A 71,874-nucleotide genomic window follows, 5' to 3' on the forward strand; every position below is an offset into this window, starting at 1 on the left:
CAGAGATAGAGTGGTTTAGTGACTAGGAGAGTTGGTGAAAATGCATCTGGCTACGGCCAGTTGAAAGGGCAGTTTAGCATCCGGGTTTTAAATAAACACTCAAATACACTCTGCCGTGCATCAGCCTTTTGCCGAAAGCATGAGTTTTAGAGAGTCAACCCTGCCTCTGCCACATCTTGACACGGTGACCTCGGACAAGCCACCTAATTGCACTGTGCCTCACTTTTCCCATCTGAAGAAAGGTGCTTGTGAGGCGTAAGTAGGATAATGACAGCAGAACCCTAGGGGAGAGCCCGGAGTTACCCTATCATTGGTGCTGGTGTCACTATTATTAGATGTCACAAGCTTCCGGAAGAGTAAGTGATGGGGACGAAAATCTGCCCCAGTCAGGGGAGCCTAGAACCTCGTGCATCTGGTGGGAAACGGAGGCCAGAAGGGCATCTGGACATTTGGAACAGCAAGAGTTGGGGTTCTGGGGGAGGTTCCACCATGTGCCGCTGTGGCCTGGGGCTTTCCATCCTCTCTCAGGGTTTGTGTTTGTTTCCTCATCTGTTGAAAATGTAACTAATCACCATGCCTGACAGAGCTAATTGGGGGGGGGGCACACCCTTGGCCTGAGGAGATGCAGAAGCGCTGACTAGAGGTATCTGGCCTTCTCTCTGGTAGTGCTGGCAGCCAAAGGCAGGGTGGGGACCAGCACTTTTCCCCAAAGCCTCAGCCATGACCCTAGACTCCTGTGACCCCAGCTCTCAACTGAGTGCTCTTTCTCAAAAGAAACCTACGGGATTTAATGACAGCCTCGGGTTTATAGCTGTAAATGACTTAGTGGCTCATTCAGCTCTAGGTAAGAGTTATAGTTCCATAGGAAGTCATAGATGGTGTTTTAGCTTTCCTTTGACACAGCCTGGGGAGTAGATACCAAAACTGGGGCCCCCTATAGGGTACTGGCCAATTGTGTTCATGAGGGCTGAGCCACCCTCCTGTTCACAGCCCTGTATCTCCCTTAACTCCCTTGCTTCCACCTCACTCCAGTTAGTACCATCTTTCTTAGAAACAGGTCTGTGGCTCATTTAGACTAAAGTGTGTATGACTGATGGGTATCACAAGTTTGCTTCTTATTCCACAAGAAACTGAAAACAAGGTGGGTGGGTGAGTGGCCAGTGGTACAATCTGAGGCACTAGCAGAGTGAAAGAGGCGTTACTGTCAGGTCCCTGAAATCAGACTGAGGTTGGGTAACTCAGCAGCTTTAGATGATAAGATAGGATCCATCCCTCCCCAGATATTCATCTCTGCAGGACAGCCTGGCTTCAGGGCAATGGGTACATACACTTCCCTCCTGATGAATCAGCTTGCCTGCCTGGGATTGGGGTACCCATGGCCAGCAGAAGTTGAGACAACAAAGAAATGGTTGGCATCGTGCAGTAGCCCCGGAAGTGGTTCCTCCCCACAAACCAATATACAGACTCTAACTAGGCAGCCACTTGAAGAAATGCATGCTGGCATCTTTATTTTTCAGAAAGGAGGTGACTGGTCACCCACAGCCTTCTCACTGGGGCACCCCAACGACCCCAGCAGCAAATCCAGTTTTCCATGCCCCCTCTCTGGAGGGCTTCTCCTCACTTCTGCCATCTCTCTCTCTGCAGTACCAGTCTCTCCTCTGTTCACACAGCCCTTGACCTGAGCATCAACCCAGCTTCACGCCTTTGGCCCCAGAGAACTGCCTTCTTGGCTCAGCTGGGACTGCGTCATGATCACAGGCAGAGGGTGGGCAGGGAAGATGGTGTTCACAAAAGGGGTTCCACGGAGCCTTTTGCAAAAGGAAGCTCTAGGGATACTTCCGGACTTCAGCCAGAGCAGTCCATTTGTTCTAGCATCTTCTTTCCAGACTTTGCTAGATTTTCCATAAGTTTGACAGGAGCTGCCTCAGATGAGGTCTGGCCAGGACCATACTTGCTGGGGCCACCAGAAGCTCAGTTAGGCAGAAGTCCAGTGGCTGACAGTCCAGTGACAACTGGAGAGGAGATCAGGCTGGCCCCAATGTCCCCAGGGCCACCTCTCCCATGCAGCCCAGACAAGTCTACCCACACATGTCCTGGATACCTCACCTGGGGTCACACTATTAAACCTCCCCCCTCTGTGCCAGCTCCCTCTCCTTGCTGTGGGAGGGAACACTGGCCTGCCACAGGGGATTTACTCACAGGTGAAACCCTAGCTACGTGCAGGGTCCCCAGGAAGCTGGCTTCCCCTCCCACTGCCTGCAGAAGGGGAATAATTAGGGACCATTAAAGGAAATTAAGCCCCACCTTCAGAGATAACCTAATGGCTCTCCCTCCCTCCTCTGACATCTGGACCCCCTCCCCCAGCTACATCTGGTATCACCAAGTCCCTTCAAATGCAGAGACCAAGAGCCACAGTGAGCAGAGGCCTCCAGTCCCAAGCTGATCATGTGGCCTTCAGTCTTTGCCTTCCAGTCTCAGTCTCACGTGACCCACCTTCCTGTGTGTTTCTTTCCTCCTCCGGCCTCATATTGGCTTCTCAGCATTTCTGAGCTGAAAGCAGTCAGTGCTCTTAATTAAAGGCTTTCCCAACAGCTAACAAGCTCCCTTCTGAGAACGGAGTCAGGTATTAAAGGGTTTCTGTTGTATTTTTCTCCTCTTTTTAAAAACAAACCCACGGACACTTCAGTTTCCTGTCCTTGTTTATCTGTGTACCGTCAAATGGAGCTGGGTGGTTACTGCCTGGGGCCTCTTTGGGAGAAGACAAGGGGCAGAAGCCGGAGGATGCCTCAGATCTCACATCTTAATCCGGAGGTGGTCTGGATCTGGGCCCCCTCATCCCATAACCCTACGGATCCTCTTCCTGATGCAAATACAGTCATTGTCCTCCAACCCAAGGGAGGTGTCACAATAAAGGGAGCAATCCAAAATGGACATCACCTTGATGAGTAAGGTGCGTCTGACGAGCCATGGTCTTCTCAATGGCCTCATATGCCTATGAAACTCGAACAATATGAAAGGAAGACTAAAGAAGAATTGAAGTCTTCGAACCATGGTGTTGGCTAAGAATATTGACTATACCATGGGCTGCTAGTAGAACAAACCATTTGCAGGAGAAATATAATCAGAATACTTCATAGTAACCAGAGTGGTGTGACTTTGGCTTGCTTACTTGTGAACTCACAGCGAAAAGAAGGAAAGCCTCAATGAGCTGGAATGAATCAATAATTGCAAAGAACTGACTTGAATACACCAGCTATCACGAAGATGGCAGGACTGGGCAACACCACATTCTGTCACACGTCAGAGCCACGTAGACGCAGCTAACAGCAACAATCCAAAGTCCTGCTGAAGTCACCCACAGCCATCCTTGAGGGTGCTAAGGCTGTTCTGATCTCTCTCAGCATCTCTAGGACCATGGGCAGGGATGAGGTAAGGACAAAGGGAGGGCAGTTCCTCCTGGGTTGGGCAGAACCCGTCAGAGGTGGGTGTGGGCTCTCCAGTCCTCTTCCCTGGTGCCCACAGTGGCCATACATCGGCGGGCACTTGGGAAGAGGCGCCCAGGGTCCTCCAAGAGGATGGAGGCCAGGTGGCGATGCCTTGGCCTCATCCTGTTGGGGCTTCCCAGCAGGTGGGCAGAGAGGATGGCTGGTGGGGAGCAGCTCAGGGCACCATGTTCCACCACTTGAAGGAGAAGGGCTTCCGGCGCACGTTGGTGCCACAGTGCACCTCGCCTAGGAGTTCGTGGTATGAAAGGAAGTCGTCGATGAAGATGCAGCGCAGGCCCAGTGGCTCCAGCAGGGACCGCACCTTCTCCTCCAGGCAGCAGCGGCCATTGATGATGGGTCCGAAGGGCTTGGGGATGCCCAGGTACTTGCCTAAGACCACCATGTTGACCTGTTGAAGAAAGCAAGCAAGGATGAGGCTTAGCTGCCTGTGGTCACAATACCAAGGACCCCTGCTAGACTCTGGCTCTGACCATCCAGAAGTTTCTCTTATCCTCGACTGCAGGCTGGGCCCCTCAAGAACTAGGGTTCACTGCCACTGATTGAGTCATTTCTAACTTATATCAACCCTCCACCTTGTACATGTCTGTGGGAGGAGCCTGTCCATCTTTCTCCCTCAGAGCGTTTGAACTTTGTATGTGAACAAAGCATTTGAACAGTGAATTTGAACTACTGACCTATACAACACCATGGGTCTCAGAAAGGGTCTGGAGAAGCAAAAAGAAACAGATTCACAGTTGGATGGAAAGATTAATGGTAGCCAAGGCTGTCAATAACCCACACAGTTTCATTTGAATCAAAGTCATCCCTTCTTCCAAGACTTTCTTCCATCTTTCAGAATTTTCATAAATATGTAAAATAAATACACGTCTTCAAAGTTTACAGTATGAATAACTTCATAGGTTGTGCCCTTGCGCAGTACACAACCTAGTCAACAGTTCCGGGCAGCCCTGATCATTGTTACCATTTACTGAGCATCTTCTATATGCCAGTTATATCATCCGTAAACTCAGTTCCCCTAGGAGGCTGTGGTCAAGACAGGGTTAAGTAATGCAATTAAAGCCACCAGCCAGGGGATGGTGGGACAAAATTGTGAACTTAGGTCCAACTCATGCCAAAATCCATGTTCTTCACATTCTCTCTGCCTGGCACTGGGGCCTCCTGAGAGGCTAAGGGTTTGGGACAAGGGGCTGGGAGTCCGGAGAGCTGATCTGATGACTGATGATAGCTCGACTTCCTCAGTTATGGACTTGGTTTGGGGTCCTAACATTGAGGAAGAGAGGTCTCCCAAGTACAGCAGTGTGGAGGCTTCTTGAGGGAGGTTTCAGTTCAGCCTGATGGCCAGAAGTCTAAGGGACTTCCCTCTGGTCAAAGGGGCCTGTATGGACCCACAGCACAGAGAGTGGTTTTAAGTTCTCTCGGGGTGGGATGGCTTGTCCTGAATCCTGTCACTCCTAGGCTTAGTCCCCCAATCTGTCCAGCGCAGGTGTCTATGACTGAGACCAACAAGAAACTGTAAGAAGCCCCTGGTCAGCCCCATTGCCTTGGTCCTGAACTATCCACTTGCCCACTGATGGGCTAGACCATGCAGGGCTCAGGGGAACAAAAGTGTGGAGACGACTAAGGATTCAGAGCCATAGCTGGCCCAGATTCTGCTTCCTCCCGAGAAGAGGAAACTAGGAGATGGGGCCCAGTCCCAGTTCTGCTTCAGGCAAGTTACCCACTCTCTTTCAGCTGGCCTCAATTTCCCCATCTCCCTAAATAAGGGGTTAGCTGCATGCCCTCTGAGTCCCCTCCCAATGAGGACGTGCTGAGGTCCTTCTCTAGACTGAGTAATAGAATCTTAGAATGATCTAGACTTGAGAGAGTCCCACAGACCGGGTGCCTATCAAGGAGGGTCAAGGCCGCAGCCCAAAGACCCAGGTCAGGGGCTCCAGCCTAGACCTCCCCCCACGCTTCATCCAGAACCAGAGCCAGGCAGTCCCTGGCCCACGTGGTCAGCATTAGCCACACGTGACTACTAAAATGGAAACTAAAGAAAATGAAACTTTTTCATTCCTCAGCCAAAGCAGTCACATTTCAAGTGTGTGGCCGCCCTGTGTGGCTCAGGGCTGTCACGTTGGACAGCACAGAGAGAGAACATTCTCTCACCACAGAGAGCTCCAGTGACACCAGTACCTCATGGCAGCGGGCCCCAACCAGGGGGATGTTACCCCCAAAGGCATTGTTGGTTGTCACAAGGAGAGGTGCTCCTGACCTCTAGTTGGTAGATGGCAAGGATGCTATGATGCACCACACAATGCACAGACAACCCCCACAACAGGGAAAACTTGTCCTTACAGGAACTTTGGGGAAGTGCTATCTCCCCTGCTGCCAATTAGGGCCTATTCTAAACCCTCAGTCTGTCCAGAGAGCAATGTTCACGCTAAAAGCCCCAGTTCAAAGTGGGAACGTCTTTCTCCTATCCTTAGGAGACCATCCTCCCTGGGCTTCCAATACCCCAACATCCTCTCCCAAGGTCTTAGTGAGCACTTTGGCCTGGCCTGCATGGATACCTTCACTCAGGCGCATCCCACATGAGATCATATCAGTGGGTCAGCTGCTCTAAGCTAAATAGAGCCAGCAGCAGCATCTTCTGGCCTGCCTGGACCAGAGAGCCCCCCACTGGGGAACAGAGAGGAGGGCAGAAAAGGCAGAAGAAACCCAGAAACAGAGCAGACACATTTAGCACTAGACTATGTTTTCTTGTTTCATGTGGGGAGAAAAAACCCCTTTGTCGTAAGGTGGTTGTCTTGTGCATTATAGTGTGGTTAAAAGCATCCCTGGCTTCTACTCACCAAGTATCAGTAGCATTCCACACATTGCAACAATCAAAAATGCCCTCGGAGATGGGAGGTGGGGAGGAATGGCCCCTGGCTGAGTCCCACTGCTCTGGGGCCATTATGATTTTCTGTGACCATGGAAATGTCTTATCACTGTTCTTAGTGGGTTTCAACTCCTGGTGACACCTGTGTCACACAGCAGAACTGTGCTTCCTACAGTTTGCCTAGCTGTAATCTTTACAGAAGTAGATTACCAGGTCTTTCTTACATGGCACCCCTGGGTGGATCTGAACCTCCAACTTTCAGAGTAGTAGTAGAGTGAAAACTGTTGGCATCACCCAGGAATCTTGGGAATATTTTCTATCAGCCAGAAAACAAACACTGAGGAGGTCAGCAGAGCCTAGCCTACCCTGTGCAGAGAGGGGTTCTCCCCCGGAGCCCTGGGTGACCCTCCAAGTGCCAGAGACCAGGCTCTCACCATATCAGGGAAGAGAGCTGTTGCAACAGAGGCAGACAGTGAGAAGAGCTGGGGGATGTCGATGATGTCACGTTCCTTCAGGCCCAGCTCCCGCTTCAGCACCTCCCGGTTCCAGTCGATGCAGCTCTGGGAACAGGAAGAGAGGCAGCCGGAGCCCACCCGGGGACAGACAAGGAAGGCATCTCCAGTGCAGGGTCCAGCCCAACCCCTCACACCTGCACTCCTTACACAGCCTAGTGGCGTGGGAGCCATTGCTACACCCACATGGGGAAACTGAGGCTCAAGAGACTGGTCATAGCTGGGAGGTGTGGAGCTGAGTTTGGACCTAGGCAGATCTTATTTTCAGAAGCCCTTGTCACTGCTCCCTATAGTTCCAGCCACAGATTCAGAATGGTTTCTACTCCTGTCCCATTCCAATAGTCTAGAGAGGAAGTGCAGGGCTCCTCCTTACACCTGGTCCTGCAAACACATCTTTGGAGCAAGCCCTGTCCCTTCTTGACACTTTCTCATTCTACTCACTCTTACCTCACAAGCAAAAAAACCCAAAAAACCAATAACCAAACAAACCTAACCAAATTCAATGCCACTGAGTTAGTTCCACCTCATAGCACCTCTTCATCAGGTTTCAGAGGCTGCATACCCTTATAAGGGAGAAGAACGCTCATCTTCTTCCCTCAGGTAACTGGTGGATTTGTTAACTGTTTGGTTAGCACCTCTTCTATAACGCAATATGCCACCAGGACTCCTTCTCCTAACCCAGGAAAGGCCCCATTTCTCCACCATAGCCCTTCCTTCTGTGAGAATCCCATGTTGCATCCAAAGATATCAGTCATTTCTCAGAGCAGGACCAGGGTCTCCCACATCAGACTGGGAGTTCCTGTGACTCTTCCATTAGACTAAGGGTTCTAAGGGCAGAGCCCCTCACCTGTACATAGTGATTGTTACTCCGCAGGGTTTTGTCCCTCAGTAGCTCATTAATGGTTATCTTCTTCCTGTATTTCAAATCTTTAAGAGATTACATGAGATTAGAACCTGGACCCATTTTGAGTTTGTGGTTGTATAATCCAGACCAGGATTTTCCTCCACTTCAGGTTCAAAGTTAGACAAAGATGGAGAAAATGAAAAGCTGGGAATCCTCCAGAGAAAGGCTCTTGTTAGAAATAAAAGATGGTAATGGATTAGAGACTCCTCACACTTCTGGGAAGGACCTCCTAGATGTGGCCTAAAAATTCCAGTCCAGCCATTGTGGAATTGTCAGCACCCTCTGGGATCCCTGCTTAATTCAGCACTCATTTAAAAAAAACAAAAAAACAAAAACCACAACAGTTTCTCTCTCTCTCTCTCTCTCTCTCTCTGCTCTGCTCTGCTGTTGACTCAGAATCAACTCAAGATTGACCCTCCAGTAAGGCTATTTCAGAAGCTGTAAATTGCATGGGAGGAAAATGTTCCTCAGAGTCACTGTTGGATTCAAACCACCAAAAAGGTGTGGCCTTCCTAGTAGCAGTGCACCAGAGCTCCTCAGAGCGTCTAGTTATTATCCTCAATCCAAAGAAAAACTGACACATTGAGAAACTCAGAATATATAAGATGCCACAGCCAGTGATTGCAGGAGCAGGATTTGAACGCAGGACTTTGGATTCCAAAAGCTATACCATACCCCTTCTGATATCAATTCCTCAGGTCAGAAGACTGAAGCCTGTGGTGGGTGCCATATTTGTAGGTCCTTGAAGGTGGTTCCATAGAGGGGCCCTGACCCCCAAGCCTGAGTTCTCGTCCTTTGCTGCTTCCTGGCTGTGCAGCCCTAGACAAGGCACTGATCTTCATTTCCACAAGAAGGAATAAGAAGAGGGTAATGGAGACAGCGATGAGGACAGGAAAGTGCGTGCCAGCGATCAGGCACCCAGTAGAGCTCTCATCCAGTGTTCTTTCTCTCCTAGGAAGTCTGCGCACAGGCACTGCCCCCTTGCTGTGTGCTCGAGATGTTTCCAGCCTCTAAGCTTCCCATCCCTGATCCGAGAAAGGAATAGCTTAGCTCCCACTTGAGTGTGACAGGTGAGTCAGTGATAGCTGTCCTCAAGGCACACAATCTGCTAAAGGAAGACTCCAGAGCCCAGGCAGGTTCCATGCGGCAGGCCACCCAGTCATTGGTACTTACCGTCAAACAGGGCCGCCTCTCCATAGCCCTCCTCTCTCTTCTCCTGGAACAGTTTGAGGCAGGCACTGGGGCTAGCCAAGAGCAGCCGGAAGCCCTGGCACAGAAGGAACAATAAGTTCTCCTTAAATGATGAAGAGGCCTCAAGAGGGGTCTGAGTTTGGAAGCCAGTTCATTTGTAGGCTACTCTATGCTCAGTTGTTCCCACCAAGCCTGCAGAGTGTCTGGAACTCCCTGGTCCTCTTAATGTTCACTCAGGGCTGTTCTCCATGCCCCCCACTGTCCTGCTACACTTTGGCCACCAGGTACTCGATTTTGCCCTCTTCAAAACCAGTTTAGCATTTTCTTCTCTTTCACTGGTAGAAGGGACAGCTCCTTTGTTTCTGATCTAGCAGCCCCTGTGTCCTCTGTCAAAGCTTGGTCAGCACACAGGGCTGTAACCACCTGCTCACCAAAGAGTAACCACCACCAAGCCCTTGCTCTGCAAGGGCAGCAGAACTGGGTGGTGAATGTGGGGCTCACTGTGAGAGTCTGAATCCACGTAGGGCTCACTGTCTGAGTCTGGATCCTATCTTGTCTCTTAAAGACTGTGGGTGACCTCAGATAAGTTAATTGTCCATTTCTTCTGACCCTGTTCCTTCAGCTGTAAAACAGGGACAGTGACCCTAGTACCTACCTGTTGGGCTTGTTGGAGAACCAAATGAATTAAAACCTGTGGCTCATAGTAGATACTGAGTAAATATTACCAAGTCTTAACAGCACCCTCCTGACTCTTGTCTGAGGAATCTGAGTCTAAGCAAATGCCCATCAGTGTGTTCTGCTCTGAGACGCTGATCTCTTCCAGGAAGCCTTCCAGGATTGACATAACTCAGTCTCAAGGTTGCCCTAACCCTAAGTGAACCCTGGACACAGGGGTTGAGTTGGTTCCAGGTAGCTTTGCTGTGTTTTGTTCCATCCGCTCAGGCAGGAGCAAAGACGGCTTAGCCAAGAAGGGTGAACACATACATACATACCTTTGGGTCTGAGGTGGGGACGAAGCTCAGGAACTCGTCCACGTGGCCCACGGAAAGCCAATCCGAGTAGAGTTCCACAGGCGCCTGCACCTGCTGAGCCTTTAGGAAGTTGAAAACCACTCTGGACATCCGCCGCCCCCCGGACCTGGTCAGGGAAGGAGAGAGCGACTGTCACCACCAGCTGGCTGCATGCTGGCACAACATGGGTGCTGTGTGTGCATCTCAAGCCTCGTCACTATCCTCTGAATGGGCCCTCTTTTGTCATCATTTTCAGATGGGGAAAACTGGGCCTCGGAGAGCTGAAACTACAGTGCAAACTATATGCAGCTTTAAGTTGGTGAGGCTGAACCACCTTTCCAATCCCAGCAGCTCTGAGCCTAAACCAAGGCCAGAAGCGTGCTGGGGAAATGCCCCAGGAGATGAGGTTGACACAGAGGGGACTGGTCTTGTGTAGCCTTGAGGGTACCCCCTGCTCACTGTATTGGCTGCTACAGAACTGCCCAAGGCAGGGGCTTCCATGCGGCCACAGATGCAGCCCCCATGTACAGCCTCCAGGTACAGCCTCCAAGTACAGCCTCCAGGTACAGCCTCCAGATACTGACCAACACCCCAGAGCGACCTTGCCTCCCTTACCCTAAAATACCCTCTCCAAGGCCTAAAGGGAGCTCTGGTGGCTTAGTAGTGACCTAAAGGCATACAATTCACACCTACGAGCTGCTCCTCGAAAGACAAGCAATCTCCCTGGTGTGATTTTACTGCCTCTGAAAACCTGCTGGAGGGTCAGCTGTGACAGCATATTGTAACAACATGATTCAAGGACTTCCTTCCCCACCTCTTCCAGGAAACAAATCCATGGAGGGAGCTCCACTTGGCAAAGGGAACCAAGATCCTAATCTCACAATCTGTGAGATTCAGAAAGGTTGGGCCTTCACCCAAGAATCACATAGCCTTATGCTCAAAACCAAAGAGGGGACCTAGTCTTCCCTCCCTCAGTCAAATATTTCCTAAGCATCTCAGGCATGTCTTGTACATGTCAAAGTTTGACCACCACTGTCTCAGGCATTTAGACTGATGCCTTTGAACTGTGGTGTTGGAGAAGAGCACTGAACATCCCACGGTCTGTCAGAAGAATAAATATGTCTTGGAGGAGGTGCAGCCAGAGTGCTCATTGGAGGCAAGGATGATGAGGTTTTGCCTCATGTACTTTGGGCATGTTGCTGGCATTGGCTATTTCTTGGAGAGGGACATGATGCTGGGAAGGGTGGAGGGTTGGAAAAGGAGAGGAAGACCCTCAACCAGGTGGACTGACATGGTGACAGCTGCAATGAGCTCTAGTGTGTCAGGAAGTGTGAAGATGGCATATGATAAGACAGGGTTCAAATGTGTTGTTCATCGGGTTGTTATGAGTTGTGCTCAATTCAACAACACCTAACAACAATCCCCTGACAAGAGATCATCAGACAGTCTTTCTTGGTGAAAGTGAAATCAGAGTGAGAATGGTAAAACTCTGTCTCACATTCTTGGAGCATGTTGTTTGGAGGGAACAGTCTTTGGAGAAGGACATCATGCTTAGAAAGGTGGAGGGTCAGTGTAATAGAAGAAGACACCCACGATGGATTGACATGGTGGTAATGGTGGACTCAAATGTCAGAGATGATGAGGATGGCATAGGACAGAACAGAGTTCAGCTCTGCTGTTCATGTTGTTGTTGTTGTTAAGTGTTGTCGAGTCGTAAACGACTCATAGTGACCCTATGAACAAAAGACCAGAACACTTGTATAACTTTCATGGTTTCTCCAAGTCCATAGGGTTTCCAGAGGCAAGCTATTTCAGAAGTGGATGCCACTCCTGCTTCCAAGCTTGTTCTAATCGGGGAGCTCCACCAAACACTGTCCACCATGAGCAACCATTATTGCATTTGACACATCAGTGTCACAGTGTTTAGCATCACAGCAACCATGAGTTATCCCTGTACAGCAAATGGACAGACCAGTGCTATACCGCCTGGAAGAATGTTTGACCAAAATAAATTCAAACCAGGCCTGAGAGCCGCAGATTAAAATCACCCATGGCTTAGTAGCATAACTTTCTATCCACTAGGCCAACAGAGCTCTCACCATAGGGTCGCAATTAATTACAGTCAATTAGATGGCACATAACAACAACAATCCTCCGGCTCCTGAAATGAGGTCTGAGTATTTTCAAGTCATTATTGAGTAGCTGAGGGAGGGACTGACATGGAAAGATGAAGGGGGGCGCTTGACACTCTGGCCCCCTTGCATTGTCCTCACCATCTTTGCCAAAGCACAAGCCACTGATGCCCTCAGTGTGTCCTGAGCTGCTCTTTGAAAACATCTGTTCAGTTCTCTTACCTGTTAAGCATTTCTTCTCTTTCTTTTGGCTTCCCTACATTCTAGTTCTCTTTGGAGACCAGGACGGCGAGGCTTTGCCTCACATACTTCAGGAATGTTGCTAAGAGGGTCTATTCCTTAAAGAGGGACGTGATGCTCAGAAAGGTAGAATGTTGACAAAGGAGAGGAAGACCCCTGACCAGGTGGATTGACACGGTGACTGCCACAATGGGCGCTAATGTGTCAAGAAATATGAAGATGGCACAGGATAGGACAGGGTTCAGATCTGTTGTTCATAGGATTGCTATGAGTCGAGCTCAACTCAACAGCACCTAACAACAATAATATGTTCTAGTGAAAGTTTCAGTCTCTCTTGATGTCCATTTTGGGCTTTTTATTCTCCTCTGTCTTCGTAATGACTTTTCTTCAATGGCTGATGTTTTCAATGCCATCACACAACTCATCTGGTGACGAATCCTTAGTGCTCAATGTATCAAACGTAGTTTTGAAATGTTTTTTAAATTCAAGTGACATAAACTCAAGGTCATATTTCAATGCTAATGGACTTGTTTCCATTTCTTTTCAGTTTTTTGGTTTTTCTTAAAATCAAGGGTTTTTGTTTTTGTTTTTAAAGGAAACAGCTTTTTATTTTTATTTTATTTTATTATTTTGTGTGTGTGTTGTGTGTACCGTTAAATCACATCTGACTGGTACAGGAGGAGATAGTTCCTCCTTCTCCAGCAGTGCATCTGGTGGATTTGAACCGTGCACCTCTGGGATTGCAGTACACCTTCTTGCCACTAGGCCACCAGAACTCGGCCATTTCTTTTCAGTTTTAATTTCGACTTGCGTATGATTAATAGGTGGCTAGGAAGCTTTGCTCTGACTGCTGTTATTTCTCCACAGATGTAGCTGAGCTGACTCCCGTGTAGTCTGTCAGTTGAGATCCATATATATAGTTACCATTGTAGTGGTGACATTTTGGCAGTTTGGGAAAATATTTGCAAGAACTAAGTCAATTTTTTTGAACAAAATACTATCATGCAATTTCCAGCCTTGTTTCTATCACTAGGCCATATTTTTCACCTACCAGGCCCTTCTTTGTTTCCAACTTGGCTATTCCAGTCACCAATTATTATTAATGTATCTTGAGTGCATGTAATACATTTCAAACTGCAAAAGCTGACAGACACCCTCAGTTTCTTCACCTCTGACTCTAGTGACTGGTGTGTGTATTTGAGTAGAAGTGTGTTAACTGGTCTTCCACGCGTGTGTCTGGACAGCAGCCTATCACTCACTGGATGGAGCTTCGGGAAGGATGGGCTCTTGTTGACGATGACTGCAGCACTATCCGCCCTCAATTTGTCATTCCTATCTAAGTAAAGCTTGTGACTGTCCTATTCAAAATGGCCAGCACTAGTCCATCTCGTCTCACTCATAATGCCTAGGGTGTCGATTGCTCCACATCCCATTTCGTTTCTTGTTGTTGTTATGTGTATGTGCCGTTGAGTCGCTTGCGACTCATAGCGACCCTATGTACAACAGCCCTAAACTCCGTTCTGTCCTGTGCCAATCGCACTGTCTCTGACACTCCCATCCTGATTATCCCAGTCACTGAATCAATCCACCTCATAGAGGGCCTTCCCCTCCTGCGCCGTCCCTCCACCCTCCCAAGCATGATGTCCCTCTCCAAGGACCTGTCTCTCCTCACAACATGTCCAAAGTATGTTAGACGGAGCCTCAGAATCCTTGCCTCCAAGGAGCCACCCAGTTTAACCCTTTCCAGGACAAATCTGTTTGTTTTCCTAGTAGTCCATGGTATTCTCAATACGCTTCTCCAGCACCACAGCTCAAAGGCATCAATTCTCCTTCTATCCTCCTCGGTCATTGTCCAACTCTCTGATGCATAACAAGTGATTGTGAAGACCATGGCCTGTATCAGATGCACCTTAGTCTCCAGAGAGACACCTTTGCTCTTCAGTACTTTGGAGAGGTCCCTAACAGCAGACTTTCCCATGGCAATGCACCTTTTAATTTCCTGGCTGCTGGTGCCAAGACTGTTGACTGTGGAGCCAAGCAAGCTAAAGCTGTGTACAATCTCAATCTCTTCACCATCCATCCTGATGCTGCCAATTGGTCCAGTGGTGAGAATATTTGTCTTCTTGACATTGAGCCTCAATCCATATCGTAGGCCTTGACACTCTGCAGCAGGCGCTTCAGGTCTTCTTCAGTTTCAGCAAGCAGGGTTTCTTACAGCTTCCAGTTTTGCAGTTTCCTACCTCACATACTCCACATTCCAATCACTGAAGGGTCGTCTGTGGCTGTTCCTCTCCATTTTGAGTCTTGCCACCTCAGTAAAGGAAGGCCCTTCGTTGGGTCACAGCTTCATTCCCTCCACGTCACTATGGTAAACTCTACTTGGTCGACGCAGTTCCCCTCCAGGTACGTTTTGAGGACCTTCCCACCCGAGGGGCTCATCTTACGGGACTGTGCCCAACAGTGATCATTCGCCATTCGCAGGGCTCCCAAAGGCCTGCTGTTTCAGAAGTGCATGGACCGTCCTGCTCTTCTGGCCGGAAACTCCTCTGAAACCTGTCTACCATGGCGACCCTGCTGCTGTTGGAAATACTGGTGGCACAGCTGCCAGCATCACAGCCACACACAATCCACACATTTCAGCAAACTGACATTCAAGTGGCCTGGTCTATATAAAACCAGAACACTCCAAGAATGAAGACAAGGAGGAGACGTGGCTAAATGGTAGTATACGATGAAAATGCATATTTGGCTTGGGGATGAGATTAAGAGAAAAATTATCTTGTATTCCTGTCATTTTAATATTGCTGGTTGTTGTTGTTCATGATGTTATATGCCACTGAGTTGGAACTGGCAGATAGGGCACCACCCAGTGGGTTTTCAGAGCTTCTTTCTCCCACAGAGCTGCTACAGTGAGATGGTAGGAAGCAGAGATAGTCTTAGAAAAAGAAAATATTCCCTAGTAGGAAGCGGCAGGAACAGAAAGGTTGGGGAAAGGATAAGAATCTCCCTTGGAATGCTGTCCTGGATGTCGAGTCTTTATCAGAGCTGCCAGCAGGGGGCAGAATTGCTGAAAGAAGTTTGTAGAGGTCAGTGTAGAGCCCGAGTAACTAGGAGCAGAGAATGGACAGGACATTTCTTGAGCATCAACTCGGTGCTTGCCGTAGGCTTCTCACACTAAGTATGTCACTTAATGATGACAGCAATCTCATTTCACAGATGAAAAGACTGAGGTTTGGCCTACAAAATCATTTTTTTTCACTCAGTGGATAGAAATTCTATCGATTGTGTTCACTTTTGCATCTCCAATATTTCCACAGCATCTATCACATAGCAACGTGGCATAAATGCTTTTGTTAACTGAGTGCCTACTATGTGTGGCTGGCCTGGAAACTCGTGAGCAGCAGCTGTCAGTTGGCCTTTGGCCCCTATTAGCTAACAAGGACCCAAGGGCGAAGGCCTGCTCAAGCGTGTGTCTTTAAAACTCTCAAAATTTATTGGTTTTAGAAAAACTATTCTTTAAGTGTTACAGCAGTTGCTTTGTCTATTTGCTGTAGTTGGAGTAAACTTGAAGGTGCTGTGACGCTGAACACTGTGCCACAGTCGTGTCAAATACCGTAACGGCTACCCAGCAATGGACAGTGTTTGGAGAAGCTTCCAGATTGATTCAGGTTTAGAAGAAGAAGTGGCATCCCCTTCCTAAAACGGATGCTTCTAGAAACTCTATAAATTTTATAATCACACAGAAGTGATGCTAATTAGAGAATAGAGTTCTGGTCTTTTGTTCATAGGGTCACTATGAGTCGTATTCGACTTGATGACACTTAACCACTGCTAAGGGAGACTAGTGTTGTTATACTTGGAGGAACATTCTTCTACTTTGTACATCCCTCTTCGTCAATTTGCTGTACTGAGGTAACCCAGGTTTGCTGTGATGCTGAACCTTGTGCCACTGGGGTATCAAATGCCATAATGGTCTCTCAATGTGGACAGCGTTTGGTGGAGCTCCCAGATGCAAAACAGGTTTGGAAGCAGGAGTGGCATCCACTTCCTAATCCACGTGCCTATGGAAACTCTATGAACTTGGAGAAATGATGACAATTATGGAAAGGCATTAGGTCTTTTGTTCATAGAGTTGCAGTGAGTCGTACTCGACTCAAAGACGATCAACAATAACAACTATGTGCCAGATACCGTGATAAGCACTGGCTAGTGATGCACCCCAAATCGTGTGGCTCATAAGCGGCAGAGCCAGAACTTGAACTTAAGTCTGACTTCAGAATCAGTGCTCCTTCCCTTAGAGTCTCTGCTTGTGGCGCTGAGGCCTCATGGTGCCTCCGCCCCAGAGGTGTGGGCAGGACGCAGGGCAGGACCTGAGCATGAGTCACCAGCACGGTGAAGCTCTGCCCCAGGCACCCAGCAGGGGCACCCGGGTTACACGCCTGGGGCTGGTGCCAGAGCCCTGAGACTGCCAGCTTCAGCACTTGCGGCTGTGTGACCCCCACCCAGGTCCTGCGGACTCCTCTGTGCCACAACGAGATAGCAGGCCAGGGTCTAGGGTGTGAGCTAGTCTCCTGCACAAACACAACCCATGTGAGTGTGACTTCCAGCCAGGAGGTACAGGCCTCCGCTGGGATCCTGCACTGCACATTCCACCCCTCAGCTGTCAGCAGGCAGGGCGGGGACCACTCAGTGGCATTCAGCAGACACTGCCACCTGCCTAAGCTTTAAGCCCCGGGCACCTTGTGTCCTGTCCAGGGTGGGACCCATCCAGTTACTTCTATTACCCTGGTATCCTGAACAATGACACAGTTACCTACAAACACTCTCCCTGGACATTTCCAAGCACCACTGAACATAGTCTCCATCTGATCCCCTCATTGGACAGGTGAGCAGGTCCACCCCTCTGCTCCCATGCCAGATTGCACAGCTCTTGCTCAACTCTCCTAATTTCTAAGGAGAACCCAGAAATCAGGCCTCCTGCTAAAATGAATATCTTTTGGATCCACGACTAACTAAGTTTGTCAGGCCAAAATAGTACAGGCCACTGAAAATTCTTTGCTGCTGAGTCAAATCTGACACTTTGCTCCCACCTGTGCAGGGGAGAACTGCTCTATAGCATTTTCTAGGTTGCAATCTTTATATAAGAGATTGTCAGGCCTTTCTTCTGAGGCACCATGGGGTAGATTTGAACTGCCAACCTTAAGCTTAGAACTCTAGCGCAAGTCAGTTATGCCACCTGTGGTTCACTAGTTTGGCCTCAGGCTTCATGGCCTTTGGAGTCTAGGGTTCGGGGACTCTGAGTCTTTGATCCTGAAATTCTATGGATAATGGAGAAGAAGGTGCTCAAATAGAGGGGGAGTAGTTTGGGGTGGCCCCCCTCCCACCTCAGGCTCTCACCTGGGGAAGCTGCTGCCAATGAGGATCCGGCCCAGGGGGTACTCCTTGCCCCCCACAGTGACAGGAGGGCTGACTTCCAGGTTGCCAAAAGAGTCGAGGCTCGAGATCCTGCCAGACGAGATCTCCCGGGTCACAAAGCCAAAGTCAGGGCCCTAGGGGAGGACCAGCAAGAGCCCCCGAAAAGGAGGGGTCAGCACAGGAAAGAAAGCTCTGAAAACCCCTCTCCCAGAACCACTAAACTCTCCATGCCTGAAGGTTAACCTGCACCTATTTATTAGCAATCTCCTGTTCTCAGACCACCTGCAACCCAAGCAAAAGTTGGCAACAGAAAGAAAGCAGGAAGGGCCCAAATGTTTGGAGATCGTGGAGTCCAGGGTCAAAGAAGAAATCCAGGTGGGAATCAGAGAATATGAGGAAGTGCAAAGCAATGAAAACAACAAGCGATAAAGAGGGGCTGACGGAACAGCCTTGCCGGGCCATCACTGGTGTGCTGCTAACACTGGGCATGTTATGAGTGCCCCTCATAGTGACCTCAGGCAACAGGGTGGATCCGCCCCGTAGGGTTTTCTACATTGGAATTTTTATGGAAGCAGATTGCCAAGTCTTTTTCCTCCAGAAATGATTGGATCTGAATCACCAACTTTCTGGTCAGCAGGTTACAGCTTAACTCTAGGCACCATTGGGGCTCTTCTAAAAACATGTATGTTAGAAAGAATAGGGAGTAAAAAGAGTTGAAATATCTTTGCTTCCACGTCAAGTTAGAAACAGAACAGCCAGTTAAACCCAAGGAATTTAGAAGGAAGGAAATAATGAAGATAAGAACAAGTCAGTGAGAAATGCCCCTGGCTCCACCAGGTCAAGACGGGCCTGGGATCAAGCCCACTGCCCACCAAAGCCCCCACACCACTCGGCCCCAATTAGTCCAGACTCACCCTGCAAAGATCACTGTCACCTCTTCCGGGACACATCCCTGGTCCTGCTGGGTTGTATGTCCCTGCGTGTGCCCACAAGCTTCCCCGTCATACTCACTATCCCACTGCATCGCCCCAGTACTGGGGGAGTAGGACAGGTACACAGACGGGCTGTGAGTGAGCTCTGTGGCAGTGGCCATGACCATGAGCTCCAGACCTGGGCTTTAGTGCATTTCTGTACCACCATTGACTAGATGTTTGTACATTTGCATGTTCTTTGCATATCATTTGCATCCCATGCCCATACCACCCCGCAGGCTCTCCAGTTTGCTGACAGTTTGTGTCCTTTCTCCTCACACCCTGGTCTCCAGGGCCCAAAATATCAAGCTCAGGAGGTAAGACTGGGAGTTCTGAGTACTGCAAATGGATAACCAAAAAGTTGGAGGTTCGAATCCACCCAAAGGGCCCTGGGAAGAAAGTTTTGGGATCTATTTGTGGAAAATCAGTCACAAAAAGGCTGCACAGTTTGGTGGGTAAAGGGAGAGGTGGGGGCAGCAAATGGGAAGGACCTGGGCAAAAAGACAGGGTAGTGATGGCCAAGGTCCAGTGGTGTCTGATTTTATATAATAACATAATGTGCGAGAATGAGTGTATGAAACACAATGTGAATGAAGAATAGTGTGAAACACAATGTATATAAACTTTGTAACCAAACCAGTTTTAACAAATGAATGACTGTATAGAACACAATGTATACGAATGAAAATAATGTAAAGGAATTATTATATGGAAACCAAGAAAGATATCTTTAAAAATTACTGTGTTGTACCATCCTACTCTGGAGCCCATGGGGTCACCATGAATCAGAATCCCTTCCATGGGGTTGGACAAGCCTGACTGACAGGTGACCCACAGGAGGGTCCTCTCAGCGTTCCCCGGTCTGTCCTCTGCCACATACCAGAATCTTCTTATAGGCGAAATCCTTCAGACCTCTGTTTCGGGGAGAATCAAAGACCACGGGAAACGCTTTATGCGGGGCCTCGATGTAACCAAACTCTATCTCGTCCTGTAAGGAAAGGAGGTATGTCCACAGTGACCTTGTCAGATACAACATGGGAATCTGCCAGGCTTGGGGCTGGGGGCCAGGGCCTGGGTGGTGGGGGTAGTGGGGGTGGAGAGAGGTGGAGATGAGGAACCCTGGCCAGGAGAGGATGCATTCTGGAAGCTGAGAAGCTGTCCCCAGGCTACTTGCCCTGAGCCCCAAGACCCAGACTTATCTAGCCTTTCCCCTCAGGCCTTAATTCAGGGCCAGGCTCTGCTTGTGCTCACACCTGGATCCAGCGGTCATTCCGGTTGTCCACCTGAGGGCAGATGACCATCTCGCTGTTGGCTTTCAATGCCAGATTGGCTACATCCTCCAAGAATGCCTTATTGGAGCCATGCAGGTCTTCCACCCTGTGGAGAGGACAGGAAATGCAACCGTGACCTCTGGAAGTGGCCTTGGCCTTCAAGTCTGAAGGCAGAAGTGATGGGGAAGTGATGGCAGAAGTGAGGCTCTGTGTGGCCCCAAGACATCAGGGCTCAGACACAGTGCCTGCCCTAGAATGACCCACGGACAAATAGAAGAGACAAATACTGTCCCCAGATCACACCAGGCTGTATAACATCAAGAGTAAGCCGCACGCGGGGGTGCCCAGCTGCTGGGTAGTCAGGGAAGGAACCCTCAAGGAGGTGACCTAGGGACTGAATCTCTCCAGGTGAGGTTGTGGAATTGGGGCGGGCAGGCCCATCTACCTCTGTGTCACCCAATCAGCCTAAGCAGAAGGGTGGATTGGTGAACAAATGAAAGGAATGGATCACTATGGATCATGCATGCATGTAAGCAGAGCAAACCTGTCTGACCAACCCTTCTCAGCCTTCTCTCTTGTGTCCAGCTCCACTGTGGCCCTTCCCCTGGCTCTGACACACAGGCCTGGAATGGCTTTGCAAGCCAGGTCCAGCCCTTCCTCACCAGCGCAGGGTTCACAGCAGATCCGGCAAGCAGGTCCCCAGCTCTTCAGTGAGTACAGGAGCATATCCATTTCAGAGCGGGGGCTCCAGCAAGCAGGTGCCTAGCTCTTCAGGGACTGATCCACTTCAGAGCAAGGGCTCAGCCATGACCATAGCCACCAGAGCCACCAGACCTTGGCCCCATTGCCCAGACTAAATCCAAGATCACCAGAGTTGCTGGAGAAGGCACAGCACAAAACCAGAGATGCTGGTGCTGGGACCAGTGAATTGGACCTTGACCGTAGCTGCTCAGGATGAGGAAGGGGTTGCTGACTGCCTGAGCCAGCCTGCCCATGTCCTGTACTCAGCTTTGCACCCAGGGTGCTTGCAATTGGATCCATCTAGTCTCAGTGTGAAACCAACCCCAAATGCAACATTCACCTTCATATCTCTGCAACTGAAGGGCAAGGCCGACCTCAGCAGGTTTTAGGGGCTCACCTGCATACATACACCTCCAAGGGGGCCTGAGTGTTGGGGGTCATGATCCAGGGGGCTACACGGAAGGTCACAGTGTCTGTGAAGAGGGGCGCCTCTGGCAGGGTCTGAGGGGAGAAGGAGGAACCTGTGGGCCCTGAAAGTCCTCAGAGACCCTCAGCCCCACCCCGAGCCCCGACGCTGTACACACCCCCGTGTCCACCAGGCTGACGCTGAAGGAGACCAGCCCCAAGAAATCTGCGTCTGGGAAGGCAAGCCCCTCCACGTAGAAGCTGATTGCCCGCTCCCCCGGCTGCCGCTCAACCTCGTACGACAGGTGTTGAGGTCCAAGCACCTGCTTGTAGTTCGAGAAAGAATTCCCACCTAGGAGAATCAGAGTCAGGGGGGCGCTGGGACAGGAGGGTCAGGGAGCTGAGGACAGATTCACCTTTATGCTGAAGTCTGCTGTGTTGCGTGTGAGCTGTGTGACCTTGGCCCAGCGTTCAACCTCTCTGAGCCTTAGTTCCTCATGTGTAAAATGGGCCAATGTTACCTCTCTCCTGGGGTTAGGGTACACTTTAAAGGAATCAGGGTACGGCGCCAGGCAGGTGGTTCCACCTCTGCCTTCTCCCCCTGCGGGTTGTCTGGGAAATGTCATCTTGTTAAGCTCTCATTCGTGACAGGAAGTTGTCAGTTCACTTTTTGAAACTTTGCTTATGCTGCTGGCGTCACACCAAGTGTTTTCAAGTCGGGGCCCCTGTCTCAGTGGCCCCCCATTGGTGGCCATGAAAGAACATTCCAGGGCCTGCCAGGCTCGTGTACTGGAACAACGAGTTCTGGGTTGACGTGAACAGAGGAGGATGACAGGGGAGACAGAAGGGGTGGGAGAGGCTCCTTTCTATTAATAAAAATGAGTAAAAGCACTGAAAGGTTAGGGACTGGTGGGTGTTTTATTCTTTTCAGTCATAGGCGTTGATGGATAAAAATCCTGTTTTAGTTAGCTGGGCTTTAGGGCTTGGGGGTGCTGAGCTGCAGCCTGGCTGCTTCTCACCCCAGTCCACCTTGCATGGTCGGTGTTCAGCACACATGAGAGCCAGCCCATGCGGAATGACCCGGGGCGGGGGTGCTGAGGGACAGGGTCAAGGCAGTGGACAGAGGGGGATTTGGGTGCTCAAGAGTCCACAGTTCAAAAGCTTACTCCACCCCAGATAGATTGTGGCCTCGAGACAGTGAATTCGCCTCACTTTGCCCCTCTGTAACATGAAAATGGTGGTTGAAACGCTCACATATAATGTAGTGGATCGACAGTGACTGCAACAAGGAGGTTCACTAAGCCCAGCAGTGGTGGAGAGGCGGGCGCAGAGCGTGCAGGGCCTTGTGCCGAAGTCCACAGGGTCACTCTGAGTCAGACCTGACTCGATGGTACCCAACAATAACGTTGTGTACCGTGTCTCCGGGCTTTTCTGCTCTCTTGCTAATGTAAAAGGTGCTGCAATGGGTTAGCACTTGGTCACTAACTGAAAGGTGAGTGATTTGAAGCCTCCAGCTGCTCTGCTGGTGAGCTGTTCCCACAGGAAACTCTAGGGGGCAGTCCTCTTCCGTCCAGTAGGGTCTTGGTGAGCCAGACTGCACATAACTACTTACTACCAACCTCAAGGTTAGTGGTTTGAATCCCCATAGTGCCATGGAGGAAAGGCCTGGTGATCTGCCTCCATAAAGAGTACAGTTCTAGTAACATACGGGGTTGTTGTGAGTCAGGATCAACTCACAGCGTGGGATTTGGTGGGAGTTTTCCATGTTGTGTCCTATCGGAGTGGACTGTGGGTTAGCTGGAGTTAAGGGTGGTACAACAAAGGGACAATTAGAGGAAGGAAGATGGGGGGAAAGGGTTTGGAAGCAGAGAATGGTGCAGGGAGAGAAGAGGTTCCGGCAGGCCACTCACCCCGAGCACAGAAGACTCCCGCGCGTTTGGAATCAGAATAGGGCACGCTCAAGACCAGCTTGTGGTTGTCAAAGAGCTTGTCCGGACCATCACAGGTCAGCACCATTGGAGACATGTCCTGCAGGTCTGGGGAGAGTGACCCCTTCAGACAACACCCACACCCGCTCACAGGCTCCCCTCTCACACTTGTCCTCCTCCAGAACAACTCCCCTGACACTCACCGGCCAGCGATGAGAGTGTACTGTTTCGATGGTCAGGCTCCCCGGAGCTGTAAAGGTCTCGATCACAGTTCACCAGAAGGATCGCCCCATAGCCCTCAGGACCCCAGTGCCAGGATTTCTGTGGCCAAACAGGAAGCCTCAGTCAGGGTCGGGGGCACCCTGGAAGGGGCTCTGGGCATGGCCAGAGACTGGCTGCTTTATTAGCTTAAAGAGAGCAGTGATTGTGGACAGCCTAAATGCTGGGTCTCGAGCGCCAGAGTCACTGTATCTTTTGCAGTGAACAGCCTGCCCAACTAAACCCGGAAGGCTTGTCCGCCCTTCACATGTTGCCCCTTCAGCCTGCTGAACTTGGATTTGACTGGGGAACAGAGGCTTCATCACCTTGACCTTGATAGGAGTGAGAGTTGAAGAATTCCTGGGAGACCTGCCACATGTTCAGCACTTTAAAAAAAATTTATTTATTTTTCATTTCAATGAACATCTACAGAGATTTTGGAATTCCATTCATTGTTGCACCCTTCTCCCCACCCACCCCAATGTTCAGCACTTTTATGGGACCTGTCCCACAGAGGTCCCTAAAAGGTCAGGTTCATGTCCACCTGTGGCTCTGCAGACAAGGGTCCAAGCTGAGGCAAGGAGATGGCTGGAACTACCTCTGTGTACCAGTACTTTCCCTGGTGTACTTCCAGACCCTATAAAGCAGGGCTCAATTCCCCACCTTGCAGAAGAGAGAAGAGAGAGGCTCTGAAGGTGAGCTCCCATCTTTTTTTTTTTTAAAAAAAATTCTTTCATATTGGTTTGCTTACAAAGTTTATATACATTGTGTTTCACACTATTCTTCATTCACATTGTGTTTCATACAATCATTCCCATGCATTATATTTTATAAAATTAATCATCATTGAACTGTGCCCGTGATTATCCTGTCTTTTTAGGTCCCTGCTGGATCTTTCCAATTTCCTTTACCCCTTCCCTCCACCCATCAAATTGTGCAACCCTATGGTTTCACCCCTACTCATCCTCACCGCTCTGCTTCCGCCCCATCCTCTCTTGGGTCCCCATACATGTTTTACTAGCTATCCCTGGATTTTTACAATACCGTCTTACGCATTATGCATATGGTTCACTCGACAGAACGCTCTCCAGTCTGGTGCAACTACTCTGGAAAGCAGTTTGACGTTTCCTCAAAAAGTTGAAAATACAAACTCCATATGACCCTGCTATTCCACTACTAGGAATATACCCCAGGGAAATTAGAACAGAGACACAAATGGAGATTTGTACATCAATATTTATAGCATCATTATTCACTATCACAAGAATATACAAACAGCCCAAAATGTTCAACCACAACTGAATGGATTGAGAAAGTGTGGTACATTCACACAACAGAATACAATGAAGCACTCAGAACAATGATTTTTGAAAACAACTACAAGACTTGGGAGAGACTTGTTGTTGTTATGTGTCATTGAGTTGCTTGCCACTCATAGCGACCCTATGTACAAGAGCACTAAACGCTGTTCTATCCTGTGCCAACCTCGCCATCTCCAATACACTCATTCCCACCACCCCAATCACAGAATCGATCCATCTCATCGAGGGTCTTCCTCTCCTGCACTGTCCCTCCACTCTCCCTAACATGATGTCCCTCTCCAAGGACCAGTCCCTCCTTGCAACAAGCCCAAAGTATGTCAGACGAAGCTTCAGAATCCTTGACTCCAAGAAGCATTCTGGCACCTGTTTGTTCTCCTAGCAATTCAAAACTCTTCTCCAGCACCACAGCTCAAAGGCATCAATTCTCTTTCTATCATCCCTAGTCACTGTCCAGCTCTCCGATGCATAGCACCTAATTGCGAAGACTATAGCCCTAATCAGGTGTACTTTAGTCTCCAGCCTGTCGTTGCTCTTCAGTACTCTTGAGAGGTCCCTCATAGCTGACTTCCCCAACGCAATTCGTCTCTTGATTTCCTGGCTGCTGGTACCAAGAATGTTGACTGTGGACTAGAGCACCCATTTTTTTAAAGCTGTGGTTCAAACCAAGGTGGATAGGGCAGCACAGGGCTACTGCTGCCTTGTGCAGTGAGCAACTTGCACAACCACGCACGGTGACCTTGCTTCTTCACTTTGTCCACAAGGTCTCACAACCCACACTGACCAAAATGGGCAGTGATCCCAGAAATGGGATCTTTCCTTACAAACTGTACCTTGTATTCCTGCTGGGATAGCTTCCAGATACTGCCCAGAGGGTAATGCCACAAGCCCACCCATCTTCCTGCTTTCCCTTCAGGGTCTGACTGAAGCCGACCTCTATGGAATTCTCTCCCAGAAACCCAGTCATCCTTCAGCCAGAAACAGCCTTGGCTTCTCCTTGTCCACACACATTTATGCAGTAACCATTTCCGCCAAGTCATCCAATAACCATTTACAAAGAACCAGCTATGTTTAGAGGTCCAAACGCGGGTCAGGAATGGCAGCAAGCCAAAGAACCAATCCCGACTATGACACAAGGGAGACCAGAGAGTATAAGCTACTTTCCAGAAGTCACACAGCAAACCAGTCACATAGCGTGAGCTAAGGCCCACTTGTGACAATTTAGCAGTGCTGCAAGGATGGTGAAATGTCACTTCACATACTATGAGCATGTTGCCAGGAGGTGCTAGTTACTGGAAAAAGACATCATGCTGGGAAAAGCAGAGAGGAAGTCAAGGAGAGAAAGACCGACTTGAGTATGGTGGAGATTGTGCAGGATTGAGTAAGTTTTCCATCTGCTGTAGCCAACTCAGTGGCACCTAACAGATCACTACTAGTAAAACTCCTCATGGCCTAGTGCTTAACATGGGGACAAAAATTCAGTGATTTGAATCCACCAGCTGCTTCGTGGGAGAAAGAAGGGGAGTGTCCTCCTATAAAGACCCACAGCTTGGAGGTTCAGTGCAAGGATGCCAAGTGTGAATTGACTTGGTGGCAGTAGGTTGTAAGGGGCTTAAGCCACTATTAGGGAGTGTTGGTGGCTTATGGGTAAGAAATTGCACTGCCAAGCAAAGGTACGCAGTTCGAATCCACAAGCTACTCTTTGGGAGAAAGAGGACCATCTCCCCCCAGACGATTTACTGCCTCTGAAGACCCGCTGGACGGTTAGCTACGGGTCGGTTCCAACCTGCTGGTGCCTAACAACAACAAGCAGCAACAACAACAAGATCGACCCCATCCCAGCACCCTCCCAGGGTTAGCTTGTCACCTGTGCAGTCCTGAGGCACCCATGACATCTTACCTTGTCTCCTCGGCTCCTCTTCACCTTGCCCGTGCGCTCCCTGTCCACATCGAGGGAGACGTCTGAAAGGGAACACAGTGGGGCTACCAGGGGCTCCTGCAGCCCTGTCTTCACCACCAGATGGTCCAAACCAGAGCAAGCTTCCCGCCTTTTCAGCTCATCAGAGCTAGGAAACCCTGCTCTGGGTACCATACTCAGAGCTAGGACCCTGGTGGCAGCCCCCTGAGGCTCTGGGTGTGGAGGACCTCTGTAGCTCTGGATGAAACGGGACCAAAGTCTTGGACTACCTGTGCAGGTTGAATTACCAGCTTTTGATGGTTATTGAGGCGGCCTTGAGGTTTCTAAGTCATGCGTTGGGGGTCCTGGACTCTCATAATTTGTGAGTAGGCCCTAAACTTCTTGCATGTGCACTAGTGAAAGCTGGCTACGTTGAGGTTTGACTTGGTGTCGTTATTGTATACTGTTGAGTCAGAACCACACACACAGCCAATGAGGAGGGACAAAGTCAGAGGTGGAACTTACCAACGCCAGTGAGGTAGAGCACCCCCTGGCCCAGGGCACTATCTTCCTGATGTTCATAGTAGGAGACTTTCACCTGTGGGGAGATAGTCAACATGTCACCTTCAAATATGGTGGCAGAGGTGAAGGACAGACCCTAGCAGCTCTTCTTAAAGGCAGGTAGGCATCAGGACTCCTGAGTCCTCTCTGCTTTGAAGTCCCAAGATTCAAGGCTCCCAGTTTGGAGTCTGAGCTCTCTACTCCAGCTGGAGAAACTGTGAACATCTCCTGTTGCCAGAGCTGACCTGAGGAGCAAGGGGGCAGGGGCAAGGGGGGGGGGGGCTGGCCCCAGGCAGAGCAACTGGACATTCGGGGTATGTCAGAGAGAAAACCAGGAGCAGCTGTCACTTCTCTAGGTCTCTCTTTGCTCATCTGTAAAATGGGAACGGTCTCAATCCTCATGGTAACAAGCCGATGGTAACTGAACTTTGATGATAAATCATAACGCAGGCTTAGTGCTCTCACCAGGGACACACAGCACCCCTCAGGGAGGTCCCACTGGACAGAACACAGTCACAAGGAGGCTGCTAGGGCCTCGCGGCCACATGGTTTGTTAACAGGCCGTGTGATCTGCCCTCTCCTTAGCTCAGCCCTGCTGCTGAAGAAAGGTTCTGGTCACTGAGTGTGCGAGGGGGTTAGTCCAAGACAGACTATCATTTGTGCTTAAAACTGTCTGTAAAAAAGGTTTGCTTAGCTGTGGGACACGCATGTGCACGTCCGGACACGTCTGTGCATCTGTGCGTGTGATGACCAGGGTATCGATATGGAGTCCCGCCCGGGTGGGAGGGGGCTTGTATGGAGGGGCTGTGTGTCAGCTGAGCATGCGCAGTCTCGTCTTCCTTGCACGCAGCCACCACTCCTGTCAGCAGGGGCCTGTGTGCTGCGCCGAACACCAAGAACTACTGGGAAGAAAGGCCTGGTGATCTACTTAAAAAAATCAGCCACAGAAGACCGTATGGATCACAGTGACCCACGTTGCAACAGATCACGGGGTGGTGCAGGTCCAGGGAGTGCTTTAGTCCAGTGTGGGGGGTTACGATAAGCCAGCGGGGTCTCCATGGCAGAGAACAACTTCCCTGTCTGTAAGCGTGCGTGCGACACGGTGGCTCTGGGTTGGTTTGTGTTTGGGTGCCTGTGAGGTTGTGTTAGGATGTGTCATGTGATGTGAGTGGGAAAAGCTTTGTGGGGACCACGTGTGCATAGTACGCGTGTGGAGGTGCTTGAGAAGGAGTAGGAGGAGGGGTGCAGCCTCTTACCTTGTAGTCATTTAGGATCCTACTGGCTTCCTTCACGTACACGACCACATCCACATCAGCGTCCAGGGGCCAGTGGGACTTGCCCTGGGGCTCCGTCACATGCGCAGAGTCAAAGGTCACGTAGAGATCCACTCCAGAGCTCCCAGTGACCTCAAAGAACTTGGCGCCCCTGGGTACATCACTGCAGGGAGGACAACAGGAGGGGGCAGGGGCTCAGGAGAGGGGCTGGGGACGGGGCTCGGGGCTCGGGTGGCAGGCTGTTCACACAGCACTCCGGCTGTGTTAGTGTGCAGACTGAAGGACCCTGGCTAGGTTCCTCACTGATTTGCCACATGAGCCACACTGGGCACATCACTTCCCTCAAGCCTCAGTCTCCCAATCTGTAGTCTAATGGGTTAGACCAGATCAGTGATTGTTAAGCTTAAGTATGGGGCTCCTTGATCAAAGGAAACCCCCTAAGGGACCCAGAACATAAGATAGAAGAAAGAGCAGCTGCCGTGTTAAAGCTGGTAAGAAAGAGGGGTGAGCCAGAGGCCCTGTGATTTAACCTCTTCACTCTCACAGTCACCTCTCTGGATCCCAGGTTTCTAGAGATCAGAGATGGCAAATCTCTGGACTGGGATGCACAAACTCCCAAGTCTGTTCCTGCCCTGACACTTCCACACTTTCCAACAACAGGAAGGACAATTGGCCACCACCTCCCATCATGCCCATCACTGGTCTCCCAGTCTGTGCCCCTCCTTTGTGTTCCACACACAGCACAAACAAGCCACATTCCAGCTAAAGCAACCGGCCCCTGAGGGGGGGCACCCTGTCCTTCACCATTCCCCCTAAATGAACATGACCTGTGCACTGGACTAGGTTCCGAGCTCCCATGGGGAACACGAGGCAGTAGATCCAGTGGTGCTCATAGTTGGAGGGGAAGCTGAGCGAGGGAACGACCTGCTGGTGCTTCCCCCTCTCTTCCATGTTGGGTTCTCTTCCACCATCTGCTACAGTACAGCCCTCAGCCTCAAGGTCACCACCCATAGTCAAGTATACTCACAGGTCAGACCTGTGAGAGGCTGAGGCTTGGAGGAAGTTTGTCTACATAGCCTCCTTCAGTCATTCTTTCCTTGACCCTTGAGAATCGTCCAGACAATAAACCTTCCAGAGAAGCGAGACAGAACCCTGGTGGCACTATGTTCAGAGCATTTATCAGCTAAACAAAGGATCAGCAGTTTGAACCCATTGCTCACTCCACAGGAGAAATAGGAGGCCCTCATCTGCTTTGGCAAAGATTAAGACCAAAACTAAACTTGCTGCCAGCAGGTCAGTTCTGACTCATAATGACCTTCCATCAGGTAGTTAAGGCTGTAATTCTTCAGGGAGAAGACTGCCCATCTTTCTCCTGTGGAGCAGCTGGTGGATTCAAACCAACCTCTAGGTTAGCAGTTCAGTTCATTGTACAGCCTTGTAAATGTGATGGGTTTCTACTCTGTGCTATGAAGATTCTATGATTTGAAATTGTCTCAATGGCAGTGGACATATGTCACCCCATCAGGGAATTGAATCCTGGTGTCCTGTGTGACAGGCGGGGACACTCACCATTATACTAATGAGGACAAAAGGCAACTCGAGAAGACAAAGCAAAGTTTTATAATGGAACATGCAAAGAACTGGAGTAAGAGAAGAAAAAGGGAAGAATTTACTTGGCTTTTCTCAAGCAGAAAGAACAAAAAACAAACTCAAGCCTTGAGTTGCTATACTGAGAGATGTTATGGGCAAAATCTTAGAGATCCAGAAAGTATCAAAAGAAGATAGAAGGAATACACAGAGTCACTATACCAAAAAGGACTGACTGACATAGAAAAAATCAGGAAGTACCATATAAACAAGAGCCAGTGGTAATGAAGGAAGAAGGTGAAGCTCCACCGGCAAAAAAAATAAGGCACTAAGAGTTGATGGAATACCAATTGTCATGTCTCAACTAAGGAGTGTTGCCTTGGATGTGGCTACCAGTTTATGCCAGGAAATTTGGAGGCTAGCTGCTGGAAGAGATCCATATTCATTCCGATTTCCAAGAAAATGTGGAAATCATTGAAATATATCATAAATATCACATGCAAGCCAAATAATGCTGGAGATCATCCAAAAATGGCTACCACAGTAGATTGACAGAGAACTACCAGAAGTGCAAGCTGGATTTAGAAGAGGCTGTGGCACCAGTGTTATCATGGCTGCTGTTAGATGGACCCTAGCTGAAAGCAGAGAATACTAGAAAAAGGTCTGTGTTTTACTGACTATGCAAAAGCATTTGACTGTGTTCTAGTTAGATGTCATCGAGCTGAGTGTGGCTCATAGTAACCCTATGAACAGCAGATATAAACCCTTTCCTATTCCATGCCAAACTCACAATCTCTGACCTACTCAAGCCTATCACTGTAGTTACTTGACTGTGTGGATCATGACAAATTATGCTTAACATTGAGAAGAATGGGAATCCAAGAACACTTAATATGTTCTTATAAAACCTAGACCTAGACCACGAAGTTGTTGTTCAAATGGAGCAAGGGAACACTGCATGGTTTAAAATCAGGAAAGGACGTGCATTAGGGCCAAATTATTTCTCCATATCTATTCAGTCTGTATGTAGAGTAAATCATTTGAGAAGCTGGACTCTATGAAGAACAACATGGCATCAGGATTAGAGGAAGACTCATCAACAACCTGTGTTATACTGATGACACAACTTTGCTTACTGAAAGTAAGGAGGACTTGAAATGTAGAAGATCAAAGACTGCAGCCTTCAATATGGATTTGTATGTCAACATCAATAAGACAGAAATTCTCACCACTAGGTCCATAAGCAACTTCATGACAGATGGAAAAAAAAATTGAAATTGTTAACAATTTCATCTTACTTGGATCCACAATCAACACTCTTGGTACTGACAGTCAGGAAATCAGAAAACATATTGCATTAGGAAAGTCTGTTGTCAGAGACCTATCCAAATAACTGAGGAGTAATGATGTCAGTTTGAAGACCTAGGTGCTCCTGATTCAGGCCATGGTCTTTCCAATCACTTGCTATGCATCTGAGAACTGGACAATGAATAAGGATGACAGAAGAAGAATTGATGCCTTTGAGCTGTGAGTTGGAGAAGAATGCTGAATATCCCATGGACAGCCAAAAGAACAAACAGAAATGTCTTGGAAAAGTGCAGAGTGCTCGTTGGAGGCAAAGATGGTGAAGCTTCATCTCACACACTTTCAGCATGTTGCTAGAAGAAGTTATTGCTTGGAAAGGTGGAGGGTCCGCTAAAGAGGGAAAGACTCTCAACCAGGTGGATTGACACAGTGACTGCAACAATGGGCTCAAGTGTGTCAGAGATGATGAGGATGGAACAGGATAGGACAGGGTTCAGATCTGTTGTTCATAGGGTCGCTATGAGTCGTACTCGACTAGACCGTACTTAACAACAACAGTGGCAGTGGCTTTGGTTTTCTGGCTTCGGAGAAGCCAGAGCCCCATCCTTAACATACATTGGAGCTGCTCCCTTCCCATCAAGCAATGCCCCATCGACAATGATGAAGATGGTTATAGTCACAACAAACCAAATCCTATTCCACGCCTGACTCTCGGATTCTCACCACAACGCTGCAAGACAGTTGTTTTTAATCTCGACTTTACCAATGCAGGAGAGTGGAGGGAGACTCCTAAGGCCCTTCTTGATCCTGACAATACCCCACGTTCACCATTGCTACCTGCCGTAATCCCCCTAATCTTGAATCTTGTTTATATTTGTTACCAAAGAACAGGTATAATGGCTTCTAGATCGCTCATGGTCCAGACTCTCACCCCCTGGACTCCCATCCTCTAATCCAGCCCCATGTCCTATCTCCCCAGTGTCCTTTGACTCTCATGTCCTATCATGGCACAAAGATTTCCTCAATCTTTGTATAAAATCCTGGTCCTCGTTGTGGCCATCATCTCTCTGGGAGTTCCTCAGTGGTGCCTGTCTGTCCCAACTCCTTCTTGCAATACCAGGCCTTTCTTCTGAGGCACCTCTAAGTGGACTTGAACCTCCAACCTTTTAGTTAGTGACTGAACATGTTAATCATTGGGACCAATCAGGGACTTTATCATAGCACTTGGCAAAACCCCGACACAATTATGTCCAATTTTCTACATACTTTTTACTCACATCCCTAAAATTGATGGCATCTAACTCCAACAGCATTTGTAACACTATCAGGAAAGACCAGTTTTTACAAAAGGACATGGTGTTCATAAAAATAGAGTCAGTGGAAATGTGGGATGCCCCCAATAAGATGGATTGATGCAAGGATTGTGGCAAATGGTACAGTCACACCAATGACCATGAATACGTAACAGGATCAGGCAACACTTGGTTCTGTCGATAATGCCCATCTTGCGATGAACAATCTCCTTCCGCGTGATTTACAGCCCCAGAATCTCAATGTTGCATGTCAGTTCTGGCTTGGTGGTAATGAGTCTGAGGGGTTTTTTTGATCTGAGCCAACTGAACAACAAATGATAGCAAAACCCAAATGTGACACCTGGTACGAATGATAATTCATATTGGCTCATTAATTTAATTTGCATTAAAGCATGAGATAAAAGGAAACAATGAAGACTCATATCAAACTTGACTCATCTGCCAGTAACACAAACAACTTGTGCTGAGTCACTAACACTCTGAATATTAGAAGACTATTTTCTCAATTCTTTCATGATTATTTCAATGAGATGACAATAGATGCCTTACAACTTATGTGTAGCCTACATTCATGATTTCCCAGCACCCCTTGAAGTCTAGACAGTCAGTAAACAATGAAGGAAGGCTTTGCCAATTTCTGTGGTATAAATATTCCCAATATGGCCAATTTCTAGTTAGCAACATGACATTATTGGACTCAGAATTGGAAAGAGATGTGCAGCTGCATCCCATGATACAGTTACCCCTGCACTACAGACGTAAACAACCTCAGGACCTCAGGCCATGGTAGAACAAAGCATTAAGGGTTCATTTATTCTTATTAAACTATATTTTTTCCTCAAATCCTCAACTTCTTTGTTTGTTTTTGATAATGCACCTCAACTTCTTTTGAAAGAGGACTTTCAATATATGCTGTTACGAAAGAAGAAGAATTACAGCACCGATGCTGCTGCTGTGAGGTGCTATCTAACATGTTGTTAGGTGCCCTGAGCATGACGCATTCGCGACCCCATGAACACAGATCTGAGCCCTGTCGTATCCTGCGCCATCCTCACAATCTCTGACACACTCAAGCCCACTGCTGCATGCACTGTGTCAATCCATCTTGTTGGAGGTCTTCTCTTTCGCCGACCCTCCACCTTTCCAAGCATGCTGTCCCTTTCCAAGGAATAGCTTCTCCTAAGTGACATGCCACAGTGTGTGAGAGGGAACTATATCATCCTTGCCCCCAAGGAGCATTCTGGCTGCACCTTCTCTAAGCCATATTTGTTTGTTCTTTTGGCAGTCCATGGGATATTCAGCACTCTTCTCCAGGACCACAGTGCAAAGACATAAAAAGGAATACAGCAAGAATAAGGAATTGATAGTAGATAAAGAAAGATAGTAAATAAGTGCCAGAGAGGTTTACTGCTGTTGTGATGTATTGTGAGTCAGAGCTGTGACCTATAATGACTCTGTGTACAAAACGGTGTCCAGTCCTGTGCCATTCTCAGTCTCTTTTGTGCTTAAGCCCATTGCTGCAGCCATGGTGCCAACCAGTCTCCTTGAAACAGTAGATAATGCTGCTGTTGTGAGTTCCTAATGTTGCTGTTATTGTTAAGGGCTGTTGAGTCACTTGCTACTCATAGTAACCCTATGTACAACAACTCTGAATCCTGCTCTATTCTGTGCCAACCTCATCGTCACCAACACACCTACCCCCATTATCCCAGTCACTGACTCAATCCATCTCATCAAGTGTCTTCCTCTCCTGCGCTGTCCTCCACTCTCCCAAGCATGACCGCCCTCTCCGAGGACTGGTCCCTCCTTGTAACATGTCCAAAGTATGTCAGATCAGAATCTTTGTCTCCAAGGAGCAGCCTGGTCTCACCCTCACTAGGACTAACCTGCTTGTTCCTCTGGAAGTCCATGGTATATTCAATATTCTTCTCCAGCACCACAGTTCAAAGGCATCCATTCTCCTTCTAGTCATTCTCATCCCTAGTCATTGTTCACCTTTCTGATGCATAGCAAGTAATTGCAAAGACTATGGCCTGCATCAAGCACACCTTAGTTTCTAGACTGACATTGTTGCTCTTCAGTACTCTGGAGAGGTCCCTGACAGCAGATTTTCCCAATGCAGATTGTGTTTTGATTTCCTGGCTTCTGGTACCAAAAGTGGAGCAATTGTCGAGCCAAGCAAACTGAAGCTGTTGACAATCTCAATCTCTGTCACGATGCTGCCAGTTAGCCCAGTGGTGAGAATCTTTGTTTTCTTGATGTTGAGCTTCAATCCATATTGAAGGCTGCAGTCCTTGACCTTCTGCAGCCAGTGCCTCAGATGCTCTTCAGTTTCGGCAAGCAAGGTTGTAGGAAGAAGAGAATACACTAACCGTTGAGATGATTGTAATTGTTATTATTTTAATATGACATTTGGCATGCACAAAGGCTCCTGACATCACGGCAAAGAGGAATGTGTTCAACGACATAGTCTGTATTACCAGAGAAAAGGAAGTATTCTGACATTTCTCGAAATTATTTCAGGATCTCTTATCTCAGCTACTAACTAAGTGCCGTCAAGTCAGAACCACTTCATAACTGATCCTCTATCAGGTGTTCACGGCTGTAAACCACATGGCAGGAGATGCCTGTCTTTATCCCAAGGAGCTGCTGATGGATTTAAACCACCGGAAAAGGTGGCCTGTGGATTAACAGCTCAATGCCTTAAAGACTACATCGCCAAAGTTTCTTACTACTTTATTTACAAAATGCTGTTGCTGTGTGCCATCGAGTCAGAACCAACTCATCGCTGACCCTCCAGCGGGTTTTCAGAGGCTGGAACTGGGGAAGAAGAAGATCGTCCATTGTTCTCCCACAGAGCAGCTGACGAGTTCAAACCACGTGCCTGAAGGGTCACAGGGCAAGGCCATACCGCTAACCCATCATTTTTATCAATTTCTCTAGTGGACAACATCCTTAGCAAGAAACTAGTGTTATAGAATATAATGCACAGATAGCCTTTGACTTTTTCCTCTCCTTCAGTTCTCGTCTTGTTTCTTCCTTTGGAACGTTAGTCTGCATTTCACTCAGTTACCATCTGCCACCTCTCTCTGCACTCTTGGTCCTCATTAACTAGGTGGCGGAAGAAAGATGGGCAATCTCATCTCATGCAATTTACTGTCTCTCAAAACCTGCTGGAGGGTCAGCAATGAGTTGGTTCCCAACTTATTGATACATAACAACAATCACAACTAGATTACAGCTACACCTCAGTCAGTCTATTGGATCTAGTTCTCTTACGCCTCAGTTCACCCTACACACTACCACCGTACAGATCTCCTCAAACTAACATGTTCATCGAGTCCCAGAATAGCTAGAAAACCTTATGTTAGTTGCGTCCAGTGACTGTGGAGAATGTTCAGATTTCCCAGTTGGTTATCCAAGATCTCCCATTATCTGGCTGTATCACATTTTATAGTAACTACCGTTCTCCAGTCCTAATCCTTCAACCCAACTACCTGTCCTCAACATGTTTTGACAATGGCAAGCTATTTTATGTCTGTGCTCCTTTGTTTACATGATTTCCCCTCCTAAAATATCTTTCCCTGCTTCTTAGGACTTGTCTGTGGCTAAATTCTCCTTCCAGATCCAATCCTGTTCTCCCATGAAGCTTTCCTAACAACCCGAGTTTATGTTTCTTTTTTCCTCTTTAGACTATTAGATGTGCCCATGGATGAGTGTCTGAGGACTCCCAAGACCCTTTCAGGGGACTCACAAAGTCACAACCATTTTTGTTAAAGTGCTAATGTGTAAGGTGCACCTGATTCAAGCCATCGTCTGTTTAGTTATTTCCTAGTCATCTGAAAGTTGGACAATGAATAAAGACGACAGAATTGATGCCTTTGAGCCATGGTGTTGGAGCAGAGTACGGAATATCCCACCAATGGCCAAGAGAACAAACATATATATTGGAGCAAGTGCAACCAGGGTGCTCTTTGGAGGCAAGAATAGTGAAACTTTTTCTCACATATTTTGGGTATATTGTCAGGAGGGGCCAGTCTTTGGAAAATGGCATCATGCTGGGAAAAGTGGAGGGTCTGTGAGAGGAAGACCCTCAACAAGACGGACGGACAGTGATTGTACCAATGGTCTCGAGTATATCAGGGATGATGATGATGGCACAGGATACGGTAAGTGTCACATTCATTGTGAATGGATGAAATCACTCTATGATCGCTATAAGTAACAGTTGACTTGATGGCAATGAACAAAAATCAGAAGATATTCTTTGCTTTTCTCCACTGTGTTAACAGCAGCCTAGACAGTGTAAGTGCTGCTTTAGAGTTCAGGGCACAGAGTGTATATGATTTGCAGAGAATGTCGCCTGTCTGCATTTTGAGCCTTGCTGTAAGTCCAGCAAGTAACCCCTCTTATGCTTTCCTTTGAGTTTTTAAAACCACCAAGGCAGCCACAATGAATATCACTTAAGGTCATGCTAGCTTCCTTCTCAGGAGTTATTAACATCCACACAATACTTTAAATTTGAGAAGGGCTGGCCTCCTTTAGAACAACTAAGGCTCTTAATATGAGGACCATTCTCATTCATGTAGAAACCACTCCTCTATCAGACACCTTGCCACGGGGTCAATAGGCAACATCATGAGAGAAGAAGAAAAGATTGAAATTGTCAACTACTTAATCTTGCTTGAATCCATAATCAACACCCTTGATATCAGCAATCAGGAGATCAGGAGATGGATAGCATTGGGAAAGTCTGCTATCAGGGATCTTTCAAAAGTCCTAAAGAACAATGATGTCAGTTCAAAGACTAAGGTGCACCTGATTAGAGCCACTGTCTTTCCAGTCACTTGTTAGGCATCTGAGAGCTTGACAGTGAATAAGGGTGGCAAGAGAAGAATTGATGCATTTGAGTTGTGGTGCTGGAGAAGAGTGCTAAATATCTCATAGACTGCCAAAAGAACAAATAGACATGTCCTGGAGAAGGTGCATGGAAGTGAGGATGGCAAAGCTTCTCACACACTTTGGACATGCTATTAGGAGGGGCTGTTCCTTGGAAGGGGATTTGATGCTTGGAAAAGTAAAGGGTCCATGAAGGAAAAGACCCTCTACAAAATGGATTGATACAACGTCTGTGGCAATAGTCTCAGATGTGTCAGGGATGATAAGGATGACGCAGGATAGGACAGAGTTCAGATCTGTTCTTCATAGTGACAGCACTTAACAACATCAGACACTTGTTGGATCAAAGAAAATATTATCTTCTTACTATCTGGGACTACATTGTATTAAAAAGAAGTATCTGAAGTCTGTGTATCAATAAAGACTTCCTGACCAGCTGTCACCTTGTAGCAAGAACTCATTCGACAACAGGTGGGAACTGACTCATAGCTGACCCTCCAGTGAGTTTTCAGAGGCTGTAAATCACTCAGGAGGAGACTGCCCATCTCTCCGGTGAAGCAGCTAGTAGATTCGAAACTCTAGAGAGGTGTGACCTCAACTTCCTGTGGAGGACACCACCAGAGCTCCTAGCAAGAAGTCTAGAAAGCAATCATTGTCAACAGTTTTTAGCAATTCATTGAAAGGGCATAATTGTAAAAGATATATTTGTATTTATATACTGCTAAGTTTGCAAAACCTTTGGCTCAGTAGAAAAGGTTCTGATGGAAAAGAGCTCCTATCTCCTGCTTTCTCTTCTGCTTTACACAATATGCCAAAACCAACTTTTCTTTACTATTGTAAAGAAAGTGGTCATTTTCCTGTTTGATGATGCAATAGGAGGCAAATCTCCAAGTCTTAAATCAAAATTATCAAAAGCCCTTTACATGCATTTCTACTTGTCACACAGAATGTTGGAAGGATTTCTAGTCAGGTCAAGAATTACTAAAGTGAGTGAGGGTTATGATTTCATCTAGAACATTCCTAAAGCTTTTTTTGAAATTGTACATAAACAGTTATAGAGAATACCATGGTTATGAGTGCAGTTCTGTGTCATGGCAGAAGCCACGCTGTGTCCCTCCTGCCTAGAACCCTTCAAGACCTCCTCCCTTGTGGTCTTCCAACCTGTGGTCTTTCCATCCTCCTCATGCCTTTAAGTCTCAAACACTCCAGCTCTGGTCCTCCAGACTGCTGTTCTCTGTATCTGGCATAGTCTGTCCACAAATACTACGGCACACACATTCCCTTCCTAGAGAGGTCTCTCCTAACCTCCTATTCAACACAGGCGCCCTCACATGTGAGCCCCAACCTCCAGTCAATGGCGGTTCCCCATGACCCAGCTGCACGTCTCCCATGGTGCCAGTCACCTGACATCATTCACCTAAGGAGCGCTATCAGGGCAAGCGGTGACGTGCTCAGCTTCTCATTGGAAGATTGGCCCTTTGAACCCACCAGAGCTCTGCAGGGGAACAACCTGACAATCTGCTCAGAATGCCCTCTGGAGCAATCCTGCCCTGTCACATGCGGCGATTATGAGTCAGGAGCAACTTGTCAGCCTCTAAAATCAACATTTGCTAAATGGTGCTCCTGGGAGGTGCACCTGGTTAATGTACTTGGCTGCTAACTGAAATACTGGAGACTCAGGACTTGCCAGAGGCACCTCAGGAGAAAGGCCTGGAGAACTACAAAATCAGTTCCTGGGAACTCCACGGAGCACAGTTCTGCTTGGACACCCATGGTGACGTGGGGTGGTGGCTTCTGGTTATGTGGAAATTGCCTGGTGCCCCCTCTCAACAGCTCAGCAGTTATCCCACAGAGCGAGAGCGTGTTCTGCTGTCACCTTGGCACCAGCCAATGCCTGGCATGGATACTGGAACCCAGGAGCATGGGCAACCTCTCCTAGGACTGAGCATTAGTCCAAATCTGCCAAGTGTTGAGCCCAAGACATGCTGCTGGACGGAAAAATAGTGCCCAGTGAGGGGGAGGCCCTGGCCCACCCCATCCAGCACTGCCACTGCCAGAGGCACCTGCTTTTAAAAGGCAGGGGACTCCGAAGAGCCAAACCCCAGTTTGAGGCAAAAGCTGGCATCTCCAAGTCACATCTCGGGCCATCCAGCTTCCATGTGAGTCATGTGCAGTCACCACCCACCTGCCAACGAAGACTTCCGTGCCTCTGTGACGGCAAACAGGCTCTAGCAGTGCCTTTAGACTGGTGTATTAGGAGGAAAGGCGATTTGCTTCTGCAGATCAGTCATTGGAAATGCTATGCATCACAGCAGATTGATCCGCAACTAAGCCATCTGCCAATGTGCATGGGTCCCAAGGGTCAAGGCAATTTGTGGCAAATAACAACAATTAATCAATTAATCAATTCTCCTACCAATAAACAATGCAGAGAAAGAACAAAATGTTCTGCACTATCCCTCTGGGGCCACTGGGGCTCTGGGTCTGGCACAGCCTCCCACCAACTGCACCCCCCCCCAGCTGTAGCAGTTGTTCGTGCCTCAGTTTACCCTCTCTGAGGCAAAGCATTCAGGAGTTCAGTTCTCTCCCCTTTAAGGTGCCAGGTGAGCGGGCAGCAGCTGCAGACAGTGGCACTGGGGGAAGATCACTCCCGTGGGAGGCACCTGATGGGCAGGGCTGAGGCCCAGTGCAGCCCAAGTTATAGGGTGATTTCTGACCCATAGTGACCATCCATTGGATTTCTGAGGCTATAAAGCCTTGCAGGAGACCATACATATTTCTCCTTCAGAGAGGTTGGACTCAAACCACCAACCTTTTTGGTTGTTGTTATTGTTATGTGCCATCGATTCACTTGCAATTTACAGTGACCCTATGTACAACAGCTCTGAACCCTACTTTATCCTGAGCCAACATTGTTGTCTCTGACACAGCTACCCCCATTACCTCAGTCACTGAGTCAATCCATCTCATTGAGGGTCTTCCTCTCTTGTGCTGTCCCTCCACCCTTCCAACCATGACGTCCCTCTCCAAGGATTGGTCCTTTTTTGCAAAATGCCCAAAGTATGTCAAACAGAGCTTCAGAATCCTTCCCTGGTATCACCCTCTCCAGGTCAAACCTGTTTGTTCTCCTGGCAGTCCATGGTATATTGAATACTCTTCTCCAGCACCACAGCTCAAAGACATCAATTCTTTTTCTATAATCCCTCTTTCTATCATCCCTAGCCATTGTTCTTTTCTGTACATAACTCAAAACAACACCCTACATCTCACATGCTCTCTGGGAAGGATCTAGCCCAAGCCCCACTGTCCCTCTGTCCAGGGGCTGCCGCCATGCCCACACCTCAGTCTCCATCCCTATGTCACCTTCAGCAATAAGCAGGCAGGAGAGTGTGGTTGTTCCGCAGGTGATGCCAAGAGTGGGAGGCAGGAGGCTGCTTCCAGAGAGAAGCTGGCATCTTACCTCACCCCAGGCTTCATCCCTGGAACCTACTCTGCTCTCCCCCATCTCTTAGGTCCCCAGATCTGCACTCAGGACCTTGATTTAAGGGCTGCTTTGAGTAGGGGTTGTTATGGCAGTTGTAGGTATAGGGGCTCAAAGCTCTTTATTTATAGTGTCCTGTGCAAACAAAAGCTATGTCTAAGATCAGGGCCCTCCAGAGGTGAGCCCAAGGTCACAGTGAAGTCTGCCTCCAGCCCACAGAGCCGCCCTCAGTGCTCCTTCAAAGCTCCCCCTCCCTTCGGGCTTCCCTTTGTTCCAGTACAGTCCTAGACCGTCCTGGCTCCCAGCATGCAGCCACAGGACACCCCTAATCTGACCCTGCAATGAAACGGCCTCTAATTATTGCCATTACAGGAGTCAGCCTCTAGTCTTGTGATCATGAGCCTCTCCAGCGTCATCCAGCATCATCCGTGGTCATGCTGCCGAGCCAGCAGGCCTCCCCATCGCTGGCCGGGGAATCACAGATGTGCCCAAGACCCCCTTCAGTGCCGCTGCCTCACCACCCCCGCAGTGCAGGGGAGCTTAAGGGCGGCCTCTAATCCAGCCCTCAACTGTTCTAGAAACAATTCAAGGAGGTACTTCCTAGTACTCCTGAGGGAATTTCAGGAGACAGTACATTCAAAGGTTGCAAGCACAGTACAGAAGAGTCAGCACAGAGTTGATTTCCGCTCTGGGCAAACTCATGAAAGCCTCATGGGGTTTTCAGTGACTGATTTTTTAAAAAAATAGATCACCAGTCCTTTCTTCCGAGGCACCTCCAACCTTATAATTCATAACCGATTGCCTCACCAGGGAGTCGATTTGGTACACCAAACCACAACCCAAACCACTGCTGCGGATTTAATTCCACTCATGGAGGCACCCCACCCACCAGGTCTCCAAGGCCATGGCTCTTTACAGAGGAAACTGCCCACCTTTGTCCTTCAGAGCAGCTGATATATCCAAACTGCCTTAATCTCTAGGTTAGAGCATAACATTTTTGTTGTTGTTGTTGTTATGTGCCGTCGAGTCGCCTGTGATTCATAGTGACTGTACAATAGCCCTAAACCCTGCCAGTCTTTCTGTGTCTGACAACCCCCCCCCCATTACCCCAGTCACTGAATCAATTCATCTCATCGAGGGTCTTCCTGTCCTGCACTGTCTCTCCACCCTCCCAAACATGACATCCTTCTCTGAGGACTGGTCCCTCCTTGCAGCATGTCCAAAGTATATCAGACAAAGCTTCAGAAGACAACATTAGTAAATTCTTATTGGTAGCTGTTACAATTCCCTTTCCAGAGGCTTCTGAAACCCCACTCCTGCAAAACTCCATGTCCTTCCCTCTGTGCCCACGTACACTTCGGCAGGGCGTTCTTGCAGCCCGTCCCCAATCTGTGCCAACCAGCAGGGTCTCATTCTGCCACAGTCCCACATCTCTGCCCAGGGCAGGGCTGGCTGCACCAGGTTCAAGAAAAAGGATGCAAAGAGAATGAAGGCAATTCTTAGAGCTTCCCTCAGAGAGATTTCACAGAAGGAGGCATGGAGGGTGGGATGCGGGATTATAGATCAGTGGCTGTTCCCAGCCATGCCTGCTTGCTTGGGAAAGGTATGCTACACCATAAGGAGTGTTGTCGGATGCCATCAGATCATACTGACTTGACTATGAACAGCAGAATGTCACTTGACCCAGTCCTGAGCCCTAAGGAGCTCTCTCCTCTCTCTCACTGTCATCAACTCGTAGCTGACTTTTATTGGGATTCCATGGCTATAAATTACACAGGAGAAGATTTCTCATCTTTCTCTGACAGAGACTATAACACAAGAACTCAGATAATATTGGGGTGCAGGAAGGACCCACATTTCCAAAACCTACTATATGGCAAGACTTCCTGTATTCCCACATTTCACCTTCAACTACTAAACTAAAGGTGATATGTTTGAACCAACCTACTGGTACCATGGAAGAAAGGCCTGGCCACCGACCTGTCTCTGTAACCACCAAGATAAAGACAACCCAGTGGAGCAATTCTACCCATAATACACGGACCATCATGACTTGGAATCAACTGAATGGCAACAGGGTTTGGGTGCTTGTTTTGTGGTGTTTGTTTGTTTGTTCTATGTGATACCTGTAATAGCATCTAAACGTCACAACCACTCACCTAGGTGTTACTATGTCGATTTAACAGATGGAAAAATCTGCTCAGAGAGGTTAGATAACTTTCCTAGAGTCATACAGCTTTCTGAGGAAGAAGTAGCTAGTTGATCTTCTATCTTTAAGCCATTCCATCTAGTTAAACCACACAACAACCTATGTGGCTGGGACTGCTGTCATTCCCATTTTACAAATGAGGAACCCGAGACAGAGGAGCCAAGGGCCCTTCCAAGGTTCAGATTTGAGAAGCGTTTAACCTCGTATACTCTGGGTGCCCTGAGCATGCTCCCATGGAGAGCTGACAGACAGAGGGCGTCAGCAAGGGTGTGGGAATAAAGAAGTAAATGCTGGAACTTTTCCATCTGTGTGGTTCCTGGGGAGGATGCCAGTGAGCCCCAAGGCAGGAAAGCTCTGCACTTAGCCCCCTACACCATGAAAGGGCCTTCAGAGAGGTTGGCAAAGGGCAGGAGGATGACACCCACTACCATCTGGTCTCCACCTGTCCTAGGAAGACACGACTAGACCATCTTGTCAAGCCTTGAATCAAAGAGGAGCCTGGAAAGTCACCCTGCCCAGTCCCTGGCTCTGTGTAGCACTCCAGGCTTGATTGCTTCTGGTGACAGACAGATCACTACATCACCACAGATCACTACATCACTACATCAAAGCATGTTCTATGCTTTGACAGATCAGCTAATTAGAAAGGGTTTCCTTTGGTTTGGTAGCAGCCTGCCTCCCAGAAGCTCACTGCAGCTATGCAGGTCACGCCTTGTCTCAGCTACTTGGAAATTCACAACCCGTCTTTCAGGGAGAGGAGCAGTTCCTTCAGTGCATTCTACCTTCAGCTGTGACTCCACCAATCCCAGCAAACAAAGAGAGTTGGAGTGGTGAGGACGAACGGTGCCGACCCAGGCTCCAGCTGGGTGGGTGAGGCTAGGGGGTGGCAAAGGACTAGATTACCCTTGAGGGGTGTTCATAGCACAGTGCTGAGGGAGTCAAGGAGTTGAAGAATCATGCAGAACAGACAGAAAGGATTAAGAGCAAGCTGACAGGTGATCCTGGAACTGACCAGGCCAACCAGTGGTTTCTCTGCCTCCCTGGCAGCTCTGGAGCTGATGCCATGTGCCAGGAGTTCTTTTGAATACAGTGAGCTTCATGGGAGCTCACTTCTGACAGGAAATGAAGATCTGGCTGCAGAGCTAAACTCTTATATTCGACCTTCCAGGGATATAGTCCATAGTGACAAGCCATCTAGGGGCAGATGGACCAAGTTCAAACGCTGGCTTAGACACTTCTCAGATCTGAACCTTGGAAGAGCCCTTGACTCTTCAGTGTCTCAGTTTCCTCATCTGTAAAATAGGAATGACAGCAGTCCCAGCCACAAAGGGTTGTTGTGAGGTTTAGAGTAGTGGTTTTCAACATCATCATCAACTACCATCATCACACCATCATCATCTTCATCTCTGCTGACACATCTTTACGTACCAACCTCTCTTCCTCCCTAGTCCCTGCCAGCTCACTCAGGTACTCACTTCTCTAGAAAGACTTCACTCAGCCTTGATTTCCCCATCTGCAAAACGGAGACAAGCACACTTGTGTTCTGTAGATTAAAAACTCCCCAGTTTCCTCATTGATAAAGTGAGGAAAATAAATGTCCTTGCTTTTATAAGTCTAAACAAGTGGCATTATCTCCACCTATTGTGGGAAGAGTCTTTGGATGGTACAAACTCACTCGGCTGCTAACTGAAAGGCTGGTGGTTCAAGTTAACCTAGAGGCTCCTCAGAAGAAAGGCCTGGCAACCCACACAGCTGACAAAAACAGTCCCCAGTGCTGGCTGAGCCCCTAAAGGCTCTATTTCTGAAGGTCCGATGTTTCCCCAGGATACTGGACTTCCAATCATGTTACTGGCTGTGTCAATATATGTCCCAAGCACCTATAGTGTGCCAGGCACAGTGCTGGGCACCAGGAAAGCAGAGCTCAGTGACCCCTGGCTTCTCTGGAGGGCACAGTCTACACAATCTGTCCTCTGACCCCAGCCCCATGGCCCCTACCTTCTGAGGTGGGATGTTACTATCCTTCTTTCTACTTTACACGTGAACTGACATTCACGGAGAGGTGCACAGAGGGTATGTGGCAGAGCTGCATTTCACCCACGTAGGTGTGACTCCATTTGTATCTTTTTAAAAAGGTTTTTTTATGTGTGTGATGAATAAATCATTGAACATACAAAAGCTGATCATTTGATTTCTAGCCTCACTTCTGTTACCAAGTCCATACTTACCCATGACCATTCCTTTTTCATTGGCTTCAACTTTTGCACAGCAGTCATCAATTATTATTAATGCATCCTGATCACATGTTTGGCCAATTTTGAACTGTAAAATTGGATAAAAAATCTTCAATTTCTTTCTCTTTGGCTTTAGCTGTTGTTGCACATATCTGAATAATAGTTGCATTAACAGGCCTTCATTGTAGGATATATGTAGTATCCTATCACTCACAACATTGTACTTTCTCGGGATAGAATTTGAAATTGTCTTTTTAATCATGAGTGAAACCCCATTCTTCCTGTTTTTCACTCCCAACATAGTATACCATATGATTATCTGATTCAAAGTGGCCAATGCCAGTCCATCTCATCTCTTCAATGCCTAAAAATGTTGATGTTCAGGAATGTTCATGCATTCCATTTCCTTTTTCACAGCTTCTAGTTTTCCTGCACTCATATTTCAAATATTCCACATTGAATTTTGTAAATAAATCCATATTAAAAAGAAAAAAGAATATTTGCAGCTGTTTCTCCTCATTTTGATTGCCTTCTAATCTGGGCCCTACCACTAATAATATAACTATTTAAGTTATGAACTACTGTTCATAGGGGTTTTAGAGGCTATTTCAAAAGTGAATGGCCAATACTGTTTTCTAGTCTGTCTTAATCTGGGATCTAGAATCTACTAAAACAGGTCTACCATGGGTGGACCCCTCTGGCATTTGACACACCACAGGCACCTCTTTCAGTATCACAGAAACCATACAGCAGCTGACAGACAAGTGATGTACTAAAAAACAACAAAGCAATAATAAGAACAACGATTTAAAAATCACAAATGAAGGCTTTATACATGGACTCCATCTGATGGACTGCATAGGAATCAGATTGACTATGGAAGGAATCAGAATCTCAATATCAGCAGTCAAAACCAGGCCAGGTGCTGACTGTGGAATGGGCCATCAATTACTCATGTGCAGGTTCAAATTGAAACTGAAGAAAATTAAAACAAGATCGGAAGAACCAAAATATGATCTTGAGTGTATCCCACCTGAATTGAAAAGTCATTTTAAGAAGAGATATGCATTGAACTTTAAAGATCCAAACCCAGATGAGTTACAAGATTATTCCTAGGATATCATCAATGCAGAAAGCAAAAAATCATTACAAAGACAGAGAAAAAAAAACCCTAAAATGAATGTTAGAAGATACTCTGAAAATTGCACTAGAGCATTGAGAAACCAAAACATATGGAAGAGAAGCTGAAATAAAAGCACTGAACAGAAGATCCCAAAGGTTAGCTTAAGAAGATAGTGAAGTATTGTAACAGAATGTGCAGACAGTTGGATTGGAGGAAAGGAAAGACCTTACTCAGAATTTCTCAAGCTAAAAAAGAAATTCAATCCTCTACTGAGAGATGCTATGGACAAAATTTTCAGTGATCCAGGAAGCATCAAAAGAAGATGAAAAAAATACACAGAATCACTCTACCAAAAAGAACTGGGGGAGGGGGGAGAGAAAAACTGGCGGCCAACATTGAAATATTTCCGGAAGTACCACATGATCAAGAGCCAATGGTAATGAAGAAAGAAGTTCAACCTGCACTGAAAGCACTGACAAACAATTAAGACCCCAGGTATTGATGTGATTGGTACCAGTTAACATGTTTAACAGATGCAGCCTGGACGTGCTCACCAGTCTATGCCCGGGAACTTGGACAAAAGCTGCCTCACTGACTGGCTGGAAGAAATTAATATTTGTTTCTATTCCCAGGAAAGGTGATCTAACAGAATGTGGAAATTATCTAACAATATCATCAATATCACATGAAAGCAAAATATTGCTGAATTTAAAAATGGCTAGAATAGTATATAGATAGAGAACTGCTAGATGTTCAAGATGAATTTAGAAAAGACCATGGTACCAGGGATATAATTTCTAATATCAGGTGGATCCTGGCTAAAAGCAGAGCATACCATAATAATGTCTATTTGTGCTTTATTGACTATGCATTTGACTGTGTGGATCATAAAAATTATGGCTAACATTGAGAAGAATGGGAATCGTAGAACACTTAATTGTCTTTATGTGAAACCTATGCCGAGACCAAGAGGCTTTTGTACAAACAGAGCAAAGGATAACTTTATGGCTTAAAATTAAGAAAGGCATGCATCAGGGTAGTATCCTTTCTCCATACTTATTCAATCTGTATGTTGAGCAAATCATCTGAGAAGCTGGACTCTATGAAAAAGAATGCAGCATTAAGATTGGAGAAAGACTCATCAACAACCTGTTATGCAGATGAAACAGGCTTGCTTGCTGAAAGTGAGGAGAGCTTGAAGTGCTTGCTGCAGAAGATCAAAGACTACAGTCTTCAATATAGATTACATACCAACATCAAGAAAACAAAGTTCTCAGCACTGCACCAATAGGCAATATCATGACAGAAGGAGAAAAGATTGAAATTGTCAATGACTTCACCTTACTTGAATCCACAATCAACATCCTTGGTATCATCAGTCAGGAGATAGGGAGATATATTGGGGAAAGTCTGCAATCAGGGACCTCTCCAAGTTGTAGAAGAGAAATGATATCTGTTTGAAGACTAAAATGCACCTGATTCAGGCCATGATCTTTTCAATCACTTGCTATACATCTGAGTGCTGGAAAATGCAGAAGGATGACAAGAACTGATGTTTTTGGCTGTGGTGTAAGAGAAGAGTTCTGAATATCCTACGGGCTGTCAAAAGAGCAAACAGATATGTCTTAGTGAAGGTGCAGCCAGAGTGTTCGTTAGAGGCAAGATAACGAAGCTTTGCCTCACATACTTCGCACATGTTTCTAGGAGAGGCTATTTTTTTGAAGAGGGACATCATGCTTGGATAGGTGGAGGATCAACAAAAGAGAAGAAGACCTTCGACCAGATAGATTAACACAGTAACTACAGCAACAGACTCAAGACTGTCAGAAATGATGATCTGAGCACAGGATAGGACAGGTTTCAGATCTGTTGTTCATAGGGTTGCTATGAGTTACTCTCGCCTTGATGGTACATAACAACAGGTCTGCCCCCAAAGCTCTCCTTCAGTGTGGACCCAGCATCGTGGAAGGACCTAGGTGATGGGCTCCACTACGTGCCTGAGCTCACAGAATTTGGAATGGGGCAGACATGGGTTCAAATCCCAGCTCCAGGGTTTGCTGGCTGTTGAGACTGGAGAAGATGCTCAACTTCCCTGCATCTCAGGTTTTTTGTCTGTTAAATAGGATTCGGAATCATCTTTACCTCATAGGTTTAGGTGAGATTTAAATAGGATAATGCAGTGAGCATTTAAAATACAGTTGTCATCAACATCATCATCACAACTAACACAGATGGTGTTGTAAAGATGGGGAAAACAAGTTGGGGCTCTTGCACCTCCCTTTGCGCTCCCACCTAATCAAGAAGTCTTACTAGCTGCGAGGTCTTTTGAAAGCCGCATACTGGAATTTAGTTAGCCAGGCATTCAGGGTCTCTCAGCCTTTCCCCTCCCACACCATTCACTCAAGCTGCTCATTCCTTCAAACTTCACACATTCACTGCCCCTTCACACATCCCCTCTGCCAGAGGTCTCCTCTCTCCTCTTGTCCTGAACATCCATCCTTCAAAGCTCAACTGAGAGTCTTTCTTTTCCTCTGAGAAGGCTCTTCTCATTCTTCTACCTTGGCTGAGATACCTCATTCTCAAGGACAGAGCCTAACACAACCTACTTGTTCACAGGGGGGCTTTGTTGTGTGCATTTTGGACATTAGCATTCTCTTCCGCATCCCAGTGGGCCAGCCGGAAGCCCGGCAGGGTGGTTAAATAACTGCAAAGAGCCAAGATCTCAGGAGGGTTTTAGAAGTGGGAATCATGGGCCCTGGGCAGAATGGCTTTGTCACCCCATCATCTGTCCCCCAGCTCCTGACCCTGACTTCAGCTTTCCTCTTAGAGCCCTTCCCCACCCCCCAGGGGACTAGCAAAACCGACAGAGGTCAGAGACATAAGGCTGACATTCCATAGACGTGAGCAGGGATCGTCTCCAAAGTCCAAGCTCACACAGGGTGTGGTGGAGTGTGCTCTCTCATTCCCAGAGATAACCATCCTGGCGCCTAATGCCCTGTCATTGCCCAGGAAGGGGCACGCCCAGAGAGCCTGAGGAGAGAAGGAGAGGAGGGGAGAGAGCAACTTCCACTCCCCAGCAGAGACAACGGAGCTGGGGATCTGGATTCTCCTGAGAGAAAAGGCCCGAGGATGGAGAGCATTATCCTGAGTGAACCAACTCAGTCTCATAAGGACAAACACTGCAAAAGACCATTACTTTAAAAAGAAAAGGATAACTGGTAAAACATAGATGGGATTCGGGGGTGGGGAGGAATAGGAGGAGAGCGGTGAGGATGGGTAGGGGCAAAATCACACGGTTGCACAATTTAGTGGGTGGAGGAAGGGGGTAAAGGAAATGGGAAAGGTCTGACAGGGGCCTGAAAAGACAGGGTAATGGTGGGCATGGTGCAACGGTGATTAATTTTATAAAACACAAAGCATGGGAATGATTGTATGAAACACAACATGAATGAAGAATAGTATTAAACACAAGGTATATGACCTTTGTAAGCAAACCAATATAAAATTTAAAATTCTTTAAAACATCTTATTATTTTGTGTGTGTGTACTGTCAAATCAGATCTGACTGGTACTGGAGGAGATTGCCCCTCCTTCTCCAGCAAGGTATCTGGTGTATTTGAACTGTGCACCTCTGGGATTGCAGTACAGCTTCTTGCCACCAGAGCTCCCTCAAATTAAAAAAAAAAAAATTAAAGTGGGGGAAAGGCCCCATATTTAGAACAAGATTGACTTCACTTATCAGTCTCAATTTCTCCATCCACAAAATGCAGAGAAGCATTCTTGGGTTCTGTGGATTACAAAACTTGGCTGGTTTCCTCATCTATAAAGTGAGGGGAATGAAATTGCCAGCTTTTAGAAGTACAAACAAGTGATACCATCTCCATTTTGCATGGGAAGTGTTTCTGGGCATTGCAAACTCACTCAGCTGCCAACCAAAGGGTTGGTGGTTCAAGGTCATCTAGAGGTAACTCAGAAGAACGTCCTGGTGATCTACTTCTTTGGAAAATCAGCTATTGAGAAGCCTGTAGAAGGCACTTCTGCTCTGATGCGCACAGGGTCAGCTCAAAGCAACTGAGAGATGAGAGAGAGCAAGAGAAAGGCTCAGAGAGGTGACGCGGTGAGATCCAGCCTGATCGCCTCTCCTCCTGAGGTCGTGACACCAGTCATCCTGTTAATGAACTGACTCTCAAACAGACCTCCCCCCACTAAGCTTCCTCCTGTGACGCCCACTCAGGATCGTCTCTCTGGATTTGGAAAGGGGGCAGACTTCCTTCTACCTTGCTTAGGTCAGAAAGGCCGGCTCCACCTCCCCCTGTGCCCAGCAGCCCTGGCAACCCAGCCTGCGCTCAGACCATACCTGCTACACCCTGTGCAGTTTGTGGTCTGCCCATCCCACCCAGCAAGAGCAGAATCGCAGGTGAAGGCGTGGGAGTGGAGTGGGTGGAGGGAGCTGTCAGCTGTGACTGGGAAGGTGTGATGGAGAAGGGCCTGGCAGGCTTCAAGCGCCTTCGACTCAAATGCAGTGTGAGCTGGTCTTTGGACCCCACTTTGGGGACATTTAGAGTCTGGGCAGTGAGATGGAGTTACTCAGAGGCCTTGTTGTCTGCTCCCCACTCCCAGCTCCTGACCCTGGCTGGAGCTTCCCTCTACCTCTCATGGCAGAGGCACGTTAAAGGTATGGCATATGCCCTGGGTGCCACCCACAGAGGGACTGCTGGGCAGTTTCTGTTAACTAGCTGGAGCCCAGTGACCTTCGTCAAGCATCACATAGGGAGAAGGGCAGGGTAAGACATAAACCCAGGGAGGCACCTGGGTTTCCAAGGAGACATTCTAAAAAGACACAAAGGTACCACCAGACTGGGGCAGCCGGACAAGAGTGGGGAGAAGCATTTCTATTCACATAGAGAGCATCAATCAGATCTTTTGACTTGAAGCTGGGAGGTGGGCACACAATGTGAGAGATTACCCCTGGGTGCTCACATTAGAGGAGGGACACAATTTAGAGACTGTCCCTACACCTCTACCCCTGACTGGCTGAGACTGGAGAGGGTAGATAGGGTGCCTGAGAGGCCTGGTCCACACTATGGTCTAGTAGGTCCCAGCTTCCTGAACCCCACATGTCCAGGTATCCACATGTTTCCTGGATGGAATTCTCCAACTCACAGATCTCAGGTGCTGCTGCCCTGCCCCTTACATTCTAGACTCACATTCCAAATTCCACATCTTTCAGGGATGGGAACACGTGGCAGAGTTGGGAAGTCTCAGATTCCACAGAGAGGAGACTGGGAGCTTTGTAGACAGAGTCAAAGAAAGGGCAGTATGATGGATTCAGGAAGAGCATTTTGGATGGTGAGACAAGAATCTACAAAATCATAATGAGAACCATTGCTCCTGAGAATCTTCCCTCTGGGTCCACAAGTTTAGAAGAGCAGGGCTTCCAACGCCACTGGCTCCATCAGGCCAGGAGCAACAGGGATCAGAGAAGAGCAGAGAGAACTGGGGTTTGGAGTTGAGAGGAGCTGAGAAGAGAAAAGGAGAATGGAAAAAAGAAAGAGTTCAGGGCTGGCATCCACAGGATAGGAAGAGAAGGGGAGGGGACAAGAAGGATGCAGAGGGGAGGATTGAGTGAGGATGAGGGCTTCTGCGCTGGATCAGAGAGCAGGGGCCAGCAGGGACCAGGGACACTGGGGCCCATGTAGAAGTAAGGACTAGCTGCCCTCAGAGGCCCTTACTGAAGTCAATCTTGTAGCTTTCAAGAATGGCACATGTCACTACCACAAGTCCAATTCCACAAACTCATAGGTCATGTACTCTCCAGGAACCCTCAAGCTTAAACTTCAAAAGCTATTCCAAATAAGGGAGTCCTTCCTGTCACAGAGGCTCTAAAACACGATATCACCGAGGAGAAAGGTCCTCACCCAGCTGGAGCCCAATGTTGAGTCTGCCAGTCACAGAGGATTAGTGCTGGCATCAATCCCGTAATTATCCCGTCAGGAGCACAATTATGCTTCATTGTACTTGTGTGTGAGCTCAAAGCCTTCACTTACTCAATATAAACATTAAAAACATGGATGCCACCAGTTTCAGAACTCTGTTTTAGCATTTCCCTTTTTTGAAGTACCAGGAATCTCAGCATGGGAGTGACTGGGCTCGTTCTGGATTGAGCCCCTCAGCTCTGTGCTTTTCTAAGCCTTGGATGCTTTTGGGGGTGGGGTATGAGGGAAGAATTCAAGAGAGGATGTTCCCATCTGCTGCCCAGCTAGAATTGTCCTCCAGTCTCCATCACTGGGGCCTGCAATCTGGGCTCTGATTTAGGCTCCTGGATGAACAAAGAAACCCATGCTGATGGCTGACAGGTCTCTGCACTGTGCCCCACCTTATTGGTATGACCCCATATTCCCAACCAAAAGCAAGGATGTCCATAGCAGTTTTATAAAATCCAAGGGAGTCAGGGTGAGGAGCTAGCCCTGGGGTATGAGGTCAGGGTAGGGGACTAGCCCCCTGGGATATGGGGTCAGAAGAGGAGCTAGCTCCCTGGGGTATAGGGTCAGGGTGGAGGGCTGGTCCTCTGGGGTATGAGGTCAGGGTAGGGGGCTAGCTCCCTGGGATATGGGGTCAGAAAAGGAGCTAGCTCCCTGGGGTATAGGGTCAGGGTGGGGGGCTGGTCCTCTGGGGTATGGGGTCAGGGTAGGGGGCTAGCTCCCTGGGGTATGAGATCAGGGTAGGGAGCTAGCCCCCTGGGATATGCAGTCAGGGAGGAGAACTAGCCTTCTAGGGTATGATGTCAGGGTGGGAAGCTGGTCCTCTGGAGTACGAGGTCACAGGTGGGGGCTAGCTCCCTGGGATATGAGGCCAGAGTAAGAACCTAGCCCTTCGTGGTAGGAAGTCGGTGGGAAGCTGGCCCTCTGGGTTATGAAGTCAGGGTGGGTAATGCCCTCTGAGATGTGAGTTCAGGTGGGAAGCTAGTCCCCTAGAGCATGGGGCTGGGTGAGGAGCTAGCCCTCTGGGGTGTGAGGTCAGAGTAGGGAGCCAGCCCTCAGGGCTGTGGAGTCAGTGGGGAGCCGGTCCCCTGGGGTGAGGGGACAGGTGGGGAGCTAGCCCTGAAGTATGAGGTCAGGATGGGGAGCTGGTCCCCTGGGGTTTGGGGTCAGATAGGGAGATAATCCCCTGAGGTGTAGAGTCAATGGGGAGCTGGTCCCCTGAGGTATTGGGTCAGGTGGGGAGCTGGTCCCCTGAGGTGTTGGGTCAGGTGGGGAGCTGGTCACCTGAGGTGTTGGGTCAGGTGGGGAGCTGGTCCCCTGGGGTGTTGTGTCAGGTGGGGAGCTGGTCCCTTGCAGTGTAGGAGCAGAATTCCAGGTCAAGGGGTTCATAGGGTTTCTGAGGCTAAACACCCAGAGGTCCATAATCACCCAAACACAAATATTTCTTCAAATAACCCATGCACGCAGCACCCCAGGGAATTAATTACTTCCCATGATGTCACCTCACACACCTCTCACACCCAACCCTACCAGCTCTCCAGAAGGCTCACACTCCGGCCAGTTCTGGTGACTGGTATGACCCCTCCCCCAGCAAGGCCATCAGGAATTCTGTGGCTGGCCTCATCTAGAGTGAGGATGAGGGAGCCCCACATCAAGTACAGTCCTATCCTCAGACCATCAACTCTAGCCTCCTTTGAAAATCCCTCCTAGGCTGACAGTTGCATGACCTCTTCCTCCACCTATCCAGCCTTTCTGGCAGGAAGTTCTTCCTTAGATCTAATCTTAATCCAACTTGCTGCAGAACCAGCTTCTGTTTTCTACTTTAGAGACTAGGGCCCTAGTCATCACCAGCACCTGGGGTGAAGATTCCTGAGTGGCTTTTGGGTACAAGCACCTTGTAAGGTCCAACTCAGGACCCCAGAACAGCTATCTCCCAGTTACTCCCCTCCTCACCCCTCTCTCAACTGTGTCTTCAGATGAGAGACACTTCACTCTACTTTTGATGTTAAAGTTTGCCAGATAAAATACAAACTGCTTATCTAAAACTGGCATTTCGGATAAACCTTTTTCTTTTTCTTTTTTCCCCTTTCCTTTAAGTTTGCCCCATACACTGTTTCTGTGAGTGGTAGAATCGGGACCTACCCATGGCTGACCCTCCAGCAGGCTTTCAGGAGCAGTCAATCCCACAGAAGGAGATTGTCCATCCGTCTGCAGAGCAGCTAGTGGATTCAAACACATGTCCTCGGGATCGCAGCCCCGCTTCTTACTCCCTAGACCACCAGAGCTCCCTATGCAATGTTTGGAGCATAAAATTGTTTGGGACAAATATTACATAGGACATCATGACGTTGCTGTTGTTGTTGTTGTTGTTATGTGCCGTTGAGTCGCTTGCGACCCATAGCAACCCTATGTACAACAGCCCTAAACCCAGCTCTGTCCTGTGCCAATCTCACTGCCTCTGGCACATCCATCCCGATTAACCCAGTCACTGAATCAATCCACCTCATAGAGGGTAACGAAAATGAAATGATTTTTTGTTGCTGTTTTCTGAAGTTCAGATTTAACTGGATGTCCCATATTTTCATTTACTAAATCTGGTAGCCAACGGGCAGCAGTGATAACACACCCAGCTCCCTCTTGCCATTAGCTAGGTTGGGGTTCTGCTTTTTAGGGCGCTGAGGGGCTTGGATTAGTTCAGCAAAAGAGAGGACGACCCTCAACCAGATGGACTGACACAGTGACTGTAACAACGGGAGACTGAGGACTGGGTGGGGCGAGGTGCAGCTCTGAGGTTCACAGGGCCGCTGTGAGCTGTGGGCAACTCCACAACACTGAACCACAGCCGCACAAAGGGCTTGGAGACTTCAGGGGAGCTTTACAAGCAGGCCCTGCCCTGAGCATGCACCACAGGCGTCTCGATCTCACGTCTGCTCCTTCCTTCCTCTGAGCACAGTGGAAATACTAGAAAACAGAGGGGTCACGGCATCATCAGAGGTATGGGGGCACTCGCTCTGCGTTTCATATGTGCACGGCCTCACATATGTTCCCCCAAACCCGTTCAGATCCGTGCTGTTGTTCTCTTATGTCAGATGAGGAAAGTGAGGCTCAGAGAAGTGTGACCGTGCCCAGGGTCACACAGCCAGAAATGGAGTCAGGATTGAATCAGAGTCTGTCCATTAGTGCAGAAGGGACTCAGCTCACACCTGGCCTTAGGTGAAGAATGAGGCCCCGCGAGAACCAGTGACTTGCACCGAGTCTGACAGGAAACCAGTGACGGGGCTGGGAGCAAAACCAGCTGTCCTGGCTCCTAGGCAAATGCTCCCAGCTTTAGTCAGCAGCACATCCAGAGCCTGCCCAAGGTTCAGAAATCACCTTCCAGAAACAGAAACGAGGTAAGCCTCTCTTTGTTCCTGGTGTTAATAAAAGGTTGTTCTCTCCTCCCCTGCGATTAGCTGCCTCTGAAAATCCGCTGGAGGTCAGCTGTGGATTCGTTCTGACTTAAGGACATACAAGAACAACAAGATAAAACAGAAGTTAAATTGACGTTTCAGATAACCCATCTTTAGCATAAATATATGTCATGCAATTCTTAGGAATCTACTTACATTGTTGCTATAGTTGCCTGTTGAGTTGGAGTTCCCATAGCTGGTTTTCAGAGGTAGTCAATTGCATAGGAGTAGATTGCCCATCCTTCTTCCCATGTGGTTAAAAACTGCACTGCAATCCTGAAGGCACGCAGTTCAAAACTACCAGCTGCTCCGCGGGAGAAGGATGAGCAATCTTCTCCTGTGCAATTTATTGCCTCTGAAAACCCATCAGAGGGTCAGCTATGGGTCAGCTCCTACTCCACAGTACACAACAACAATATATATCATTTTTGTTTATCTGAAATTCTAACTATTCTATATTTCAGTATTTTTCCATAAATTCTATATTTTTATTTCCTAAAATGACAGCTCCATGCTAACAGGGTGAGAGAGAATGGGGTGTCCTCTACCTCTGAGAGGGTCAGCTCCCTCCAGCGAACCACCACTTGGCCCACAGGTCACTTCCTGGGGCTGGGGATAGGGGCAGAAAGGACTTGTGGCGTAGAGACCAGATCGGAAGCTAGAGCCGGTACATAGTAACTGACTGGGCAAGTTCAGGTTGAAACCTATGAGGGTGAATCTTAGTTTTGTCATCTGATGAATGGGATAACAATAGCATCAATTTTATTTGGTTCCAAAACTCACTGCTATCAAGTTGATCCTGACTCGTCAGTGGGTTTCTGGAGCTGTAAGTATTTATGGAAAGAGAGTGCCCATCTTTCTCCTGAGGAGAGCCTGGTGAGTTTGAACTGCTAGTTTTTCAGTTAGCAACACAAATAAGTCATGCACTATGTCAGGGCCCCTTTCTATTGGGCTGAGAGGAGCATAAATGAGACCAAGTGGGCACAGGGCCTGGCACAGGCCTTGCCCCAGAAGAGCAATTGATAGCTTGCTCTAATATCGACAGTCCTGCTGGCTCGTTACAGAACCCATCCATCCCTCTTCTCTTGGAGGGGGAACCTGGGTCCCAACCACAGCAGTCCAGCCCCATCTGACATCGCTAGGACGGAGGCCAAAGACAGTCTTTCCAAGCTGGACAGGTCCACAGAGACCACCAAGTTCAACTCATTCAGGGACCAAGTGAGAAACTGAGACCAAACATTTGGGCAAGGCAGGGATCTGGCTGGGTCAACAGCAGAAGATGTCCCACCAGATGTCATCCTCGTCCCCAACGCTGACCATCTTCACCATTTCATCCAACACCAATCTCGGGCCTCACTCCAAGTTATTTTCCCTTCTGAGGTCATTGACTAGCCTCTCCTAAGCCAAATTACCCTCATTGCCCTTGGCTGGCCTTTAAGGATCTGGCTTCCTGGAGGGGACTGAGGCAAAGTATTGAAGGAGAGGAAGAGAGACTTAGTCCTGCCAGCTTCCTGAGCAGCTATTCCTTCCGATGATCCAGACAAATGTCAGTTCTGTTCCGAAATCAGCACCCAGAGCCCTGTGTCTGGTCCCAGGACAAGCGCCTGGAGCCTAGGACTCAGAACTAGGAACTCAAGGCTAGACTCCACACACAGAGGCTCGAGGTTAAAACCCTAACCCCCCTGCAACCTGAAGGCAGACCTGCTTCCCCAGCCCCTCCCTCCCAGGCTCCGGAGCCAGCTCCACCTTCTCTGTTGTCAAAACAATCACTGGCTTGCCAGCATCCTGCAGCACGTGCGATTCATCGATTCATCACCAGCGCGCACCTCACCGCCCCAGGGACCTCTCTTCTCGCCCAGGCAGGTGGGCACCCCGCTCTCACCTGCGAATGTCCACGAGCTTTTCCACTCCCACCACACACACAGCATAGGTGGGTTTCTTCAGGGACAGCCGCACAGACCTCTGTGAGGCCATCCCGTCTCGGAGCGCCCAATCTCCAAGATCAGCTCTGGCTCTGGCCCTCCCAGCCCCCAGCTCCTCTCCAGGGCACCTCTTCCCCAGAAAGGTACGTGAGTTCTGAAGGCCTTGTGTGCTCCTCCTTCCTTTTAATTTAACCCTATGACCCAGAATCCCCACCTCCCAGCTCCACGCCCTGCCCTCTTCTATCAAGCCTGTCAATCTGGGAGGTCAGGGAGGAGGCCTCCACCTGCCTGAGGCCTTTCTGGGGGATGGGAGAGAGCAATTATTTCATCTAAGATCCCTGGGGGGCGGGGGCGGGACCCCCAGTTCCCTCTTGTTCCCCAGCTTTACCTCTATCCTCACTCTTTTTTTACACACAACCCCCGACCTGCACCCACATTGAGTAGTGCTTAAGCCTGAGCCATAGGGTAATGATAACCTTCATTGTTTTTTAGGGACTGACTGTGTGCCAGGCACCAGCTAACCAGCTGCAGATTTTTATCTCATACGCTAAAATGCTGCTGCTGTTGTTGTTGTTAATAGGAACAGTGGAGTCCACTCGGATGCATAGTGACCCCATGTGCAACCCTGATGGAAAACCCTGCCCGAACCTGTGACATCATACCAGGGAGCATATACACCACCGTGACATCAGACTCCGGGATCCAAATCTTGGTTCTGCCTCTTGCAACCTGTGTGACCTTGTACCTCAATGTATGAAAGGGAAGACGTGACAGTAGTGTCTGTGCCATTGGACTGGCATGAGAACCCTGTCAAAGTAAGGAGAAAACGTGTACCTGGCACCCTGCAGTCGCTAAGAGATGCACTCTGATCTGTTACTGTTCTTAGCTGCTGTCTTAGCAGCTCTGGTTCATGGACAGACCTTGGGCAATGAAACAAAATGCTGTCCTGTACCATCTTCATGGTTATTGTTGTGTGCTGTGGAGTCGGAGCTGACTCATAGCTGACCCTTCAGCAGGTTTGCAGAGGCAGTAAATCACAAGTGAGGAGAAAGCCCATCTTTCTCCCTCTGAACAACTGCTAGATAGATTCAAGCTGCCTGCCTTTGGAATTACAGCGCAGCTTCATGCCTCTAAGCCACCAAGTTCAAGTCCATGATTGTGGCCATGCAACTCACACTAAAGTCACAGAAAATGAATACTTTGTACTACTTCAGCTCATCAGAGCTCCAATTTCATCTTGCTCAGATCCATGATCTTGACACCAGCAGTTAGGAAATAAAAAAACAAATTGCATTGGAAAATCTGCTGTCAAGGACCTCTCCAGAGTGCTAAAGAGCAACAATGTCAGACTAGAGACTATGGTGCACCTGATTCAGGCATATCTTCTCAATTGCTTCCTATACAATGGACAGCTGGACAGTGAATAAAGATGACAGAAGAATCAATGCCTTTGAGTTGTGGTTGTGGAGAAGAAAATGGAACACTCCATGGACTGCCAAGAGAACAAACAGGTCTGTCCTGGAGAGGGTGAAACAAGGCTGCTCCTTGAAGGCAAGGATTTTGAAGCTCCGTCTGACATACTTCAGGCACGTGACCAGGAGGGACCAGTCCTTGGAGAAAGGACATCATGCTTGGAGGGGTGGAGGGACAGCAAAGGAGAGGAAGACCTTGAATGAGATGAATAGACACAGCGATTGTGGCAATGGGCTCAGGTGTGTCAGTGATGGTGAAATTGGTTCAGGATAGGACAAGGTTCAGAGCCGCTGTTGATAGTCACTATGAGTTGTAGCTGATTTGATGGCACATAACAACAACAATACTTCAGACAAAATGACTTCTTTCCTAACTAATCAATACGCTATTAGCCCTGTACTAATGTAGGGAGCTCTGGTGGCCTGGTAGTAAGATTCTGTCCTGTAATTCTGAAGGCACATGGTTCAAGTCCACCAGCTGCTCTGTGGAAGAAGGATGGGCAATCTCCTCCCGTGTGTTTAACTGTCTATGAAACACCGCCGAAGTGACAGCTATGGGTCGGTTCTGACTCGGCGGCACATAACAACAACAGCTATGCAGGATGAGGGCCCTCAGGGAGCCTGGTGGTAAGAAGTTGAGCTGCTAATGCAAATACAGTTCAAATCCAACACGGGAAGGGCAAGAAGGACCGTGTTCTCCTGTGCAATTTATACCCTCTGAAACCCCACTGGAAGGTCAGCTATGAGCCGATTCCAACTTGATGGCACATAACAACAATAAAGGACTAGCAATTTTTAATATCTTAAGAGGGGTGGGAGGATGGAGAAACAGCACCCAACAACAACAAGGCATAGGATAGGACAGAGTTTAGTTCTGTTGTTCATAGTGTCACTATGGGTCATACTCAACATGACAATACCCAACAAGAAGGGGGCGGGGAAATCTAGCAGAGTTATCAATTGAAAACCAATCTGTTGCTTTTTCCATCTGTTCCTGTATTCTACATCTAAGAGTTGCTCCCATTAAGCCATATATGAATAACACCAATGGCCATTAGAATATAGATAAGACCAGAATAACTAGTCCAGGAAATGGTCACTTCTCAGAACTCCTCACAGACAAGAGAAGACACTGTGAAAACATCTTATACCCACAGGCCTGGCCTTCCTCTATGTAAGCTCTCACATTCTCCGGGACAGGGTTCTCGGCCAGGCACATCTGAGAAACTCTTATCCTCATGCTCCTGTAGATTAGCATATAATAAAACGCCTGCTTTTTTCACTTCACCCTTTTCTTTTTCTTTTCCTTTAAATTTTTTAAATTACCTTTTTTTATTTGCCTCTTTTTATAAAAAATTATTATTAATTTCAATGAAAATTTACGGAGACTTTGGGTTTCCATTCATTCACTGTTGCACTTTTCTCCCCTCCCAACGCTCCTCCCTAGTACACCTCCCTTTTGGGAAAATAAAAGAAAATGTCTTTCATTGTTTTACAAACCCTCCCCCAGGTCCACTCCACTATGCAGCCTTCGCTCTGGACTCCTGTCATGACAAAAATATCTAATCACATATCCCTTTTAAACAGTTTTCTCCCTCATCTGTCTCAATGCAGTATACATTATTGAACCCATCTTTCTCAGTCTCTCCCCAACCCCGATGTCAGTCCTGCTTTACAACAGGAGCACCATGCAATATTTGTCCTTTTGTGACTGAAATACTTCACTTAGCATAATGTCCTCCAGGGTCACCCATTTTGAATAATATTGCATGAGTTCCTTGTTTTTCAATGCAGCGTAGTAGTCCATTGTGTGACTATACCACAGCTTCTCTATCAATTTGTTTGTTGATGGGCACTTAGGTTGTTTCCAACTCCTTGCTATTGGGAACAAAGCTGCAATAAATGTGGGTGTCCTTTGCTTTTTCTGGCAGCAGATTTTGTGTATTGAGTATTTTATTTTTCCTGAGAACAAATTTAGTCATGACACATTCTTCCTAGAAACAAAGGGCTTACATTATGACCTTTTGCTTCCTGGGAATACGCATTGGTCCCGTCATTCTTACCTCTGACACAAAGCTTACAGTTCAAAATTTCTGTTTACACTTCTCCCTTTTGATCAAGTTCCTGCTAAGAAGAGTTCGTCATCCATGATGCAAGGACTTTATCTGTTTTCTTGTGAATTGTTAGTTAATAAAAGTTATTTTCCTAACCTTGCCAAGTTGATAAGCATCATATTCAAGGAAAATAATTTTTTATTATTATTAAACTAGTTTTTTTACAAAATTCAAATCCATTGTTTTTTATTTTTATTTTTTTTGTGTGTGTGTGTATCATCAAAGCAGATCTGACTGGTATAGGAGGAGATTGTCTCTCCTTCTCCAGCAGAGCATCTGGTGGATTCAAACTGTGGACCTCTGGGATTGCAGTGCAGCTTCTTGCCACTAGGCTACCAGAGCTCCCTCAAATTCAAATACATTTTTCACACTAGTTCCTTCGCATTTGTTTCCCTCACCCCCCTACCCATCAAATTGTGCAACCCTATGCTTAATTCTCCCTACCCGACACATCCTCACCCCTCTGCTTCTACCCTCCTCCCCCACACTGGATCCTCATACTCATTCTAAAATAATGATTTTATACAGTATTTGTCCTTATGGGACTGAGTTTTTCACTCAGCATAATGCTCTCCAGTCCCTCCCAAGTTAGGTAGTAATTCACAAAATGATTGCTCCTGTGAGCTGCGTTGTATTCCATTGTGTGATTGTACCATAATTTATCAATCCATTCGTTTGTGGTTGGACATCTGGGCTGTTTTCATGTTCTTGCCATGATGAAAAACACTGCTATAGACATTGGTGTACAAATCTCCATTTGTGCCTCAGTTTTCATTTTCTTGGGGTATATTGCAAGCAGTGGAATATCTGGGTCACATGGAATTTCTATGTTCAACTTTCTGAGGAAGCATCAAACTGCCTTCCAGAGTGGTTGTACCACTGTACAATCTCATAAACAATGTATAAGAGTTCCTATCTCACCACAATTTCTCCAACATTTATTTACTGTCATGTTAAACTTTGCCACTGCTACTGGAGTGAGATGGTATCTTTATGTAGTTTTGATTTGCATCTCTCTTACTGCCTGTGATTTTGAGCATTTCTTCATGTGTCTGTTGGCCTTTCCAATATCTTCCTCAGTGAAAATTCTTTCACCCATTTTGTAATTGGATTATCAGTCTTTTACTTGTGAAGGCCCAGGAGTATTCTGTAAGCTTTTGTTATGAGACTCTTGTCTGAGCTGGTATTGTCAAATGTTTGTTCCCAGTCAGTAGGTTTTCTTTTCACCCAGCTGAAAAAAGTTTTTGATGAGCACAGGGATTTAATCTTTTAAAGGTCCCTTTCATTAATTTTACCCTCTTTGGATTGTGCATTTATGGCTGTATTTGGCAGTCTCTTTACACGACAGAGTAGTAGGCTTTCTAAACTTGATGGAATTGTGTATTTTGAATGCTTTCCAACCTGGTGGTCTCATCTTCCCATACAGCAGACAACATTCCGTTGTGACATGTGGGGCTTTCATTATCTGACTTTCAGATGTGCATTGCCAGGTCTTTCTTCCTAGTCTATCTCAGTCTGTATAGGCTGAGTGTACCTTGAGTGACCCTGCTGGTATTTGAAATACTGGCAACATAGCTTCCAGCATCACAGCCACGTGCAAACCACCACAGTATGACAAACTGACAGGTTGGCAGTGGAACAACTATCACCAGTGTCTTTGTTTTCTAAGTAGGAGTGACTTTGGATTACACTGCCAGTAAGTGGTAGAGGCAGACGTTGAACCCAGATCCACTTGGCCTATTGCACCATGCCATGCTCCATAAGGTGTCTTGATCTTGGAGATGGCAGAAGTCACCCCAGGTGAGCATCCTTGGTCAGCAAGAGAGGAAGCCACTTGGAAAGAAGCTCAGGGCAGTGGGCTGGGAAGGGTGGCTCTCTTTCTAAAATCTTCCTAGCTTTGCATTCATTCATTTGAAAAATGTTCATTGAGCAATTTCTATGCATTAGACACTCCTTTAGGCATCAGGGATGCAGTTATGTCTAAGGCAGCCCACATCCCTACTCTGAGGGCATTGATATTCTGAAGAGATACAGGTAACAGAATCAAGAAGTAAAATTTTAGTGCATCATTTTAGATTGTGGGACAAGGTTCTCTTTTCATCCAGGAGAGAGTTGGCTTGGTCTCCGGGATATCAGAGAAGGTGAGGAGTATCAGATGGATTCTGGATATATTTTAAAAGTAGAGTTCATAAATGAAATTAGATGTGGGTATGAGAGAGAAGAGACAAGGAAAACTGTTTTGGCCAGAGCAACTGGAAGGATAGAGTTGTCATCAAATAAGTAGGAAAGACTGGAGGTGGACCTGTTAAAAATGTGAAATGTCTCCTAGACATTTGAATAAAGATGACAAGTCGTAGGTGGTACGTCCCCTCTATATTGGGGTGATAAAGAGGCATGTCCCCCAGGAATGTCAGAACATATCTTCTCAGTTGGTTCTCTCATTCTAGGGCACCATTGTAGAGAGCAAAACAGAGGACCAGAACTTCCCTGTACAGGGTCTGGGATAGGAGGAGTATAAAGCAAGAAGGAGAGAGCAGAAAAATCCCTGCCTGGGGATCTGCCAGTCTGATGGAGGAGGCACAGCCTGCTTTGGGATCCAAGAAACAGAAACAGCATAGACATTTATTTGGTTATTTTTAAGTTTTGAAGCTCTTTCGGAATGAAACCCCTTTTGTATTGGCAACACATCTGATTACAAATGTTTCTGATCCACAAAGTTCATATCACCTAAATACAACCAAGGTTGAATCTAGGCTCATCCCACAAGGTTCAGATATGAAGCCATCAGAACAGCAATCCAGGGACAGTGACGAATTCCACCACCCACCTCCGACATCTGCCAGGATCAGGGTGATTTTGTTGACTAACATTCAACGTAAAGATGGGATGCAAAGTGAAGTAGAAAGGGTAGGTTCCTAAAGTATACATGAACACATGCCCACTGAGGGAGGTTAGACGGCTGAATGGGTGGATGAGTGAACTGACAGCAGAGGAAGGGAGGGAGGGGTTGGCGGATGTGTATATGAAGAGCTATCTGCAGAGATGAAGCCATGATGAGGCTGGCACTGTGTTGACCCTCCCCCTCACCATGCACCAGGCGCTGTTCTACGCCCCTTACACTAACTGACTTAATCCTCACAACAGTCCTAGGTGGCAGTTACCACTCTGATCCTCATTCTATAGGTGAGGAACTGAGACACTGAGGGGTCGAGTGGCCCCTCCCAAGGCCCAGCTCTGGGAGGTGACTAAGACAGGGTCTGGGCTCAGTCTCTTCCGCCCTGGATGGTTTGAACTTGCTAGCACGTCTGAGGAAGTGGATTCTTGAGTCCTTTGTACATTCTTCTTCATACTCATTATTTTCTTTGAACGAAAATAAGAAGAGGTCCCTCCTCTTGGTGTCTCCCACCCCTGCTATTCCCTCCCTTCCTTCTCTTCCTGCAAATTTCCTTCAAATTCTAAGGCCAATTCTTTTTTCTTTTCTTTTCTTTTTTTTTTAGTCATCTATTGTTGCGGAATAAGGACATTTCTTGTAAGACTTCATGACCTGTTCGGGACTCTGCCCTGCCCTCAGCCCACAAACAACACATCCTGCACACTCATGCTGTGGTCCATTTGAACTAGGAATTCCAGGCTGGATTGGTCAGATTTGAAGGAGGCTGGGATGAGTGTGTGTGTGGGGGGGGAACGATTGTGTGGTATCATTGTTATTTCACCTCCTTCCCCTTCCACCACCTCCCACTGCCCTCCCACCACTGCCCAAAGGCAGAATGTACCATGCTTGCAGGAGTTAGCCTGAAATACAGCTGCATGCTTGGAGGAGCTCATCAGCTGCGGGGTGACTGTGGGCTTCTCCAACGACTCCAGGATGTCTCTAGAGCGCTCTGGGAAGCTACACCCAGGTTGGTGTCTGATGTTGGGCCTTCGATGGCCAGGGCTTCACTTTTCCCTCAATTTGTTGGGCACCTACTATGTGTTGGACACTGCCCTTCACCAGGATCGCAGCAGTGAACAAGAGAAATCCCTGTCCCCGTGGGTCTTACAAACTAGCAAGGGAGACAGTCAGTAGACTGGACAGGGGAGAGACTGTGGTGTCGGGAAGTGATGGGGACAAACGAAGATTGAGGAGCGAGGAGGCTATGGAAGTGGTGCTTTGCAAAGGTGTTCAGAGAAGACTTATCTAAACAAATAGTATTGGAGCAGAAGTGGGAGAAGGCAAGTTTGATGGTCCCAGGGACTTTTTCTGTCTTTGAGATTTTAATGTAAGTTTATAGAGAACATGAGTGACCCTAGAGGATGTTATGCTGAGTGAAATATCTCAGTCACAAAAGGATCTCAGAGACTTTTCCACCCTTAGATAATCCGGGATATCATTGGTCTAAGCTCGTCCCATTTTCCTCAGCTTCCCTATTTGTAAAACAGAACTATTAAGCTTATCAGAGTGTCAAACTCAAAGGCGTCCAGGGGTGAGGCAGGGAGCATACAGGGGAGAAGCTGCCAGGTGGGAGACACTAGGGAGAGGTGATAAATGTGGCTAAGGGATGAGAGCTTACATCCACGAGCACATCCAACTTCAGCACTTCTGAAAATCAGAACATCAGGGAGGTCAAGCAAAGCCCAGCTGGAAGACAGACACAGTCCTTGGGCCACCAGTGCGAGGCCCCAGCCTTGACTATTCATGGATTGGTAACAATCTCTGATTGGGACAAAGAGTTAGAATTTAGCTAATAAGCTAAAAGGGAAGCTCTGGTGCCTTGCCGGTAAGGAACTGTGCTGCCAACCCAAAGGTATGCTGTTCAAACCCATGATCTACTCCATGAGCGGAAAATAAGCAATTTCCTTCCATGAGATTCATTGCCTCTGAACTCTGGGCTGTGAGGTCTAATATGAGTCGGATCCAACTTGATGGTACTCAACAACAACAATAACTCTGAAGGAAGTCCTGGGGGTGTAGTGTAAAGCGTCTGGTTGCCAACCAAAGGGTTAGTGATTCTAGCCTATCATCTGCTCTGGACGAGAACGAGGGACAGTCCGCCCCAGGAAGATTCACAGTCTGGGAAGGTGGACAGTCACCATGAGCAGGTCTCTGTGATAGTGGGGGTGTTGGGGGTTTTGTTTTGTGAGGTTTTGTTCACTCCTTTTTTGTGTGTTTTGTTTTGTTCACGATATTTTTGTTTATTTGTTTTGCTCACTAACCTAAAGACTGAGAGCTTGAACCCAAAGCCAGCAATTCTGGGGCACAAAGATTTGATGTTTTTGTAAAAGATCACAGCCATGTACATTTTGCTTAATAAATTCATTCATATACATTGTGTTTTATAGAATTATTAATTAATAAAGTATTTGCTGATTACTAGTTAATGAATTGCTAATTCTGTAAAACACAATGTATGTGGAATGAATGTATACAGCACTATGTCTGTACATCCTACTGATGATATAAAACATAACGTACATGAGCAACTGTATGAAAACCAATCCAGTTTTTTAAAAAGGTGACAGCCAAGAAAACCCTCGGGAGCCGTTCTGCTCTGTAGCACTCGGAGTTTCTATGAGTTGGAATTGACCCGACAGCAACGGGTTTGATGTTTTTTTGGCTTAAGGTGGTGAAAGACAGATTATGCTTTTGAGAAGTCATGTGAAGCCCCTGAGGGCTGATATACTATCTGGGCCTAGATGAGCCTTAGCACGGGGCATGAAACACACCTACCTCAGATCTTGTGACCAGGAGGAGGAGGTTCTGGGCTGCCCTGTGACCACTCACACCAGCTCAGGACTCTTCCCACCCTGGGGCCCCACACACACCTTCTGCCTGTGCCTAGGCTTACCTGGGATAGACATGGAGGGAACTAAGGAGACAGCAGAGCCCAGTTCTCTAGACCTCCTGTCCTGTGGGGTTGCAGGGGCAATTCTGCCTGTACTCAGGGACCACCCCCCCCCACCGCCCCCAGCTTCAAGCTGGAATGGCCCCTGGATGCCATCACTCAGCCCCTTCAGCTTCCAACTGGTAAACTGAGGTTCCAAGATGACACAGTAAGGGCACAGGGGAACCTAGTCTGGATCCAAGGTTTTCATTTATTCATTCAACAAATAATCTACTTGATGTTTTTTATATCTAGATCCAGTTCTAGAAATCAGAGTTCTCACCACCTGTTGAGTCTTCTGGCATCTTTATATTGGCTCATCCCTCAGTGTTCTTGGACCTCTCCTTGTTCCCTTTGCAGGTTGGGGAGGGAACTGGGGGCCCTGATTGAACCACGATGAAGAAACAGTACCTGGTGATTTCCTGCCTTGAGCCAGGTTGCACTGTCCCCTCAGCCTGAAATCCAATCCAATCTTTGCTGGGTGTTGAGTATAACTAACCTTCCCCAAAGGCCCTTCCCTACGGACCAACTGTGCTTCAAACTCATCCATTTGTCACCAGCATTTTCTTTCCTGGAACTTGCAGGAACCAGGTAAACAGTGGTAGTCCCTCCCTCTTCCTAGGACTTAGAGGAACTAGGTAAAAGAATATAACCTGTCTTGGCCATCAAAATAGAACAGTTAGAGCATGGACCAATCCCTAATTGTACTTGTCAAGTTATGCCACCCTTATGTTAACACACCCTACAAAAGATCCCGGTTGATCTAGGGTCAGGGCAGAACCAGTCAGCCCCTGGATACTGGACAATGCCTCAGCATTTACTCGGCCTGTAAAACTCCCTTAAATAAAGCTTGAGCATCCATGTCTTTTGTTCTACTCAGTTTTCCAGCCTTTCCTCACTAAACTATTCTGAGGATTTCCCTTGTTAGTATCAACCCCAAAACTGGGCACTGTGGACTGTCAGGAATCACCCCTCCCTTCTCAGCTCTGGGGACCTGGGGACTCTGTGGCAGCATCAGCAGTGCTAATGACACAGTGCACGGGACAGGGCTGGGCCCCACAGGCCCTGCTGAGCAGGGCGAACTGTGCCCTGGAGGCTGTGGCCGGTCCTCAGCACCCCACGGGTGGCCAGCTCAGCAGTCTTCCAAGTTCATCCCCTCCTTCCTGGCCCCCAGCTGGCTTTTTCCCTTCTCGGCACCTGTGACTGCCTGCACTCGGGTTGCCCAAGCCCACACAACAGGCGTCCTCTGTGTTCTCCACCTCCTTCACCCCTTGCATCCACGCAGTGACTGACCTCATCTGACCTGTCAACTCCACTACCCAAACATCTCTTAGCCCCGGCTCTTCCCATCACGCCTGCTCTCACCACCCTAGTTCAAGCCACCACCATCTCTCAGGAGCCTTCTGGTGCCCCTGGCCCAAAGTGACTATATTGCACGGCACAGGCAGTGGCAGCTGATGGGTCTCATTTCCCTGCCCAGGATAAAGGAGGTTGACAACCTAGAAAATAAAGCAAAGACTCTGGTCCTTGCCATCTGGGGTTCCAATCTGGATTGGCCATTTCTTCCTTTTCAGGACTCTGAGTAAATGTCTTAACTTCTCTGAGGTGCATTCTCCCGATTCTTAAAATCTGGAATAATGTGGAAGTTAGTAACAACATATGGGCAGTGTATGGAGTTTAACTGATGCTTAAGAAATGGAAGAGTAACTGGCATCCAAGACCCCCGATCTCAATCGCATCCTTGATGACACCCCCTCCATCACTTAGTACCAAATCCCTGCCCCAGTTGAAACTCCTCCAGAAGCCCCTGGACCCTGGGGATCTCAGTGAACATCTTCCTTTCACCAACTTTCTTATCTTCCTTTTCTCTTTTCTATCCTCATCTTTCTCCCTCCAGCTCCCATTTCCTTGTATTCCTAATTATTTTAGGGATTTATATCCCACATCATGTCTAGTTGTGTTTTATTGGCCACACAAAGGCATTTGACTGTGTGGATCATAACAAACTATGGCTAGAGAAGAATTGGAATTCCACAACACTTAATTATGAGTCTACAAAATCTATACCTGAACCAAGAAGCTGTTGTACAAACAGAGCGAGGTAACAGTGTATGGTTTTAAATTCAGATTCAGGGCTGTTGTCCTTTCCCCATACCTATTCAGTCTGTACGCTGAGCAAAGAATTCAAGAAGCTGGACTTTATAAAGAAAAATGTGGCATCAAAATTGTAAGTAGACTGTATCAACAAGTTGTGTTGTGCAGATGACACAACCTTGCCTGCTGAAGGTGAGGAGGACCTGAAGTGAGTGCAGAAGATCAAGGACTGCAACACTGAATATGGGTTACATCTCAACATCAAGAAAGCAAAAATCCTCACCACTGGATCAATAGGCAACATCATGACAGATGAAGAAAAGGTTTAAACTGTCAACAAGTTTCACTGAACAACAAGAAATTAATCTTGCTTGGATCCATAGTCAACACCCTTGGTACCAGCAGTTGGGAGATCAGGAGATATATAGCATTGAGAAAGTCTACTGACAGGAATCTCTCCAAAGTGTTTAAGAGCAACAATGTCAGTTTAAAGACTAAGGTGGACCTGATTCAAGTCACAGTCTTTCCAATCACCTGTCATGCATATGAGAGCTAGACAATGGACAAGGACGACAGGAGAAGAACTGATGCATTTGAGTTATAGTGTTGGAGAAGAGTGCTGAACATCCCATGGACTGTCAAATGAATATATAGATATGTCTTGGGGAAAGTGTAATCAGAATGTTCCTTGGAGGCAAAGATAGTAAAATTTTGTCTCATGTATTTTGGACATGTTGTTGCTGTTGTTTTTGTTATGTGCCTTCAAGTTGCTTGCGACTCATAGCGACCCTATGTACAACAGCCCCAAACCCTGCTCTATCCTGTGCCAATCTCTCTGTCTCCAACACACCCACTTCCATTACCCCAGTCACTGAATCAATCCACCTCATAAAGGGTCTTCCCCTCCTGTGCTGTCCCTCCACCCTCCCAAGCATGATGACCCTGTCCAAGGACTGGTCCTTCCTTGCAACATGTCCAAAGTATGTCAGATGAAGCTTTAGCCTGGTTTAACACTCTCTTGGATGAACCTGTTGGACATGTTGTTAGGAGAGGCTATTCCTAGGAAAAGGACATTAATGCTTAGAAAGGTACGGAGTCAGTAAATGAGAGGATTACCCTCAATGAGATGGTTTGACACTGTCTGCAGCAATGGACTCAAATTTGTTGATGATGATAAGGATGGAACAGGATAGGATATAGTTCAGATCTATTATTCATAGAATTGCTATGAGTCGTAACTTAAACCAATACCACTCAACAACAAGAAGAATCAAAAGCAGGTGACAAAATAAACTCTAACACTCTCTTTTTTTTCCAGTGAAAAAATTAAATCAAAGAGTAAAGGGGGGGGGAATGGATATGATTGTCCACTTGTCTGGTTGAGAGATTTAGCTATGAGTTCCCTAGTGGCCAAGGCAAAAAGGGAAATATCATCAGTAGCATGAATCATGGTGATCACAAGCTTAAACTAAACCAGCTGAGGTAGAACAGCTCAGCACTTTCTGGTTCTGAGATCTTAAAGACAATCCCCCCCCCACACACACACTCCCATGCTCACCCTCTGGGTTGGATTTAACAAATAGAAAAGTATTGGGTAATAAACTACATAATCCACAGCATCTTTATATCAAGTCGGCCTTGATCCACAGGTGTATTTTGGGGTGGAGTGTCTAGAAATATATACGTTGCATCCTTCAGACTCTCCTTGGTACGTATTCTTTGTTTTATCCAAACCTTTGATTAAGCAGGGAGTGGCAGAGAACTTGAGGTTTCTCTCCCTAACGTAGGCTCTCTCCTACAATGACTGGAGAAGAGACTCGACATCTTCCAAAGTCAGCCAGCCCAGTGCTTAAACTTATGTTCAGAGCCTGGTGCCAGCACCTTCTAGTGACTTCTTCGGAAGTAGAGATCATGTAGAAAAGGGGTGAGATAAAGAAGCCCTTCTGGGAATCACCTAAAGCAGACTTCCCACCCAGTCACGTTCTTTCATAAAACCTGGTCCACTCGCCTCATTGAACACATCAGATAGATAGGCCCAGAGAGGCAAAGGAGCTTCCCTGGAAACACACAACCAGAGAATGGCAACAAGGGGCAAAAGAGAAACAGCCGCTTAAGGCAGACACTTGGATTCCCAGGCCTCCTGCCCTGAAAAAAACCCCTTCCTTTTCTTTTTGTAGTGGCTACTCTGGCCCGTCTGGAAGATCCCTCCAGAGCTGGCTTCTCCCACTGTTGTTCTCACCCTCAATGGTGCAGACAAGACACCATCTCCCCAGAATCCCAGTGGGGAAACTGTACACACAGAGTCAGCAACTTTCCCTAAGTCACGTATTCAACATTTATTGAGCACCTACTATGGAGGAGACCACAAGTTGGCTCAGGGCGAAGAGGATGACTATAACCCGGTCCCTGGCCTGCCTTACAGGAGGGCAGGGTTT

The 71,874-nt window shown here is 47.7% G+C and overlaps 1 protein-coding gene across 1 annotated transcript; it reads right to left on the reverse strand.

Annotated features, from left to right (window-relative positions):
* Window positions 1-3,660: 3,660 nt before the first annotated feature.
* Window positions 3,661-57,950, reverse strand: PADI1 (peptidyl arginine deiminase, type I). Its single transcript, XM_006883601.1, has 16 exons — window positions 57,859-57,950; window positions 28,381-28,561; window positions 27,089-27,161; window positions 26,567-26,628; window positions 23,293-23,410; window positions 23,072-23,197; window positions 21,341-21,513; window positions 21,154-21,257; window positions 19,998-20,121; window positions 19,625-19,732; window positions 17,756-17,907; window positions 9,969-10,113; window positions 8,959-9,052; window positions 7,729-7,808; window positions 6,804-6,929; window positions 3,661-3,894 (listed from the first exon to the last, which is right to left on the reverse strand). Exons 1-16 carry the CDS (start codon window positions 57,948-57,950, stop codon window positions 3,661-3,663), a joined length of 1,992 nt encoding a protein of 663 aa, XP_006883663.1.
* Window positions 57,951-71,874: the final 13,924 nt, after the last annotated feature.

Source organism: Elephantulus edwardii, unplaced genomic scaffold (assembly GCF_000299155.1).
Source record: "Elephantulus edwardii isolate Elephantulus edwardi_28Jun2011 unplaced genomic scaffold, EleEdw1.0 scaffold00028, whole genome shotgun sequence".
NCBI classification, from domain to species: Eukaryota; Metazoa; Chordata; class Mammalia; order Macroscelidea; family Macroscelididae; genus Elephantulus; species Elephantulus edwardii.

Coding starts and splice junctions, on each gene's coding strand:
- PADI1 (XM_006883601.1), bottom strand. CDS start 57,950: ATGGCCTCACAGAGGTCTGTGCGGCTGTCCCTGAAGAAACCCACCTAT. Junction 26,629..27,088: donor GCTCTACCTCACTGGCGTTG/GTAAGTTCCACC, acceptor GTTCCCTTTCAG/ACGTCTCCCTCGATGTGGAC. Junction 10,114..17,755: donor ATTGGCAGCAGCTTCCCCAG/GTGAGAGCCTGA, acceptor TTCCCTGACCAG/GTCCGGGGGGCGGCGGATGT.